The sequence below is a fragment of the Colias eurytheme genome, chromosome 15 (assembly GCF_061535395.1).
Source record: "Colias eurytheme isolate Ceu_HAF_F1 chromosome 15, ilColEury1 Martin Lab GWU primary, whole genome shotgun sequence".
NCBI lineage: Eukaryota > Metazoa > Arthropoda > Insecta > Lepidoptera > Pieridae > Colias > Colias eurytheme.
In genome coordinates this window covers 4,917,556-4,989,644 of record NC_142994.1, presented here as the reverse complement: position 1 = coordinate 4,989,644, position 72,089 = coordinate 4,917,556, and the positions used below count along the sequence as shown (strand labels likewise).

At 31.7% G+C, this 72,089-nt stretch overlaps 2 protein-coding genes and 2 long non-coding RNA genes across 4 annotated transcripts; 3 read left to right on the top strand and 1 right to left on the bottom strand.

The window, feature by feature from the left end:
- The first annotated feature begins 9,712 nt into the window (after positions 1-9,712).
- LOC149902272 (uncharacterized) lies at positions 9,713-10,268 on the top strand. Its single transcript, XR_016457529.1, has 2 exons — positions 9,713-9,793; positions 10,060-10,268. It is a non-coding gene; the product is annotated as an uncharacterized LOC149902272 (long non-coding RNA).
- Positions 10,269-13,920: 3,652 nt separating this feature from the next.
- LOC149902271 (uncharacterized) lies at positions 13,921-20,734 on the top strand. Its single transcript, XM_090110233.1, has 10 exons — positions 13,921-14,057; positions 15,394-15,605; positions 15,981-16,172; positions 16,240-16,307; positions 16,435-16,612; positions 16,987-17,164; positions 17,487-17,676; positions 18,932-19,067; positions 20,116-20,296; positions 20,540-20,734. The coding sequence occupies exons 1-10, from the start codon at positions 13,921-13,923 to the stop codon at positions 20,703-20,705; spliced, it is 1,638 nt and encodes a 545-aa protein (XP_089966359.1). The 3' UTR covers positions 20,706-20,734.
- Positions 20,702-26,183, bottom strand: Cyp4g15 (Cytochrome P450 4g15). The gene is made up of 9 exons (XM_090110458.1): positions 26,094-26,183; positions 25,023-25,248; positions 24,477-24,677; positions 23,718-23,897; positions 22,275-22,471; positions 21,899-22,177; positions 21,579-21,816; positions 21,290-21,475; positions 20,702-21,201 (listed from the first exon to the last, which is right to left on the bottom strand). Exons 2-9 carry the CDS (start codon positions 25,231-25,233, stop codon positions 21,023-21,025), a joined length of 1,671 nt encoding a protein of 556 aa, XP_089966584.1. The 5' UTR covers positions 25,234-25,248; positions 26,094-26,183; the 3' UTR covers positions 20,702-21,022.
- Positions 26,184-60,777: 34,594 nt separating this feature from the next.
- On the top strand, positions 60,778-63,013 carry LOC149902269 (uncharacterized). Its single transcript, XR_016457542.1, has 3 exons — positions 60,778-61,334; positions 61,461-61,522; positions 61,597-63,013. It is a non-coding gene; the product is annotated as an uncharacterized LOC149902269 (long non-coding RNA).
- Positions 63,014-72,089: the final 9,076 nt, after the last annotated feature.

The following is a 72,089-nucleotide window of genomic DNA, read 5'->3' as shown; positions in this document are numbered from 1 at the left end:
ATATTCTTTGATCCTCAAACTTCCAGGAAAAATAAGTGCCATACTGTTACAAATCGTTTGACTTTCGCTATTTTCCGACGAGTTCGACTAACGCCCACGCGACTAAGCCGCCGGTACCAGCGTTCACACCATCATTTTTCTTTTTGTCTGCAATGGCTTGGTATTAATGAAACACTTTAGTAGACTGTAGGGAGTATAATAATGTATTCACAACTGCTATTACAAGTGCACAACTGCTCCTCTTAAACTGTAGAACCTTAGGACTATATAGTATGACGCACACATACAAAACATACATGATACGTTACACACTACATCTCCCCTCATAGAAAATAATAAAAAAATAGTAATTAACATTTTTTTTTTAGCTGAATATAATGCAAATTTTTTCTTCATTTTTGGTTACATATCTTAATACCTATCATATAAACGAGTAAATAAAATCAAAATTAAAATTAAAACAATAGCATGGATTTCCACTTATTACTAAGTACTTATTTTTAAAACTCCAAAAAAGAACATTCTACACGATTACACATTGGCTTACACACTACATAGTAACTAATACTAATACATTAAAACAAATAATTTTAATTAACTTCTCATGTACGAAAATAATGGAAAAATTATACAATATTAGAAAATATTTTATCGTCATATCCGTATTTAAAAATGTCACAGTCCGTAATTAATTAATAGTCATATCCGAGTAAAATAATAATTATTTTTCAATAAATCTTACAATATATCCTCATAGAATACGTTTATTTATGTGCTTACAGTTTACACATCATACTTAGAAACGACATAATATTCATTATCTGTATTCAATTTTCTTCATATATTTTATTCTTTATGTACTTCCTCATACGTACAACAATATCAAGATACACAATTTCATTTAGGGTAATCTTCCCTCATAATTATAATTAATAACACCGTCGTGCCTTATATTATTCATCTTATAATATTCAATAATTCAAGATACAAGAAATATATTTATTTATTTATAACATTAACATTAATTCAGGCAGTTCTTTTAACACATCATTACATTATCATATATTTTATACCTTTATTCATAGGTACCATATTGTGTCCAAGTTATCTTCACGAGTGGTAGCTCGACCTAATCATGATCAGAATTAACAAGGATTCCGTGCCTGTCTTGTATCCTGGTGTACCTTGTTACTAACAATAAAATAATAAATCATATCATTTCACTTTTCAATTGTAGCTCTCAGGCTTACATATTAATTTATTTTTATTTTTCATACAATATTAATTCTTATTTCTTCGAGTAATTAAATGTCACATTATTTAATTTTTGATAGGAATATAAAAGAAAAAACTTAGGTGATCAAGCTAAGATTCCGTCTATATCCTAATAAAAAAAAAACAATCTGAGTAATTTTTTTTGTATTCATACAACGACAAATATTTACTTTTTCTCTTCGTCTATTATTCACAAATATCATTAGATATTTATCATGGTAATTCATTTAATCAAATAAGAATATACTTTTACTTTAGTCTCTTTAAATCATGTTTTAAATATTGAAATATAAGTTTCATTACAATCATTATTTATGAAATTAGTGTGACCTTCCGAATCCAAAATGTTAATTAAAAAAAATTAAAGTTTCACACTCAATTGAATTGACAAGATCGTATTTCATTACGAACATTTTATAAAATGCACAGAACGATGCATTGTGGCTACCTTGTTACCTACACGGTAGCACGAAATATGAGACGAAATTACAGACGCTGCATACCATTTCCCTATTTGGTAGCGCTTTATAAAACAAACAATGAACTAATAGAATTATCTGTTACTAAGTACTTTGATTATACATAGCATAGCTATATTTATGTATAATAAATATAACATAATAATGGTTTTTTGACAAAAAAAAATAAATCTTTTAACTAAAATAATTCGTTACCTTACATTAAAGTAAAATACACTGCTTGAACTTTAAATTTCACTTTTAGCTTTTTTTCACGAAATTAAACTTGTATTCCGTCGTCGCTTTTGAATTTCGGGACATTCGGGATTCTGGTCAATTTGGGAAAATGTCTGCTATTCACACTGGCTGATCTCCCGGCTCCAGCTGCATCCTTCCAAATCTCCAATTTTATTTCACAATTTTTCATAAATAGATGATATTCCAAATCTCCATAGTATTTTTTTGTTTTAAAAAAACTTTCTTCGTCAAATAAATTCTGTTCGTAATTTCCATATTCACGTTCGTCGATTTTTTTTTTATTATGTTGATAAATTTTCTATCCGGTACATTGCGATTTGCGAATACGCATAAAAATTATTTGTTTAAATCTTCACTTTTAAAATATTATTTTTCAAAAATGATCCATAGCTCAGTACTGCCGCGAGGCAGCACTGGCAGGGTCGCCATGCAATGTCTTGTGGTAATTAAACACTTTAGTAGACTGTAGGGAGTATAATAATGTATTCACAACTGCTATTACAAGTGCACAACTGCTCCTCTTAAACTGTAGAACCTTAGGACTATATAGTATGACGCACACATACAAAACATACATGATACGTTACACACTACATGTCATTGCGTACTAAGAACCCTGTAGAACCGCCATCCTGTTACAAATGACTCGAAATTTTGTGTCAGTATCTCCCGGTCTATATATGATTGAACTGCACTCTGCAGAATTGAGTATTTGAATTAAATTTTTTTTTGTGATAAATGGAAAGATTATATATTAGTTTTATAACAAAACTGTTTTTATTTTTATTTTTTTTGCAATAATTCAAAAGTTATTTCAAAATAAAAATTAGTCTTTGAATCCAGTACCGAAGACACGCCGACAACTCCCGAAGCGTCACCCGAGCGCGTGTGACGTCATAATGTTAGTTTTCACTCATTGCAGTTGATAGAAAATTAAATATAGTATGAAAAACTAAACAGGATACAGTCTAAATCGAATCGAAAGGAGAATTGGTTACATACAAACATATGTTTTAAGCTGATCCTGGCGATCCTTATCAGGATAGATTTATGATATTATTGTATTGTCATCGGACCTTGATAAGTGTTCAAAGTTTGAACAAAATCCGTCGGTTTTAAGTGGGTCAAAATAGAGTCGAAACTTCGAAAGGAGTCGGTTACATACAAACATACAGGTGAAGCTAATAAAAGCGTCTTAATAATAAATACAGTGTTTTGATCTATTTAATTTTGTTGTCATTATTAAATTACATATTAATTGTATTAATTGTTAATTATATTATTTAAATTTATATTAAAAATGGCGAACCTCATAAGTTATCGTTTTGTACCATTATGTACGAATACTACAAAGGCAACTCCTGACAAAAATCGGTGATCATAAATATATCAACATCAAGAATATTATTCGTAACTAACTAACTAATTCGGAACCAACTAACAAATCGTATGTAAACGCTATGTACTGCAGTTAATAATAGCTATAACATTATGACGTCACAACTGTGGTGACCAGTCATGGCGCGTTTTTAGTCACGTGATTCTAACTTAAATTTCATCAATTTTTAATTGCTTATAATTAACGGAAAAAATTTTTTTTGAAGTTATTTGCATTAAATATCAATATTATTAATAATAAAGTTTCAAAATACATAAAAAAAATCAATAATTTTTTTTTATTCAAATACTCAATTGAAAAATGTGAGTCTCATTGCAGTAGAATGAACAAAAAGCAAGCATTATAATGAACAATATTAAGCTATAACGAAAAAGATTTCCAATCAGAGATATATATTTTTTTAAATATAAGAACCTGATCGTATCATAGAACCTTGAATATAATATATAAGCACAGTGAACAGTTATATAATTTCCACGAAAACCTAATGTTTATATCAAACAATTATTTCAAGGTAACATAATAAATAAGAGAAAAATTTACGGTTCTGTTCTCAATCGCCTGCGTGTTTTTTAATCGCAATTATTCAATCTCACGAATGCTGAGGGTGTTGGGTGTTTATGTTTAATAAATAACTAATGTGTAATGCTTTGATGTAAATGAAAAAAAAAATACACCTAATAATACAAACATTTCTATGAATCTACCATTACACGATGTAATATAAAAATATATACAACAAATGTACATTCGATGTGTATAGCTTACGTTGGCCGTAATTTTGGAAACGATGATAATATTATTTTAACATGACAAGCTCATTACTTTACACCAAAGACTTTCCAAGTTTATCGCTGATTGCGTTTTAATGCGCCAAGTTAAATTAGCCTCAGAGTCAGTTTGACTTTGGCAAATAATCTACTTTAATACATATAAGTCTGAACTCTGAAAATTCTCAATTCCTAATCTTTTCCACACAATTCATACATTTTTATATTTATATTCATACTTTAACAAATTCTATAAGGAACCACATTTATACAACAACTAGCTGTTGCTCGCAGCTTCGCTCGCGTGGAAAAGATAAATTTTCTAGGTAAAAGTTTTCATCCCCTATTTTAGGTACCCCTTTAGGGGATGCATTTTCTAAAATCCTTTCTTAGGGGACGCCTACGTTATGACATCTACCTGCATGCCAAATTTCAGCCCGATACGTCCAGTGCTTTGGGCTGTGCGTTGATAGATCACTATATCAGTCACCTTTGAGTTTTATATATATAGACTAGCGGCCCGCCCCGGCTTCGCCCGTGGTACATATGAAAAATAGATGTTGGCCGATTCTCAGACTTACCCGATATGCACAGAAAATTTCATGAGAATCGGTCCACCCGTTTCGGAGGAGTATGCAGACTAACATTGTGACACGAGAATTTTATATATAAGAAGAAAGATAGACTGATTTCTTATCATATATACCTAATTAAATAAGTGATTCGTTATAACCTGCCTCTATTTTAGTCAATATAATATATTTAATCTAAGACTAAAAAGGCTGGGGGACACGAAATATAAATTATCCTTTATACATCTATAAGAGATAATTTATTAAGTAAAAATCATATATTTTTTAAAACCATAAATTGTGAGAACGTGAAACATAATTTATAATGATTAATTTATTGGCCTGGTCAGAGCGGCCGCGGCACCTCATAATTCAGACTCGATCAATATGCGATAATACACAATTGATCACTTCTAAAAATTACCTAAAGATTGTATAGACATTGAACAAAACTTTCTGCGTATCTAATGGAAAGGTGGTGTATGCAGAAAATATTTTTTCCTATATACACATAGAGCTCTACATGAGTCCTATAATGTTTTCAAAGGAAGAGAAACGGGACCAAAATAAAAATAATGACTAAATTAAACTAAACGTAGTTGATTGCCTTTTAAATAAAATAATGATGCTTTTATCTTACACATTATATAAAAAACGACAATTTATATTATTTGTACGTTGTGTTGTGTATGTTTCGTCTTGTGAATCTGAGATTGATTTTCTTTAAAAAATAATCGTTATCGAAAAGTTATTTTTGAACAATCACAATCTTAAAAAGACTTAGAATAAAGAGTAAGTGGAGTAAGTCAGGAAAGAGGAAAAAAGTAAACTATAGATTGCTAAAAAAATATAAAGTTTTCTTGTACGGAACCTTGAAGTAAGTACGGCAGCTCTTCTTTCCTAATTGAGTTGTAAATGAAAATTTCTCCAAAAACTTTGCCAGTTAATGTATTTAAGTCCTAAGAGTAAAGCCTTGTTCTTACATAAATGGAATTTCGTCCTTTGTGACCGTTCTTCTAAGTTAAAAGAAAAAGCTCTTTAATTGGAATACAAAGTAAATTGAAAGTTTAATTTCTCCGAGAAGATTTTCAACAATGATTTTGAAACTAGAAACTAACTATTTAAGTAAATATACTTATTTGTTTACAAAACTATTTTGTAGAAAAAGACGAGAATATTTTTATTCTGAAATTATATTTGGTGTAAAGACTCACTAAACACATAAAGACACCAAACAAAACTTCAGTATCTTACACATAGCCATATATACAGAAATAAAGAGCCCGGTGTTATATCGGATTAACTATGCAAGCGCAGCAGTGGACTACCGACAAAATTCAATGTTTTAATGGAGCCTTTTTCGGTGACGGAATCGCGGTAGATATTGTTTAGAATTCATCCGCGACCCTCCATCGTATGCAAGGATAATAATATTTGAATATTTTCTCGTTTTCAAAGGCCATCTGGGACTAAAGTGCTAAGACATTGAGAAATTCTTTAATTAAAACAATATTGTACCATTGTTTCAGGGAACTCACGTACGAATGGCTTCTTTAAATTTGTTCTAGTTTCAAGTTAATTTCCTTCTTTTGTTTCTCGTTGTGAAATAATCTTATCGATACAAAAAGTGGAAATTCATTAATTATATAATAGTAGGAACAGTTCTTAAATTCCTAATAAAGTGTAGAAGAAGAATAAATTGCTATTTTTATACATAAAATGCTAAGTACATTAGGTACGCTTAATTAAGGCGTTTCACTTCAGAAAATAAACTCTTCTGTGAATTAAAATGATTGATGAGCGTTTTATAAATGTACGGATAAAATGTTATACCTAAGATTTCAATAGGATTAGGGTAATTGCGCCTGTTCGCGTCCACTTAGTGCAGTTGGAAAGTTTGAAGGAGAAAATAAAAATGTTCCAGAACAAATTTCAACTCAAAATTTATGTAACGTGTTCATTACATAGTCTATTTTAAGATTTACTTTGGATTGTGTTGGAAATATCATGTGGTTTTTATTTATCTAGACAAATAGCAGAATTAGGCGTTTTACCCAGTTCGCGTCCAAAAATTCCAGTTTGCGTCCACCCGTGGACCAGTTCGCGTCCACCAGCTTAGAAAATGAATTAAGAGTGTATTGGGTGATATTTTATCAGATAAATGCAAATAAAAATTAGATTTTAATAAATTATTTATTTACGAATATAGTTATTCAATAAAAACTGGCCAAATGCGAGTGGGACTCGCACACCTAGGGTTCCGTATTAACCTGTTTTTTTCATATGTTTTAACTGTAAATGATTATTTTTTTCAATATTTCCCTTATTTGTGCTATAAGACGTTGCTTCGTACCAAACTTCAAGTGTCTGTGTTCACGTAAAGTACCCTGTAGGTTTTGATTCCCTTGCGAATGTAGAAATTTGCGAAAATTTCAAGCATAAACGGCTGTATCTTTTGATTGCTTTGGCTTATAAGTTTGATTTTTTCACTGCTTCAAGGGACCGTAGACATGAGTATTCAATATAAATTTCAGCTTTATACCTCCACGCGTTACTGAGAAAAAGGGTCTTGACAGAAAGACAGACCGGCAGACGGACATGCAGACGGACTGATATCAAAGTGGTCCTACAAGGATTCCGGTTTTTCCTTTTGAGGTTCGGAACCCTAAAATCAACATTATTATTAATATATGTAATTCACTGTAAGGAAACTGGAAAAACTTATTTATATTTATCTTCTCATCAATAATAGAACTAAAAATTAACATAAAACAAAGTTACGTTATGTAAATAAATAATAATCTATTAAGATTAGGTAATCTTAAACCTACCTTATTTTTTAGTTTCTAATGAATGAAATTTCTTTTTTGTTTATATTATTTTCTTAACCACAGACTTATTGACTCTCATTCTCAAAGATACTATAGTCTCATTCTTAGAATACACATTTTAAAATGAAAAAATAGCATAAAAATTTACTAATTTGAATGAAAATTTTAATTATCAACTTGTAGTCTTAGTCAAAAATGTACAATCTATTTTAAATAACATATTTTAACAAACAATTCATCGCTACGTAATGAAAAACAATGTGGACGCAATATGTTCTATTGTTATGCACTATAGGTATGGTTTGCGCCCACCGTGGACGCAAAATGGAAGTTGTACAAATTCGGTGTAGTAATTCGCGTCCACCTTGTTTTAGCTATTAATTGTAAAATAAATTAGCTGATTTATAATCCATACTATTCCATGTTTTGTTAGCAAAGTAAAGAAACAGTTACATATTCAAAAATTCACATTTAACAATAAGATACTTACCGTCAAACGCGACGCTGCGCACTATTTTTTTCTCAAAATCCCGCGCCTTTTATCTCTCTCGTTTAATAGCCAAAATTAAATATTTTTTTTAAATAGGATAGGCAGTGCGCAGGCATATTTTGAATATGTGTGCATGTCTCTTATACATTGAGCTATTCTCGGAAATTTTTCTTATTACAATTTTACTTAAAGTATACTTATTTTCGTGAATTTTCTAAAAGATATACGCAAAATGGACGCGAATAGGCATGTGGACGCGAACAGGCGCAATGACCCTATAATGTCGTACGGAAAATGGATAGATAAATATTCATGTGTTTAATACTTACTTATATATTTTAAGTTAATGATTCTACAATAATTATTAATTATTAATTTCAGACAATTCGATGACGTGAGCTTTTCATCAGAGGAATTAAAATATGAAAATCTTAGATATGAAAATAATATTCTGAAGCTCATGATGTATAACATTAATTAATTCTGGTCAAAATTTTATTTTGTCTGGACACATACCTACCCGTATTTAATGGTTCTATTAAATTCGTTTAGGTACTTCTTATTTGGTCCCGTCTGTATCTTTTTAGTCTCTAAAGCCGAGAGATTAATGATCTTGAATACCCAAATTGGTACTCTGGGATAATGAATGGTATTTATTTAATTTTATTAGCCACAATTTCAAAAGATCACTTCAATGTTGTTAGTTCATTTATTACAGTTTATTGTCAATCACCATACATGTTTATTATAATATATCTTGTATGAACTCATAAGGGAAAACACTGTTTTCTGACACACACCTAATTCAGAAAACGGTTTAAAATTGTGAACCGAATTTGTAAAATTTTCTAATAGTTAGATACATATTATTATAATTTTTTTAATATTTTGAAAAATATTATATAAAAACCACTTTTACTTGGTTACACGTAATTGCCTAATGACTTATTCAGGCGCTGTAACAAACAATTAGTATATTTTATGGCGCCTGAGAAAATTGCCCTATCTTAAATAATCAGTAAACTCTTTCATATTTTACTATAAAATACTGCTTATAATATTTCTATAAGCAATATTTTATATTAAAGGATAAGTTAAATGTCTTCCACTGAGCGGACGTATTTCAGAACTAAATCTCATAAAGTTAATACTCGTTTTGTTTAATTTGTAGTTGCAATAAAAGCATTTGGTTACAACTAGTTCTAACCAGGGAAACAAGTTGTAACGGAAAATGTGTAACGGTAAGATATAGATGTTCTTTACAGGATAAATAGGTCATTCTTTTGATCTGAGATGTTTTTTATCTCGTTCTAACTAAATTATATTATTTATTAAGGACGGAGTCAATCTGGACTAACGTTAAAGAATGTAAATTAAATGGTAATTGCCTCATTACCACTTCTATCGCTGTGAGCTAGGATTACAGTCTCAGATTTATTTATTGTCTAATATACGATGAATAAGACTGCCATCAATATACTGTTAAAATGAAATATGTTATTAAATAAACGTTATTATTTCAATCGAAGTTAGAAGGTACATAGGTACTCACCATTATTTTTTGTATAGCCTATCATTGCAATGATGGCAATGACAGATTTATTTATGTAATCTATGCATTACTCACGACTATTGACAATGTCAGCGTCAGTATAATTTGAGATGGAAGTGCAAGCTGATGCAAAAACGCAATAAAGCCCTACAGTACTAAAATGCCATTATCAGCTAAATTTAGACGTGGTTAGTTTTTGGGTTTGTTACGCAGATAGTCCTTAGAGTTGAAATACATTTAACACTCTTCAATAGTCATTTCATTGAGTATTATTAGACAGCAAGGTCAAATGCTGTTGTTACAATAATATAAGCAGTTAGATCGTTATGAATTCTTCGATATATAGATAAGAAAAAAAGAAAGATATTAAAACTGTTCTGTGAAAACTACGTAGCAGTTAAAACAAACTCAGTTCTAAACTTTGTTAAAATAACATTTTAGTATAAATTTCCAGAAATGTTAACAGCAATAAAAGCAGCGAAGAAAAATAAAGAGCAACAAAATGAAACGGAAGGTTCTGAAAAAGAATCTGCGAACAACGAAGATGTAGTTAGGAGCGCGTCGATTTTATCCAAGCCAGTCAGTTCCACGCAAGGTCTTAAAATCGAAAATAGTTCTAATACGGATACTAGAAAACCAGACAAACAGAATCCAATAAAATAGTTTATATTATGTATAATTTGGATATTTTAATTTAAGTAGGAGGTATATAAATTTTATAAGGGTAAACACATCTACATAATTTGATATCTTGTTATGTACTTCCAAAAATTAATAAATCATTTAAGAATTATTTACTATATTCCATGCTCTACATTTTATAGTTTGTCATTGAAATAGAAAAGCTAGCTAGTTGGTACAACATTCGGGAATAAGTATAAATTCATTTAAATCTTTATTATTAAAACCAGCTGCACGGATTTTTTAAATATTTGGTTAGATATTATAAACCAAGCGGAGACTCATAATTGAACTCATATTTTGAAATATTGTTAAAAATAAAACTAATGCAACGAACATATGAAAATTCGTTTTAATATCATGTATGTGAATAGACATTCATTTGTAAATGTCATTTTGAGTTTAACCTTCGAAAAGGGGAAGGTTGCGCACTTTATAAAAAGGGTTCGGTTCACAAGAGACACATCAGAAATTATATGTTGGGAGGTATAGTATATCGCACGCATAGCCGGGAACACAACTCAATTTTCAAAAGTGGATTAGATTTTGTAAAACACATAATTCATACAAATTACTTCTATTAACAAGTAGGTACTCTAGTTAAAATAATACATATTCGTAAAGTTTATCCACCTAATGTAATTTCTAAACCATTAATTTTGACTCTATTAACTACCATTAGTTATTAAATGTTAACATTCAAACATCACTTTTGTATCAATTACCTGATAAATGTGTTTTTGCGTGATACAGAAGTAGGTTAGTTCCTTTCAGATTTCCTGTAAGTTTCAAAATATATGGAGTGCAGAGTAGAGGTCGACGTTGGCGGCGTATCGGCGCCACAGCCGTACTCAGTGATTACGATGCTACACTACAAATAATATAAATCAAATGCTGATAGTGAACCGAACACGCAAATTTATGTAGCAATTCGACGCTGTAATGGTTAATAGTAAATAATGCGAATTGAGCTTCGGTTAAAAGGGTGTAAGAGTGGTTTTTAATATCTATATCTACTTAAATAAGCTTCTTATTGATTTATACACTTCTAGCTTTCCGCCCGCGGCTTTGCCCGCGTAAAAGGTAAACCCGCATAATTCCTATTCTATATTGGGATTTATGGAATAAAAACTACTCTATGTCCTTTCTCGGGTCTCAAGATGTTTTTGTAGGTACCAAATTTCATCCAAATCGGTTCTAGGTATCAGTCGTGTAGAAAATAGACAGATAGAGTTAATTTCGCATTTATAATATTAGTTATTCCTTCGACGATATTTTCACGTCAAAATTAACATTAGTATCGGATTATAGGGATTGGACAATTCGATTAAAACCAGATATTGAAGTGAGTGTTTAATATTTACTTTTCTTCTCATTCGAGGGTGGACGATAAAGACCAAACAAATTGTTATTGTGGAAAGTCTTAAGCAAAGATCATAAAATACTCGGTCACATATATACCCACAAACCACTGGTGAAAACAATAAAACTGCTATATTTTCGATCTATCGATCGATCTAACACGCAATGACATAAATAGCTTCACGGCTGATCGGTACTGAAAGACGAACTTAGGAATAATACTAGCTATCCCACTTGCCAAGAGATAAATCAATGCACAGGAATGCCATAAAACAACACTTTATTACATCTGATATAAAGAGTTTGAAGTCTTATCGACTGGTACTTAATTTTTATACATTTTAATAAAAATACCCCTTTAGACAGTAGAGAGCAGTCTAAAATTTATTGCGTCGTTATATCCATAACCATAAGCAATTAAGTTGGTCATTTCTCATAACTTCTGTAAGATGATACGAGATAGGATGTTTGGTTCTATGCAAAATTCTAAATATTACCTAGATAGATAATTTACAATTTTACATACGTAAATACTAGATTCTACAATCTACTGCTGAAGTGTAATCTGCTATTTTCAGTACGTTCACCGCAAAGGGAATCTTAAACGTTGTGTTTATATAGCACAATAATGTGGTTTGCATTACAAGCATTCTCTAGCAGTATTTGTTAGCAATCCAAGCTACAATTATGTACATATTTGAATGGAGCATTATTCCGAGTCGATTTGTTTGTTGTATGCAACGCGTTTTCTTCAAAAGCACATTAAGTTTAGGTCAATCTATGGAGACATCGATATTGGTATTAAAACTACAAATACTCTATTTTAGGGTAAATATTAATAGTTGTTATAAATTAGCATTTATTTCATTTTGGATCATTTAATTTTATTTCAGTATATCATAATAGAGGAAAATATTATTTCTTAACAGTCAGCTTCGACAGCTTCGAACTGAATTAGACCAATTCTGAAAATATTTAAAAAACGGTTGGAAAAATGATTTGCCAGAATATTTTATGAATTTAATTATAGTTTATTTTATGGCATTACCCGGAATTAACCTGGATTAGCATAGAATTAAAAAGTTCAGCTATAATTTTATATAATAAAATACACATTTTGGTAAGTATTTCGTGACTCTGGTCTTTCTCGTAACTTTCTTTGTTCCTAGCAGCCTTAATACCTGTCATTATGTTCTTTTAAGGAAATCTATCCATTATATCAAAATGTTTTCAGTGTTGTTCAATATTAGAACATTGGATATAATCTTTTCGAACGCACGCAGAAGAACGAAAGAATGCTCTACGCCTGTTTACACTAAAATAATTTGACATAGTGAGGTTAGAACGACCATTTAATCGTTTGATGTAAATGCACCGTTATATGAACAAGAATAAATTTGTTTAAGCGCCATCTTTGGAGCAGTAGCGAAACAACTGAATCATTAAAATTATGATGCTCATAAAATATTTTTAATATTGAACGTTAGATGGTGGTATTGATTTTTTTTAATAATAGTTTAGCAAACTGTATTTATTATAATAACCTGTATTTATTCACCTGTATTGACCTTAGCATGATATTTGGACGTGCTTTGCTTAAAATAACCGGGTATACGTATTATCCTATTATCAAATGAAACACTGGTTTGCCAGTACATCTATACTAATATTATAAATGCGAAAGTAACTCTGTCTGTCCTGAACCAATTTGCATGCTTCATGCAAATTGGTTCAGGGCAGGACATTTGGTATGGAGATAATTTGATACCCGAGAAAGGACATAGGCCACCTTTTATTGCAAAATATGTACCACGGGCGAAGCCGGGGCGGACCTCTAGTAAGGTATATGTAAGTATTTCGTACTGGAGTGACAAAGCAAGTTTTTGACGATATTAGAAAAAGTTTGTTCGTAAATATATTGCAAGTTTCTTATACCATGATATGTTAAGTTTTAGCTCATCGTTGGTAACACATGTGGATAAGTTGTTGTTTCGTAATATGTACTAGTAGTATAATAGGTATTCTACTATCTAATATACCTAACCTACTTAACTAAGTCGTTAATTTATCATTTTGATACTGTGATTTGATAAAATAAATTGTACGATATTTTTATAATAACGATTTTAGTTATAATTAATATTCTTATTAAAAACTCATTATAAAACATAAATTGATAGCAACAAAATTGTCATTGTCATCGCGTATTTATTTACGTTAGTAAAAAATATAGTTTTGTTTATACATATATTTTACGTGAATCAAGAAAATCATGGAGACCGAAGTGGAATTACCGAAAAAGAGACGTTTACCAAAGCTTATGGCATGCATGACTAAAACCAGTCTGGAAAATCTGCGAAATAGAGCTTTATTCAGTTTAGATGCTTTAGATGCGAAGGGAATACGAAGGTAAAAGTATAAAAAACTGGCTAGCCTACTCAACTTTGTTGCTGTCAAAAAAGATTATGTAGGTATCATGTTATATTATTTCTCATTGGTGCGTCTCAGTCGTAGCATGATATTTCAGCTTTCCTCAATGAATAAATTATGACGTAGGTATTTATAACATATATAAAAATGAATCGCAAAATGTGTTGGTAAGCGCATAACTCGAGAACGGCTGAACCGATTTCGATAATTCTTTTTTATTATATTCCTTGAAGTACGAGGATGGTTCTTATGTAGAGAAAACGTAATTATGTACCACGGGCGAAGCCGGGGCGGACCGCTAGTTTAACATAAAAATAAATTCTCATTTCGAACCAGAAGAACCTAAAGTTATCTCGTTCAAGCAAGCAATCTACTTATATGAATAAAATGGCGAGAGAAAGATATAAGATTTAATAATGTAACGACTATCTACCTATAATTATACTACTCTATAATTTATACACTCAGATTATATATTATTTACGTTATAATACTGCGTTATCACTATAGAAAGAAACTATAAATCCCTAACGTAATTTCTATTTTCCACTCCCTTCTTGACCCAAAAGGAATCAGCATATTAATATTCTGTTATGGTTGATTTAGTATCCAAATAATTATTGTTCTTATAACCGCTCTTTTATTTTCATAAAACACACACATTTTCTCGGCTTTACAACTCTATGTTTTCACAAAAACGTTTGATAATTTATTGAAAAAAATATGAGGATCGAATAAAAACATCCTATGTAACATAAAATACTCATAATGATTCCTTTTTTGTGAGTGGGGGGTAATTAAATTGTGGTAACAAAAATAAAAATTCACTCACAAATCACAAAAAACTAATTTACATAATAAGTAACGATATTTACCCATTTTTTTGTAAAGCTCGATATAATTTAAAAATTAAAATATGCATAATTGAATCACGTTATCTTTTTCTTCAGTTTGTTTTTTTTTGTTTATTAGTATTACTGTTGCGTTCATTTCACACTTCAAAAAGCCGTCATTATATTGTTTTTCAGTTTGCTCTTTCTGATCTCTGAAACATCTGAACCTTTCTTGTTATTTCACTCGAGTAGTTATAAAGGCATATGAGGCAGAAATAACAATAAAAATTACAAAAATCGTCTACGTGATATAAAATATAAATATTTCATATATATTCGATCAAATGGGTACTGTGTGTTAAATTTTTTTACGATATAACAACTGTTCCACACTTATTTACTTTTTACTTAATACAATTATTATAAAAAATATAGGTATACAATTTCTACATCTATTAAAACTGCTCACAATATTTGAACAGGAGAAAACGTCCACTACATCAATGTCTTATACTCGAACTGCGGGAGTCTGGCTTTTTTGAGTCATCCGATTATCTCCAAGATCTTATTTATGATAATATCCAGTTGGTTCAAAAGGACGACATAGGCATTGTCGTTGATTTGAGAAACAGAGAGGATTATCTGGAGCATATATCTGCAGGACTTATTCGGGCGGAAAAGTGCCGAGATAAAGGTAACTCTGTTCACTGAAATTACGTCCTTATTCTTATCTTTATGTAACACCTTAAGAGTAATTTTCCCCTTAGAATAAATCTTTATAAGCCGCTGTCATTCATAGACTGAGGTAGGAATAAGGAAACAAATAATGAAAGTAACAATATTACTGACATCTGTGCCTGAAGGATTTCGTTTTTAGAGTATATTCATAAGACTTTCTTCGGCTATTTCTGTACGGTTGAAAACATGGTATATTTCTACTTCTGACGCATCTTTATATTCATTTTGATTGCGAAAATCATTCGTTTATTATAATTACAAAAGATAGTGCAGATCAAGTTTTTGGAACTTTTTCATTTCTCATCGGCGAACTTTTTGTTTTACAACAAAGGGGATACCAAAAAGGAAAGCTTGGAGTTGCTGTCATTGGCGTTGCAATATGCTGGGAAAGGAAAAGGAATATTGTGGCTTGCTGAGAAGTTTTTTCATGCTTCAATAGCTGTATCTAGTCAATACCTTATAGACGGAGGAAGACAAAAGGGCTGCTGCAAATACCATTATGCAAAATTCTTGCTCGATAAATGTAAGTAACTAATATTGTAAAATTTGTAATTGAGGAAGACAAATAGTTAAGACAATTTTTTTTACAGTTCCTGGGGCAGATCCAGAAGAACCTTTTGTAATTCTGACAGAAGTCAGGGATAGTGCTATTGGAAAGGTTTGTTTTATGAAATATTATTGACAAAGATAATTTTCATTTTATACTGTACTTGAGTTAAAATTATCGTTGTAACAATAATGTTAACTCAAACAAACAGAACACTTGTAATTAAATATAATCACAGGATTGGCCTCTCTACGAAGCAACTGATGAAGAGGAACCGATCTCATCTGAATTGCTATTTTGTGCCACAGCAATACAACTACATAGAGTGCTTGTAAATAAAGCAAGGTCATGTAGGAAAATGGATCCTGCGAAATCTGAAAGACTAGCTCGCTTGGCTGAGAGGCGAGCTAAAGATGGTGCGAGCTAAATATACATATTATAATAATAATATTATAATAATATTTACTAACTAAATTTTAGTTTAAATGTAAATATAAGTCAATAACCCAAAATTTATCTACACATTTAAAATTAAAATTAATGTTGTTTTGTATAACGGTTCTCTCTAATTAATGAATAAAATCAATGTCATAGATATTATTAGTATTTGGACGAATTTAATGTATGTTTACAGAATAAACTTCTGCGACGATATTTTCCATTTGATTCTCCCAAGGTTGTTTACAACTGCTGATCTAATTCGTTGTCATGATCAAGGCCACATATCAAATTAATTTGATTGGATATCTTCATAACAACTAATTTTAATAATGATATAATATCTTCCTAGCAAATGATATACCGAAAACTGCGGAAGCTATCATTGAAATCGGGATTAGTCAACTGACGATGAATAATTTGAACAATGCTCAAAAAACATTTGAAAAGGCATTTAAAATATATTCTGAACACAATGATATTAAGGGCTTATGTGAAACTAGAATGCATATGGCAGCTGTGATGCAAAGGTATACGTACAATATTTTTACCACCAACCTTGCTTATTATGTCTACTTAGATAAAATTCCTACGCAAATATTTAATTAATGTGTTACGCTAAACAAGGTGTGCAGATAGGAATGCGCGTTAACACTGGACTTTGCTTATCCCCAACCTTGGTACTTTCCTTAATGATCAAGGCAACCATGTACGTCTTTTAATGATAATCAGAAGTTATATTGTTGTATTGTGGCTATAGCTTCTGGTTTAACTAGAAATAATCTAGTCACGTGATCACAAAAATGAGATCTATAACGTGCTATTTTACAGTATTTTTTTATTTTATACCAGGTTAGGGGAGCATGAAAAAGCGGCGAAGTTATTGACTGAGATGGGCGCATTAGCAATGGACCATGGTCTACGTCTTCAATTGGGACAAGCATTGCACCTGTTAGGAGAACTGCATCTCAGGAGAGAAAGGCCTGAACTGGGCACACAGCATCTTACTGAAGCTTTTCAATGTTTCTTGGGAATAAACTGGGTATGGTGCTAAGGAAGTGTATTGTATTACTGTATTAGGTTAAGTTCTTTAATTGATAAAATTAATAAATAAAATTAATAATAATTAAAATTTTTTCAATAGCAAATTAACGTTACAATATAATTTAAACCTATCGAATCGAAATATTTATAATAAGAAAATCGTGTAATTTACATCACCTATGATTCAATAGCAATTCAACGGAGTGATTTTGGTTTTTAAGATTTTTCATTGGTTTAGGATTAAACTAAGTGAAAATAAAAAAAATAAATAAATTAAAAATGCGGCATACGATGGTGCCCGATTCAAATTGCTAATTTATAATATAGATCCTACAAAACGATTCAGAAGCATTTGATTTCTTAAAATATTACTTTTATATATGTTTTGTTCTTCATTTGGATTTATACGGAATATGTTTAAAAGCTCGTAGTTCTAATAGAGTTCACTTAAATCACTTGAATGAATCTCGCTTCGAAGTATATTATTATATGAGTAGGTACCTGTTACGAGTACATCGTAATTAGCATACCACCTTGGTTATTGATCAGTTTGAACAAGTTTTTTTTTACGTTTGTCAAATTTTTATTAAAGTTTTCCTTATTTTTTGAACTACTACGGCTTCAAGGTATACGAATTATTGAAATCCTTAGAGCAAATCGAACTGCACTCATTCGGTTTCAGTAATTTTACGTCGTAATCATTAAACTTGCTAGTTTTTAATCATAATTAAAACCTCTTAAAAGTAATTATTATGTGCTCTTCTTTAACCATAAAATAGAGTTGGTACGATTATATATTACATATTTGTAATTAGTAATTACATAAATTGATATCATAATATTTAAACATACACCTAATTAGGAATACTATGTATTTAATTAATTGGCAAAATTCGTATTTGAACACGTATTGCAAAAAATATAAAGCATAAAAATTAAACACTTATATTCATAATGATTGCCAAGTTCAAGGATATAATTTTAAGTTTTAACCGAGTTAATTATTTCATTTTATTTGTAAAAGACTGTGGAAAGGTTGTTTGATTGCAAAAATATAAAACAGGTTAACGGATCTTTGTTTTGATTTTATAAAAATTTCAATTAAAATACCATAAAGTTAGATAGATACAAAAAGCTTAATAATTTATGCATGAAACAAATAGATAAATAAAATAAATTGTTTTTGAATTGTTAGTAAACAATAGGGCCAATTATATTGAAGTTCAGGTTTTCAGGAGAGAGTTTTCTTTCAGAAAAATACATCAACAACTGATGAGTTGATGTCAACCGCTACAGAAAGAGAAATTGATGTTATTTATAAGCAAGGAATATTTGATGTATATGTCGAAGAAGCAGAACAATCACGACTTATGATGGCGATTTCTGCAGGTCAGATGATAATTTGAGTATTTCTATCGGATGAATGTTTTGGGTCTGTCTATTTCATTACTTTCATTACTGGAAGGCTAATAACTATAAGCAATAAGGGGAAAACAGATGCATATTATTAAATAAAAATACAATACACATATCTCTTGCGTCAATAAAATGGAGGTAGGTAACCAATCCTACAAATAAATAAAGGGTAATTTATATGTAGGATTGGTAAATCTTAGCTAGAGTCGCCATAGATACAAAAATAATGATATGTAAAGTTTTATCACATTTATTTTATACTGTAAGTAATCGGCATAGACAATAAAATGCCAATCGAACCCTAATTATGTATTCGATTTTTTAAGACGAAACAGTTATATTATTAGCATATCTATGTTCAGATGAAAAAGTCACGTTTTCAAACTGAATACATTTTTGTGTTTCACGTGCCCAATAGTTCTTGTTTTAAATAAATTAAAATTTTATCTTATATAAAAAATCTATTATTTTTGAAACCTGTTCAAAATGGTCCAGGCCTAAAAGCTTTCAAAATTAAACGAGAGATATGTTGATTGGTAATAATAAAACATTCCGTGTTTTTTTATTTCAATTATTCGCAATTATATTCAATCTTTCAATTCGAGTTTATTTTTATCATATGCGTAAGCTAATGATACAATAATCGTTAACCAGTACTTTATAAAATTCTATTAATATTTTTTTGCCCTGTCCAATAACTGGAAATTTTTGATAAAACCTTACTTGATATTAAAATTCTCTTGTGGATTAACTAATAATCCATTTTAATTCCTATAATATATAACGCTACTAAACATTTATCACATCACATCACTGATTTAAATTATGCCCGTCACCAAGATTTAATCTAATACAATTGTGCTCTGGTCAGAGCCGACTTGTATTGTTTTTAAAGTGTAGACGTAATGAATAGGGAATTTGCCATTTTATGGTACGTGTGAAAGAAAGTTATATCACCTGTAAATATTCATGAGTTTGCTATATAGTATTGTGTGAATAATAACTGTATCTGGCTAAATAGGACAAGAACTTATGGCGTCATACTTCAATCTTCTACGAGAAGCCAGAAAGTGTTCAATTGCAAAGATAAAGACAATAGAATGGAAGCTTTCACAAACTGGTTGGTGGATAAAAAAGCAACATCACGATTTCTTACCATGCTTGTGTCCGTTGCACCAAAGATCACCGCTTGATATACTACGGTAATTCCTTATTGATTAATGATTTCTATTGCAAGTCGCACGATTCAGGAAGTACTTATTTGAGCACGTGTTTCATGGCGATTATCATTTGTTTTTTTTTTCTTGTAAAGCTCTTTTAATAGTCTCCTTTTTTAGATATTTTATTACTGGCCATTGTGTCTATTAATAGTCTCTCTTTATTAATAATCATTGAACTATTTGCTAATGTAGAAGATTATTTATATAACACATGTTCTATTTTAGAATGCAACTGGAGAAAAAATCTATACCAACAAATTTATCTGGCGTCGAGACAGACTTAAATTTAGGAAGAACTGGAACTATTGAAGATATAAGAATATTAAGGAGCAGTTTCGCAAAGGAGCGTTCTGTAGAAGGTGCGAAATTTATAAATAAAATACGATATTAAGATTTTTCCTTTATTGCTTCATCACTTTTATCCTATACGCATAGACAATGTTGACTATTTACAATGCATCATATGCATAATATTATAAAATATAATCCTAACACGATTGAGCAATATTGAAACGTTTGTACCTCTTCATCCCATTTAAAAATCTGCCACCCAGATTAATTGTTCATTCTTAACAATACAAAAATTAACAATAATTTAGTCAGTACTGGTATCACAAATGCATGTAACGATAAATACTGTATAAATGTGCACATTTTCTACAGTTAAATATATGTACTAAGTATTATATATTAGAATCTATTTCTTGTTCAGCAAGCTTTGGTCATTCTTTTGCGTGGTTCCAAGCGTACTTTGAATCCTTCAGCTCGTTTGAGGATGATGTCAGCCTGGAGTTTGAAGTCGGACTCCTTAAGGTCTGAGTAGACCCGGAAGTTTCTTAGAATTGTTGACAGAATAATCTTAAGCTTCAGCATGGCGTATTTACGACCTGTAAAAATTTATATTTTTTATTAGAAAATAAGTTCCGTTTGAATTTCAAATATTGTGTCCATTTCTTTAAAATCTAGTTTACTTACCAACACAACTTCTAGGTCCCGCAGAGAATGGCACAAAGGCGTAGTAGTGGCGGTTAGCGGAGCGTTCCGGCAAGAAGTTGTCTGGGTTGAATTTGTCGGGGTTAGGATAGATGTCCTCACGACGGTGCAATTTATATGTAGCGATAATTACTGTAGAGCCGGCTGGGACTTTCTTTCCGTTGGATGCTATAAAATACCAATGATATTAAATATAAATATACAAAAGTTTATTAACAAGGATAGTTATAAGATGAAGATGTTGAAGACTATTATATAGAATTCAACTTACGCATTGTAATATCTTGTTTAAGGTGACGAGCAATAATTGGCACGGGAGGGAACATGCGGAGCGTTTCCATCAGACATCTTTCCAAGTATTTCATTTCCAATGTATCCTGGAAGGTGGCTGGGCGGTCTGAGTCACCGAATATGCTGTCGAGCTCTTCGACTACTTTATCTTGAATGTCTTGGTGGATGCCCATAGCTGATAAGAAGAAACTGCTACCAGCGGCTGTGGTGTCGTGTCCCTGAATAATAATTAAATTATTAGAATCTATAAATTGTAAACAATATTGTTTATATTATTTTTTGAAAAAGAAAGTAAAGTACCTCAAACATAATAGTGTCGACTTGTTCCTTGATTTCCTCGTCGGAAATTACAACACCACCCTGAGCGCTTTCCAAAAGCAGGTCAAGGAAAGCCAAACGTTTCTTCTGGCCGACGTCATCATCGACATCCAAGTCATCCTTTAAGCCAGATGATTGACCGAAGGAAAGTCCTTCAACTGATGTAGTCTTGGCAGCCTCGGTTTCCTTTTCAACAACTTCGGTCACGACAGCTGATGGTTTCTTGCCAGATTTGAATTCTTCCTTCTTCTTCTTAATGACCTATGAAAATAATAAAATACTCGTTATTTTATAGTTGTAAAATGATAATTTTCAACAATAACAATACCTCTCTCTATGTATAAATCTAAATAGTTACCTTCTTAGTCAATCCGTGAATAATGTCGAGCAGTTTGTTTTGCAGCTTAGCGTATTGGGTAAAGCTGAACAAGAAGTCAGGTCTGAGCCAAATCTTGGTGTGTCTCAAGTGAAGGATGTCGCACATCTTCATGACAGCCATTGCATATTCGAAACCACTGCGGTCTTGTGTGCTCTTGCTTACACCCATAGCGGTTTCTGTAAATAAATCGATATATATTCAGAAAACAATTCGTACTAGATCGCATCATTGACCCCGATTGTATTTAAAATCTTGCGTAATCAGAATAGTATTACTCCGTAATCCCGAGCCCGTTTTAGTGAATATTGGCCATTAGCGTTACGTGTTTCGTGGGGGGTCGTCTGAGTCGACCTATTTAGTATCTTTGCATACTTTTCCTTATGCCATTATGAATTACATTAATGTTATGTACTAGAAGCACGTTCTAAAGCCTGCGGTCATGTTGACACTGACTTGTATATAAACAACGCAATTGCTTCCATAAAAGTCGCGGATGTTATGTGAACGCGATAGAATGCCCTATTTAATCGTTACTTCCTGCACATTATTTAAATAGTTATGCACAGTCATTCCTTTTCTCATACTTGTATATTTTTAGGATAAAAATATTCTTATTATACGTTCATTATATATACTTACTAGGTAATTATCAAGTAATATATCTAAGTATGTAGTTTTCCATTTAAAGCAATTATTTATAGAAACCAATCGAATAAGATCAACACGCATTATAACTTGTAGGAAACAGAATATATAATTTAAAAAACCAGTCATTATTATAAATTGTACTACAATTATTATTATAAAGAAATTAGACAAATTGCAATGTCACGCTGTAAACAAATGTTTTGTGGGGATAGATCTTGCCTTGAAGTTACAACCTGAGACCGATCTCAAGCTGACCTCAAGGCAATTTTATGACCACTGTCTTTGATGAAAACATAATAATATGTAGTATTGCTATTTATATTATTACGTGACAAGGCATTTTAATCGAGTAGTTTTATTTACATATTTTTTTCTTTAATACAGAACCAGATTTTAATGATCACATCTGTTAAGGATATTCAAACGTAAATTTTGTAAGTTTTGTTTGTAAGTTAATATTTATGCAAATTGTTATGAATAGAAAAAATATCTGCGTTTTATGTGCAAGGTAAAAAATTAATATCTCATATAGCTCTTTGAATTTAATTAAGTTTTTACGTTCGTTACAAGCATAATTAGTTTTTTGTGTTTTTCAAATCACATTTATTTTTAATGCTCTATAAGTTTATTTTTTAATTTAATTAGATTTTTCGTTTATAAGAGATCGATAAGATCATAATTAATAATGAATGCCTTGCCTTTTTTCTGTTAATATTATTGAAATATGTAACGTAAATTAGGTATATCTGGGAAGTCCTTTCAGAATTAACTTACCTAATAAGATTTCCACGGTGCACTCGCTCATGTAGTCGTGGCAGTCGAATTCTCCTGTTTCCTTCTTCAGTTTTTCGACAACAGCCCTTGAGTTGGCATTGAAGAGGTCAATGAAACTCTTCAAAACGTTTAAGTGGAAAGTGGGTGCAATAAGTTTTCGGTGGGAACGCCATTTTTGACCTAAAAATAAAAGTTTTATCAATTCCTACGACCTCCAAATGCTCTTTAAATGTAACTACCTCTTTAGTATTCAGCGAAGGTGCCGCGATATATTAGTTGGAGGTTCACCACCTTCAGGCATGTTTATGTTTATACTTGGCAGACTTGGTAGCACTGCTCGTTTAATAAAAATGATTAAGAAAAGATCCTAATAAACAACGATTAATATTTACATTGGAAAGAATGAAATCTCAATAAAAACCAATTATTGTTTACATTGGCATAATATATTTTAGCGGATAGGATACCTACATAACTAATGCGTATTACTCTCAATAAAAGTAAATACATATTATAAGTGACAGGACTTTGCTTCACTTTCGCACAAAAATTTACAAGAAAAAACATCAAAGTTCTATTTTTACATCGATAATACGACATATTCTATAAATAAAAATTGGATCCGTTTATTATTTTACCTATTGTTTGCGTCAAATACATCACTGCTCATTTACATTCATGAAATCGTTTAAGAATGATTGAGACTTCTTTACATCAGTTTCGTCTCCTTTACTTTCTCTTTTATAAACAAATACAAACCTGTGCTGATAAGGAGACCGTTTCCAAGCCAGGGCTTGAAGAATTTGTATTCGTCGGCCTTGTCGATGTGAACATGGCTGCTGAGGATCAGCTCCACATCACGAGGGTCGTAGAGGAACACCAAAAGACGAGGTCCAATCCATACTTTGATCACGCTGTCATCAAACTCCTCACTACGTTTAATCATGGTTTGGAAAATTTCTGCAGACAAAAAAACTGACTTTAATATAATGTGTCTCTGTAACTATTCAATTAATTTATTTTTAATCACATGAATATAAAAAAACCACTTTTAAAATTTAATTGTTTTGCACATTATTTATAGAATACCGATTTATAAATGAATTAAAGATAATATTACGTATTATTAAATGCCGTGCATTGTATAACTTTTATTTTTCATTTATATTTTTTTTTCTTTATAAATGAATGATACCCATCATTCATTTAGGGTACTTTGAGGTATTTTATATACCGTTAAATAATCGGTGGTTGTGAAATAATGCAATCTAATCCCACCCAAAACTTTTTTATGACGTTGCTTACCGGCAGATCCTCCGGTGAATTCCAAGGCATTTCCGATAAGGGGTAATCCCTTTGGTCCCGAGATTTTATCAGCCAATTCATAAAGGTTCCTTCTGGACATCCGCCAGTATGTGTACCATAGGATGAGAGCTGGTACCAGAAGCACGTAGAACAGGTTGGTAGCCGCCCAGGTGCTGGACTGGGCAACTGTCTCAGCAGCCGCGTAACTCATTTTGCGGTTTTTTGCCTGTTTGTAGGAGATAAATGTTTGAGCTATGATCTTTATACAATGCACTATTATAATATATGCATCCACAATATTGAGGTTTTAAATTGATATGATGCCTATTGTGATTGATCCACTGGATATTTTTTTACATTAATAAATGAAGCTAATAAAAGCGTGTTAAAAAAATTATTTTGATGATCGCTAGTTGATTTAATTACGAATCGTTTAAATAAATCCTACATAATAAATAGATTAATTAATATCAGTAAATGACTAATCGACCTTTTATTTAAAGATAAAACAATTAAAGAAACTGTTCACAAGGATATATGGTATTTTCCAAGTTCTTAATCCAGTTCGAGAAACCGCAACGGAATTTTTCTGTTCAATGAAGAAGGCTTCATAGAATCAAGATATTGAGAACCAATTATTATAGAAATTAAAAAATAATTATAGTAAAATTTCCATTCAACAATTAGTATTTTAATCGAAAAAAAAAATTATTGTAATTTGTTCCATACATTATTATCACATTTTATTAAATAAGATAAAACCGATTTTAATATTAAAAATATAAGTATATATTATATTTATGATAGATAATAAAAATTCAAAATAAAATAATATAGATACATATTTGAAACTCTTCATTTTTCACATTCATCCCGTAGCGATATTCAAACTATACCTGTTTTGAACAACTTAGCACAATATTATAAACATTAAAACTTTAAAACTATTTTACATCTACGTGATAATCCTTCCAACACTTAAAATCACAATAGGCAGTCCTTTGATTGAACAAATTTATCTACGTCGAATTTAACTCACATCACTATAAAAACTATATGGTAAAGCCCTACCTTCTTCCAGTAAGAACCGGCTCCTACAAGCCCCTACTGTTTCGAATAAACCTTGGCTGATGCTGAGGGGTGTCCAGCACGTCTTTATATCGACTATTTATGATTCTCACGCGCAACAACCTATATAGACGCTTATGACGTCACCAAACGACGCCGCTAAGCGCCGCGTGTTTATCGAACTATTATGCAAATGTTCTAAAACTTTTGATGCGATTTATTTGTCGAACTGAAAGCTCTAGATACTGAACAACGCTAGCACTCAAAGCGTCAGCACGTATCTCTATCACGAAACGGGGTATGTAACCCTTAGGTTCTTTCTCTTCAATACTTTCTTCAATTTCACACAATAAGTGAAGGTCGTATTAGTGACACACAAATATTTGCACATAGTTTGTAAGTCAAATTTATTCAGCGAATCTGTTTGATTTTGTGTTTATGGACATATACCTAAGTTGTAGTGATTTTACCGATTATTTAATTCTTGACGTAAATAAGAAGTACTCTGAAGTACAGGTAAACTAAAGTGTTTGTTTATAATTTTCGATTCTCAAATAAGAATTGGGATATTTTGGCAATTGACGTGTACAATTTATTAATTACCTATAACAAAACCTATAAAAAAACTTTTTGTGATCGACTCTACTAATAGTTACTTACATGAAATTGCGCAATTATATGTTATTTGTGTACAGTGTAATTTGTGGATAGAGAACGCTTTTGTTTCACCAATACAATGCGAATACAATCTAGAGGCTACTCTGAAAACATGATATTTTTTTGTCGTATCGAAAATGGTTTTGCTTGTAAAAAATAAGTAGAATAGTATTCTATAACTAGGTGATTGCATTGGGCATTTCGTTTTATTTAATCTTAGAAAATAAATGATCTGTTTTTTTATGCTTAATTAAATAAAAATATGCTGATATTGTTTACATTGCTTTAGATTCGACACAATTGAATGAATATGTTGTGGTATTTTGTTACAGACGAGGTTGTAACAAACGATTAAATAGTTTTTTGCTTGTGACTTATAAAATGTAATTGTTTTGTTAATAAAACCACGCTATTTATCGTTCTGTTAGCAATATACTTATCGTCACGTTTTAAATACTTTTGTTCAGAATCCACGTTAAACCAATTTTTTGTTGTCTCTACTTATTATAATACTAGCGGTCCGCCCCGGCTTCGCTCGTGGTACATATTTCGCAATAAAAAGTAGCCTATGTCCTTTCTCGGGTATCAAACTATCTCCATACCAAATTTCATGCAAATTGGTTCACCAGTTTAGGCGTGATTGAGTAACAGACAGACAGACAGAGTTACTTTCGCATTTATAATATTAGTATGGATAATCCTTCGAAATTAGAATCCTAACGTTAAGTAAATGTTATGCGGATTTGAACTAATTTAACTTTTAAATATAGCATATAAAAAATAGATAAAACTACTAATTCTAGAATTTAAATCTACTTTTACGGATGCACTCAAACAGTTTTGTTGCATTTTATCAGAAAATTAAAACAATAAAAATCGGTGAAACCTTGAAAATTAAAAGGATTTATTGTTGATTGTAACTAATGCGTTTATAGCAATTATGCTAATTTATTGTAAATTGTAAATATTTAATTAAGCAGTAATAACTACTTGTTACATACAATCTAATCCCTTAGACACTGTATCTTACAGTTTTTTCACAATTGACTTACGTAAGATAGTTATAAAATAGATCAATTCATACGTTATGTACATACATTGATATTCGATCAGATAAGTTCAGATTTATTATTTGAATGTTTATTTTAGTCTTGAAATTTTATTTTCTTGGGTATTGTTCAAGTATAGTATACTGTTTTAATAATACTACATATCATTAATAATTCAAAATATAATGATATGGTATGAAATGAATGAATATCCTATTAGGCAGGTAGGTAGGTACCTTTGATGAATTTTTCCAAAAATTTTATTGCACAATGATTTATTGTATATTATTTTTATCATTTCATTCTAAATGCTACAACGACGTTGTTTATACTATCTTTGTGCAAAGGCTAACAGGTTCTTAGTAGTAATATACCCATATTATTTTAATATTAATTATTGATCTGTGACTAGATCTGCATTCGTGACGCATTATCATGTGGGTGTATTTAGTTACGTTGAACATTCGCGGCAATGGATAATAATTCTTGAGATTCCACGCACGGACTTCCTTTTATACTTCCCGAGTATAAAGGAAAGACTGCTTTACAAAACTCTTCATTGACAGCTGATGAGACGTGCATTGCGGAAGGTCAATGGAGAAAATGTTAGTTTTAAGATGTTTAACGTTTTCAACAAAAGAAGTGTAAAGTTTAGTTTTGTATACTTAAGTAGAAATCTTCAGTTTTATAACATATTCTGAAAATCTAAGAAAAAATTTGGAATTAGAGTACAGATTGCATGAAAGTAGTTTAAAAATTTCGACTGGTATATTGGCTGTATGTGAATTGTTAGTTTATGTATTTTTAATAGGTATACAAGCTTATGCTCTAGGTTTATTTTCTACTGTCTACGTATCTTGAGATTACTTAAATAAAGGAGTTAATATTAATCTTATACGTCTTTCGTCGCAAACATGTATTTTTTATTCTTATTTACTTTTATAGGTTGGACTTTCCATAATGGATCATGGCCACTCAGGGTACCTACGGCAAATTAGCTCGCGTAGAGCCTACTTTATATTCTTACTTACTCTTATTATTCTTAGTGTTCAATTGCGTCACAATATAATTGAAATTATACGAATATACGTATGTGGCTAGGGTAGGCTAAAATACTGATTTAAGCTACTGTTTTAAGCTACTGTACTAATACTGATTTAAGCTACTGTACTAATATTTAACATAACTAATATTTTAACATTTTTCCCACAAAATGTTAAAATATTATAAAGGTTGTAGTGATTTCACTGATTTACTTCAATTCCTTTTTCGTCTTCAAAAATTTAAAAAGTAGCAGTAATGCAACGTATTTTCACCAGCCGGCCAATCCGACTAAAAACTATTAAGCAGTATTTTAGAGAGAACTCAAGATTTTTTTATGGTGATTCTTGTAATTGTAATAGTATAAAACCGCAACATTTGCTTATTACTTTGTTTCAGTATTTTACATTGATAAACTTTATCTACATTCCACGTGCTTTATTGCAACTAGTATATTCAGAAGATACACGTGCCTGTAGCTTAATTGATATGCGAACTACTAGTATGTTAAACTTCGTAATCTTAGTTCGAGTAATATACTGGTACAGATTATAAAAAAAAAGTTAAGTTAGTTAATTAACTATATTATAATAATATTCAAGAATCTATAGTGCTAAATAATTTATGATCATATTCCTTCACAAGTTCATTAATATTGTTGCATTTTAGAGGTCACTAACTTATAAATGACCAGAAACAAGGATAACCAATAACCATGTACGTACATATAAAATAACGTAGAGTCTTCTCGAAATTTTGTTCGTAAAGGGATTTTATTGGTACTTTTTTATAGTGGGAAATCTATAGATACTCCGTCGTGGTTATGTCGGATTCCTACCGACTAAAACCCCACTCTGTTCCATCGCGCCGCTTTGGGCGGAACTGCGGGAACGGTTACGACTCTACCGCGTGTTCCGCTCAGCAGATATCCGTTTCCAGGCCAACTATATTTTGATATATACTTACTCTTACGAGGTTTATCAACGTATCATTGCACCAAAAGAGATTATCGGTTTTTTAAAAACCTTTTTATAAAATAAAAATAATTTACTAATACCTAACTACTTACTAACTACTACAAATATTATATACAATAGAATGTATGGTACCTACTACAATAGATTATTTGTTATATAATATTTAATATATTCAATGCTAATTGATAATACGCAATATTCAGATTTTTTTACACAGTCTAAATAAACAGTGATTCGTTAAACAGTCATCTCTAGACGTCATAATATTAATTAATATTTACAAGAATTTTACAATACTTATCCTTGTCCAGTGGTGTAAACATGGCATACATTAAATCCCAGCTAATACATTTTATGGCTTCGTTTAATCATAATTCACACAGATTTAATCAGAATCAACATTAATTTAAAAGACTTATTAAGCGTCCGCGTCGGTATGTCACAAAGATCTTAAGTTTAATGATACAGGTATTTAATGTTTGTGTCAAGTTACATTAATTTCAAACAAACGTAAAAACTATTTCAAAACTAAAAACACAATAAAATAAATAAAAAAAAAATGTATGCGTGTACTAGAGTACACACGTAAGAAGTGAAACTTCTTTATGACCTTAAAAATGTCACGAGTATGGCGTAACGCAAAAATGTCACGCGTACGGCGTAACGCAAAAATGTCACGGGTTCGGCGTAACGCAAAAATGTTACACTAAATTTTTGTCCAACCCCGATAAAAAAGTTTCACTTCAAAAAAAAAGCATTAATCCTCTATGTTTATTCATAAGTTAGTATAAAATCCATACTTATCCATACTAATACAATTATAAATGCGAAAGTAACTCTGTCTGTCTGTCTGTTACTCAATCACACCTTAACTACTGAACCAATTTGCATGAAATTTGGTATAGAGATATTTTGATACCCGACATATAGACATATAGGATAGGTTTTATCCCGGAAATCCTACGGAAACGGGAACTATGCGGGATTTCTTTGACTGCGCGGGCGAAGCCGCGGGCGGAAACCTATAGTTGATAATAATTAAAGAAAGAAGCAAAAATTACACGTTTACGCCAACCAACAAACATAGGTATTATTATATAAATTTAATCATAGAATGTCTAACAAAAAAGTGGATTTAACAAAAATATTGCAAATATTGAAATTAAACTGAGTTCTGTCTATCTGTATTAAACACATTATTATTTTTTGTATTTTTGTTAAACCTGTTACAGATTCTGGCGGTATGGTTTTCGTGAAGGCAGTTAAAGAGCCCAATGTTTTTTATTCGTGGCAATTTAGATATTTTTTGCTGTATAAAGTACCTATACGATATTAGTTTTTATTTAATCTGCAAAAAGAATAGGTACTTATTATGGTATATGTTCAATGTTCAATGTTCATCTTTATATTTACGAAATAAATATAGCAGTCAAGAATTTAGTTCCCAGTAAAGTTAATTAAAACTTAATAAAAAAAAGACTGTATTAAAAAAAAACATCATTTTTTAAACTGACTTCGTTTGTCCTTACTATTTAGATTTCAGGATTTCAGGTAAATTTATATGCTGAGAAATGTACAAATAAAAATAATTGTTTTTTATAGCATACTGAAATATACGGCCTAAATTAATAATTTTAGATGAACTGAAAGCAGATTATTCGGACCGTAACCTTTTTTATATATTTTAGACGTAAAAAAATCATTTTGCTCACCGACAGGTTTCCATCCGTTAAATAATTTTAACCTTGATATGATATACGAGTTTATTTTTTTATAATGCTTTACATAAGGTTATTTTTTAATATTTTATTAGTAGGTATATACATCCGTTAAAAAGTATAATCATCATACTAATAAAATCTAAAAGTTGTGCTTTGGCCGCACTCGTGAAGTTTTCTATCGAAGTTGTCAGAAATTTTAATTGTTTATGTGAATAAAATTATATTTTATAACGCGCGCACAAAATACACAGACACTAGTCAAAACCTATGAGTATCTTCTATTAGTTCTACTTAACTTATACTGGGGAATTCCGATAAATAGTAAATAAATAAATATTCAGGACAATTTTCTCACACGGCACGATCTGATCCCATACTAAGTTTTCGCTTGTGTAATGGATACCAGATGACTGATAAACATACAGATAGGTAGATATAATTTTAAATAAATACTTATTCAGTTAATTAACACCCAGACACAGAGCAAACATCTACGTTCATCAAATATAATAATTGCCCCGGGTGGGAATTGAACCCACGACCTCTGGCTTGGAAGGCAGGGCCACTACCAACCAAGCCAACCGGTCAGTCATAGATAAATAGTAGAATACTGAGAATTGGCATGCCTATCGGTTTTCTACAGAATTCATTTCAGTGAATGTGCGCATGAACTCCATCATCTCGTTCCTCCTTCTCTGTCTCTTCGCCATACATCCAGGTGAGGAATGGGATTCCACTCCTTCGCAGTCGATTTCACTTGTACGTAAACAGCGTTAGGTATGTAAATTATTTTACGTCGAACTGCGAAGGTATGGAATTCTCTTCCAAGATCGATGTTCCCGGATGACATATTCAGCTCTTCAAGTCAATAATGAATAGGGTTCTTCTAAGCAGATGTGCTCCTATATAGATCGCATCACTGCTTAACATCAGGCAGGATAGCGGTCAAACGTCTGCCTATTAAATATAAAAATAAATTAATTGAAAATTATGTATTTACTGTTTAACCTATTTTTAACCATACACGTGTAAAATAAGTAGTAATTCTTAGTTTTTTGAACCATTCGTACAAGGAATTCAAACACAAATTTGACCCCCACTGAGCAACTGTGTTTTTAATAGCCATAGAGTTTTTAAATAATTCAGAACTATTTATCCGTGATTCCATCAACAACATGATTTTTCCGCAATAAATTTGGGCGTAGCATTTATTCGTTCATCAAACCCTTTCTTAAAAACCGGTTTAAGTTGTATCAAAAGCCTGAGCAGAGAATGAAAGCAATTATTTATCTGTGTCATAGATAATGGACACATAAAGAAGACTGAACTGTTATTAGCACGTTAGGAAAAGTTTGTAAGTAAGTGCTTCTATTACAAAAAAAAAAAACTTCTTCGTGTCTCACACACGTGATCGACTGATCAAATAAAAATAACTTTTGGCCAATTTAAATAATATACTTTATATTATTCGAATGAATAAGGTCATTGTTACTGACCTGTATCTAAATAAAGACTGGATACGTTACATAAAGATTTCATATAATATTATCATATTATCAAATGTTCATTGCCTTCTTTAGTAGATGAACTTTGTAAAAAATGTTTGGATGGGTATTTTTAGGGGTATTGTCCTAAAATATCATATCATACAGGTTGTGAAACCAGATTTTTGGTATCCTTTCTGAACCAGTGATGCAACTGTGTCGTTTTAAATGAGAACTGGATATTTTGTTACTTTTATAGTAAAGCCAATTATTGATTCGTAATCGGACATTGACCCAATAATTTTTTAAGTACTAAAAGATAAAATTGTTTTGATAATCTCTTCACACATTATAGATTCTTATCCTGTGTATTTCCGATAGTGTGAAAAAACCTTCAATACACCCTTATTAGTTTAGGTGCTACCTTCAATCAATTGTCATTTGAATATTAAGACCAAAATGCAATGTATGTTTTTGAAGTGAAAACTTCTTTAGCCGCGTTGAGCACTTTTTCTGTAATGGGTATAAAATCTTAAACTCGCGTCAGGACACGTGACCTGATCGAAAAAGCGTAAGACGGATACCATTCCAAAATATCAAACATGCTCAACGTTAATAATCAAGTTTTCACTTCTGCCGGCACTCCCGGAGTGCAACCCGTGTCTTTTTTTTGTGTGGTGTCTCTCAATATTACCCAGAAGGGCCCGTTCGACTAGGGCCCTTCCGGCCTCCTCGACTCAAGTGAAAGCCGAAGCCAAGGTTCGAAATCCCCGTCAAGGGAGGACGCCGTTGCGCATGTCGCTACCAGGGTGAACCCTCAGTTCACCCACGCGTCCGTGTTAAAATGTAGACGTTGTTGGTGTAGGTTAGTTAGAATTAACGCTAGATTCACAGAAAGATGTCCTTAGAGTAAAATATGTACATATTAGCATTGAATATTCCGATAGACCTTCGTTATAATACGAGCTACAGTTCAGGACCTTCAAATTTAATATTCAAGCGCTAGTTTTTTATTTATTGAAATATAACGCTTAAATTATCCAATTCAGAATTAGTATAAATAATAAGGACTAGAAAGAACCTTCTACTCAAAGGTCAAATCTGATCGCAACAAACAACTTATAAACCATGAATATATTATGTAATCACCATAAAAAACAACAGATAGCCATCCAAATAATTTGGTTGTTTTCGTCCAAAGACTATGTAAAACCTAAAAATGTGTTGATCCATGGTTGATCCATGTGTTTGTACGCATCTAGAAATTTTAATAACATTTGGCACTGTATGCTGTTTGTTGTAACACATTTTTATTAATATTATTATGTATTTTTATAAGCTATTGCTTAGCTTCTATCGCGGGCCTTGAGCGCGGGCACCGAATCGAGAAATTCCGTAACGAAAAACCTCACGCTCCCCACTCCGACGGTCACGGAGGTGTGGCTTGAAGGCGTGCTATGCAATAGCTTTACCGCGGCAGTCCCCGAGTGCCACACGTCTTTTTTATATTTTAAGAATTCGTTTACAACCTTAAAGGCATCTCTTTCACTAATTGATTTTATTTACAGGTAGACTTTCTGGCTTCGCGCTTTTTTTAATTAAGTATTTATTTATCAGCTTTCGATTTGTTTGTCAGGTTCGTACTCTGTACCCTGCGGTCAGAAACAATTGATTACTAACTACACTTATAATTATCCAAGAGGGTCATTGATCTAAATATTGATAATTGTTAATTTGTAGCATTTAAAAATCAATTTTTATTTAGTATACATTAGTGTCAATTGGCTGACAAATAATAACTAACTCTATTAATATCTAATAAAATAACCAAAGTTGTTTAATGTAAGTAGGTACATATTTATAAAAAAAAATCGGTGTTTACGTTATATTTTTTTTTGACAAATGAAAATGAATTCTGTATTTAAAAAATCCATGTTATATTTTTTTATAGTTAAGCTTGAGATTAATGTATCATAAAAATATATGTATGTAACATCCGGTTCTTTAAAAATATAATTTTTATATTAATTTGCATAAATTATACTGAGATCGTCGTGAGTGAGTAGCCAAATTCCGTTCAACTATAAACCATAAATCATAATGTTCTCTGAATATGTGATTATAAATTATTATTAGATATTATAGTAAAGTTTACGCGTACGTTTCCATTTGACGTCATACTTCTATTTCACTAATGTGAATGCTTAAACAAGTTTGTTCTTAATAAAATTAAAGGACTCGATAATATTTACACGAACTATTGCGTTGTTTTTCTATCAATCAGAGGAAAATTTCGTCTCAGCATTTATTACACGAACTCCTACAAAAAAAATGTTTTTTTTTCTTTGTAACAAATGCTATCGACATAACAATATCTGACTTGTTATTAAATTCATTAAAATATGCAGATCCAAAAACTGTATCAATTAACAAAATCACATTACCGTAACGCTCGTACTGTTTTTTGTTTAATTATAACTTATAAGAAACTTAAGGTTCAAATTGCCAACAAATAAATGTATCATTGTGTTTTATTATACTGTAAGTTTCGCCTTTGTGATTTATGCGAATTTATGAAAATCAGCGCAAGCGTTTGTTTTCGGTAGATAATACACTAACATATTCCTTCCATAAAGGAAAACAGACGAAACGAATTAATATGTTATATTTTATCATAAACAATTACGTTCTCTACTAAAAAATGTAGTACCTAAAAGTCGCTGTACTCAAATATATATATATATATATATATATATATATATATATATATATATATATATTTATTTATATATATTTATATATAGGAGTCTTATGCGCGTGCGATGCCTATGCTGCGTTCGCCTACGCCCGAGACTGCTGCTGACTTCAGTCAAAGTGTGAAATTCAAAATAATATGTATTTCGAGGATTGCCCGATCGCTTTTGACAAACCTAAGATAAACCAGTTCTTCCGCGTAGAGATTGTATTTCGGGATTTGACTATAACATATTATACAAATAAGATGATATCAGTGTACCTGCATAAAAATTACCTACCAACTCTACGTTTTCAAAGATTCATGACTTCCATATTGAAGTGAAAATTATAAAACTCATACAATTAAATTATTTTCGACATTGTTATAAACATTTTATAACTACATATTAGTAAATACATACTTTTCAATATAAGTCTTAAAGTATGAAAGCCTCAATCATCAACTACAGGGGGTGATTTTGTACTATCGGAATTATTTTTCACTAGCTTCCGCCCATGACTTACTACGTGCATCCCCGCTTTTCCCCGTTCCCGCAAGAATTTCGGGAAATCCTTTCTTAGCGGATGCCTACGTCTTAACGTCTACCTGCGTGCCAAATTTCGGCCCGATACGTCCAGTGGTTTGGGCTGTGCGTTGATAGATCACTATATCAGTCACCTTTGAGTTTTATATATGTACTAGTGGTCCGCCCCGGCTTCGCCCGTGGTACCTACATGTTTAAACTATCCTATCTCTCAAGTTGGATCGAACTGCACATGGTGTGCGTATTTTATTATAATCGGTTTAGGAGTCCATTGAGGACAAACATTGTGACACGAGATTTATATAGTATATTAAGATTAAGATAAGATAAGATAAGATTATATAGATTATCTAACTAGAGTAACATATATGATTATTATATAAAAATGCAATTAAATTTAGTTCGCCTCGATCTCGGAATTTATTTCTTTATTTTAAACATAAAATATAACACAATAAACTAAAATAATACCCATTCAGAGGCACAGAATATTCTGGTTTTCATTTGAAGTGGTCAATAACCCCATGGATATTGAATATAGATTGGTCCATTGCTGTAAAATTAATACGTAGTATTTTTATTACCAAATGTAGGTATAAATCATTTAGTATACTCGTTTCGTTTCATATTTTTATGTACGAGTAACTAATAAGTTCAAAAAAAAAATCAATGGCAATTGTGATCACTTAGTTTATTATTGTTTGTTGTTTTATATTCATAGTTATAATAAATCACATGACCGTGCTAGTGATACATATATTAAAACGTTTGGGTACTTATTGTTTGTAAGTATTGGAAATTGGGAAAATTATTTTTATTTATTAATAATTAGTACTGTTTGTATAAAGGTGCATTTAGATCAATCGAGTGAATGCTTCTTCTTACCCCACTAAGTCTAATGTCAAATTATTATAGTATAAACTGCGTAGAGCATTAAAGAAGGCTCTAGGATAAGATTCTATGCAATGTTTTAATACTGAACAACACTGAATCCGAGTTTTCGTTTACACTAAAAGATCACGAAAGAATGCTCTTGCTCTAGCTCTATCTTCGTTTGATGGAAATGCACCGTTAGTGGTAATGGACGTCACAATGCATTTGTAAAAGTCATCTACGTCTTTTGTGTTTCACAATTATTAACTGGGCTTGGTACTTTGCTATATCTCTGACCTTTATTTATTTATACCAAATGTAAAAACCCTTACGCATCTATTAAATATAGCTGCACTTTTTTATACTCGTACCAATTATTATTTTTAACAAAATTACATAGGTTGGGAAATACGTCAGTGGATTATCCACCGTAAAGATGTTTTAAACTAGTTTTTAGTAAATATTGCTAGCAGCGACTCTATTGCAGACCGATTTATGTAGATTGTTTATTTATCAAAGTTGACATTGATTTTATGCTTTTAAAATGAAGGTTATCGACACCTGTGTCCTATTGAAACTGTTATATATTAATATGTAGGTATATGATAATCTATAGATACTTCAAGTTAAAGTACAAAATATAATATGTGTTTTGTTTTTGCCTATTTATCCTTACATTGATTTTAAATTATTAACTGGACTGAGGTCATATATATCTGTTTTCATAACTTCTATTTTAAGTTTATGTGTAGACGTACACGGGGTTGAGGAATAATAAAGGATTAATAAAAAATCGCTTTTTCTTCAAAATCTACAAAATTCCATGTTATATGCTGTTGATTAAACGAATGTAAATTTTATAGAACATCATCGCATTCTTAAAGTCTTTCGTGTCTATTACATACCTATATAACAGCTATCGTACGATCTTTCGATCATAGTGCAGTGGTCAATACAGTTTTACTTGGAAATCATTTATTGTAATTAATATAGTTCGAATGGGTTTTTTTTGCAGATGGAAGGTTGTTTGTGTAAACATTTTGTTATGTACAGGGTCGGTAAACGAATGGAAAATTTTCTATCATATCCGTGGACGCTCTACTTAATGGCCGAAATGTGTCTGAATCAGATTGCATGAAAGACCTGGGAAATCCTGTGAATTTATTGAGCAACATTTGTGCAGCAATAAATGTCAATGTCAAGTACTTTTATCATGATACTTTGAAGTTTATGTTGCATTTGTAATTTTAATCGTTGTTTATTTTTATAAGCTTTTTATTACCTTGCAATGTTCGGGTGAAATCTTGTAACTCAATTTTGAAGCAGATATCTTTAATCATCTGAGCTGAAATTTTGCATGAACGTTGACAAGAACAATTATTTATATTTAATGCACTCGTATATTATGTATAATAATTATGGGTTTCAAACAAAAGGGCTTCTTAAGAACTAAGAATAACTGAGAAATTATGTGTTGTCATTCTAAATACGGTGGAGTATTAAGTCACTCACTTAAAAGCTTATTTTTAATAAAGGTTTTTACTTTTTACCTTAAATTAATTATAATCTAATGATCGGAAAGAAGCTAAAGCATGTTAAAATAAATTTTGTTAATATGCATTCCATTATATATTAATCAACATGGATGTATTAAAAGTGTGTATTGAAATACCAATGTCGTTCAATTTTTCGGAAATAAAGCGCTTTCAAGGTACAGATAATGCTACATTAGCCGCTAGACTTCTAAACTAAGTGAACCGGTTTAAAATACCTGCAATATCATTATGCGAATATTTAATATGAGCTATACATATCAAGGTTTTATAGGTTATAATTATGCATTAATAATTTTAATAATATGATGTTATATGTGTACAATTGCATAGATAACTACTAAGACACGTACACAATACACATGGTATAAAATAAGTAGATAATTCACAAAATTAATCAACAGACTAGTTATAATTTTTAATTTGTTTTAAATCAATTATTATCTATTGATAAATTATTATCAGGTTTTAACTCTAAAACTAAAACAATACCAGAAAAAATAAAGATCACGATGGTCTTTGAAGCTTTTTTCAATAGTATGGATATTATAATAACAATATTATGTTCTCATTTATTTCCGAGAAAATTTTGTGCGATTTGTTTGTAAAAACAAAACGTAGGTATACAAATTAATAGAACTGCATAATTTATGCGTTTATTATTTCCAGATACTGAATTAAATTATCACTATGCATAAACGTGGGCTAATTATAATGACTAATGTTATCTGAAAGGGTGGGTACAAAGTGGGGACATTATATTTGTATACCTAATATTATAATAAATATATACCGATGGGGCCAAAAGTGTATGGCACTATTATACTAGGCGTAGAACATTATTTCGTTGCTCTTAGTTCGTTCGAAAAGATTCTATGCAACGTTCTTATACTGAAATACACTGAATACGAATTTTCGTTTACATTAAAAGATCACGAAAGAATGCTCTTGCTCTAGCTAGATATGTTCATTTGATGAAAGTGCAGACGTTATATAAATCACCAAATCTTTGAAATCTTTATTTCTATCATAGCTCGTCACAAACACATTACAACAAAAAAAAAGACGGGTTGCACTCCGGGAGTGCCGGCAGAAGTGAAAACTTGATTATTAACGTTCAGCATGTTTGATATTTTGGAATGGTATCCGTCTTACGCATGAAATATAAGGGCTAATAAAAAAAAATCCGTCTTACGCTTTTTAGATCAGGCCACGTGTCCTGACGCGAGTTTAAGATTTTATACCCAACGCCGCTAAAGAAGTTTTCACTTCAAAAACTACTATAATACTTACTATAATAACAAGCTCTTTGATCTGACTTTTGGTTTGAAATTAGCAGGTATTTATTTTTGAAACCTTCTTATTATATATCTATAAATTTATCGATTAGGTATTTACATATAATTTATAGATTTATCCAATACGATGCAGTAGTTAGGAAGTTTGGCGCGTGCAGACATTTCGATGATTCATTTTTAATTTTATTTATAGAATACTTCGTTGGAAGAATTTGATAATCATTAGCAAATATGTATTTATATCTTAATATAAATATTGGATTTAAGACTGGTTTTTATTAGAGCTAAATAGACTAACAAAGAGAGTATGAGAGAGGTATAGAGCAGGCTCCAAGGAGATGTTCGTTTGTAAAAATAGCGGACCTAATTCTGACTTCTGATATACATATATTGTATAGATCCCAGACATCCTATAGACAGATATTGCCAACCAGTTTTGTGGTCCCCCTCTCCCCACCCCGGTAATTAAATATGGCATACAAAGAAAAAAATAAAAATTTCCAAAACATGCCGTGTAGGGTATCAAATGAAAGTGTTTATTGAGTAGATCACGAATATATAGCATACTTAACATTTCTTACACTTTCTCTAAGAGCGAGCGCCCACGAGCAACTTAGTTGCCCGGCAACTATTTTGTCTCTGTCGCTGTCTCCTCGCAAAGTTTTGAACGATGCGCTCACGAAAGCGACAGCAACGCAACTTTTTCTTTAAAATTTTCTTCATTTATCAACATGGTTTTCGAAGAGTCGGTTGTGGTCTGTGCTCTTGTCCCGCATAGTTCCCATTCCCGTGAGATTTCCGGGATAAAACCTATCCTATGTGTTAATCCAAGTTACTCTCTATATGTGTGCTAAATTTCATTGTAATCGGTTCAGTAGTTTATGCGTGAAAACTGAAAACCATACATACCTACAAACCTTTCCTCTTTATAATATTAGTATAGATATGTAATCGTAATTGTAAAAAGTAAATTAGTTTTTATTTAATACTTTTTAGTGTATTTTTCAACACGAATCAAACGAGCCCAAACTCGATAAAGTTGAGTCAATATATTACTAAGTTCCTATGGCCACCTTCCGATTCCATCATCAAATCAGCTCTATGTCATAATAATGTTTCATCGCTATCCAATTTACATACGTATACAAAATTTCAGCTCAATCGGTTACCTGGAAATGAATCAAAGTTACTTGCTACATTTCAATTAAGTCATAGAGACCAGACAAAAATGCTCATAAAATAAAAACTACTGGGCTTATCCGAATAAAATTTATGGGACCAATTCCACACCATTCCGCATCAAAAAAAAAAAAGAATCACGTAAACCGGTTCAGAAACCTCGGAGTAATCGGTGTACATACATAAAAAAATATACCGGCCGAATTGATAACCTCCTCCTTTTTTTTGAAGTCGGTTAAAAACTACTGTGTACGAGAATAAATACGTTGACATAAATACGTACTATCGCTACGCCGGTTACGCGGCAACTGGCCGGCGGCCTCCGTCCGGCAACTTTTTTGTCGCCGTGCGCGCACTTGCATTGAAACCAATAGATAGGGCGACAGTTGCGTCGCGGGCTTGTCTCCGAACCCGCGGACAAAAAAGTCTCCCGGGAGTTGCGTTGCTACGTGCGCGCACTTTCATACTAGCCCATGGGAGGAGAGACAAAAAAGTTGCGGAGACAAAGTTGCTCGTGCGCGCTCGCTCTAAGATTTTTTAGAAAATTTACGAAAATGCTCCATTTTTGAGTTAACTTTTTAAACCACTATAGATTGAAAACTCATGAATATATTTTTTAAATTATTATTTTAAATAATTAACAATAGTCCATTATTTACGATTCAATAAATAAAACTTTCTTTTCTATTCTTCGCTTTTGTTGTATTTTTTTTCAACGTTTTGTGTCATTCTTGTCAAGACATAAACTTTGTGTCGTCGAGTTGTCATAAAGCCAGAAAAGAAATTCAAAGTGATTGATTATATTTTATATATAAACCAAATTAATGTAATGATATTTTATTAATTACTATGTATCAAAAAAGACGTATCAAATCGCCGCCTCTAAGAAAAGGCAATCCCATCACCACAACTTATAAAGTAACAAACGATAAATATACTGCAGAAAATGCTAGTCGTAGCAGTTTGAAAACCGTGCAAGAGGAAACAAAAACCGATTTTATTGAAGACACACAAGAACATGATGAATCCAGCGAAGCATTCAAATCAGAAGTCGAAAGGTTTATAGAGATATCGAAATATTTTTCGAGCCCTCTTAGGAAAACGGCGTCATATGTTTGCGAAAATAGGCTAGTTTCGTATCCCAATCCTTTCCGACTGGAATATAAAAGAGGAGGCGTCACAACCTATCACATCAAGTTTTGTAATTTGATATTGGAACCGGTTTACCTAAAGCTTTACAAACTCGTTCCCGATTTAGAGGAAATTAAATTTATTAACCTTGCCTTATCGAGATGCAAAAGGATTCCACCAGGCCTCTCGTTTAATTTAGGCTTCGTGTATGATGATGTCAATGAGAAACCGGCGCGAAACGCGAAAATGATATTCGTCGCTTCAAGAAAATCGACAACGCCCTGTTATCAGATATGCGAGATCGATTTAAATATTGATGCTTTAAAAATCAGGCTATGAAGAAAAAAATTGTGTTGTGTGAAGGCTATGAAGAAAAAAATTAAACAATATAAAATGTCTAATCTAGCTTGATTTATTGATATCGAATAGAAATAAAACCAACAGCAACAATACATTCTTATCTTTTTGCTTAGGATTTAGTGCAAAAATTCATATCGTCTACGTTAGATAATATCATAAACACAATGTTTACCACACGGGTTGAACAATATTATTCACGGTTTATTATGTAATTAAAATACAGCAGATATATGTATGACGGCGAATAATAATTTGATAAACTTGACCGTCATAAGAACGCGGCTCACTCGTGTAGCTCCACTGGTCGGTAGAGTTCAACACTGCAAGGAAAACCGGTAGCTCGTGCAATACGGATACAGCTCTCATAGCCGATGGAAACATTATTCCTTGGAAAAATACTAAGACATAGTAAAAACTAACAGTTATTAGTAAATTACGATACGTTATAATAAACCGGTATCTTCGATGACGTATTTAATGGGTATACTATTGCAAAAATATTTCTATTTCGAGAACGTGTTAGAATAACAAGCGTAGCGATTGGACACGTAGATTGGAACGATTCTTTACAAAAAACGACAAGAACATTATCGCTCGTTTTTATTTGAATGTACAGGGAAATAATAAAAAAATTGGAAGATTTTTAACTTCAACTAATTTTCAAGGCTAAATTCACAATGATCTTTATAAAGATAATGTTGTTTATATTACAAGTGGAGCATTAAAGTATACAAATTATATAAATACCGGCTACTTGTATTCATTCTTCAGTAAGTGTTGTGTTCACACCTAGATACTCTGTCTATCGATCTATCTATCACTATAATTATCCAGGAAATATAATAAAAAAATATTAATTAAATGTCTTCCTTTGTGAGTGAACTATTTATAAGATAACTATTTGAAAAGGTCAATTGTTCTTTATAACTATTACTTAAAGTCTGCTGGATAAATTATACATTTAATGATATTGGCCACACATTATTATAATAATTAGTATCATTATTTAAGTAGTAAGGTTAAGTATAAATTACTAGCGGTCCGCCCCGGCTTCGCCCGTGGCCGATTCTCAGACTTACCCGATATGCACAGAAAATTTCATGAGAATCGGTCCACCCGTTTCGGAGGAGTATGCAGACTAACATTGTGACACGAGAATTTTATATATCTACTAGCGTCCCGCCCCGGCTTCGCCCGTGGTACATATGAAAAATAGATGTTGGCCGATTCTCAGACTTACCCGATATGCACAGAAAATTTCATGAGAATCGGTCCACCCGTTTCGGAGGAGTATGCAGACTAACATTGTGACACGAGAATTTTATATATAAGAATACCTAATATAAAAATGAATCCCAAAATGTGTTGGTAAGCGCATAACTTGAGAACGGCTGAACCGATTTCGATAATTCTTTTTTTATTATATTCCTTGAAGTACGAGGATGGTTTTTATGTAGAGAAAACGTAACTATGTACCACGGGCGAAGCCGGGGCGGACCGCTAGTAAGATATATAAATGATTCGCATAATATAGAGCAAAATGCATACCTATTATAAAAATAATTCTCATACAATTTATTTTTATACCAAATTTATACAAACTTTGACCTTCATATCTTTAAAATTCATCATTTATTTATAGTCAAAGAAACGAGTGGAAAATGTATGACGGTATCACTATTGGTCCAACTAGTATACTTTTATAATATCACTGGTCTTATCTTTTTTTTTCTAAAAAAGGCTTTTTTGTTATTTTGCAGCTTTTCTTTGTCATTTTCTTGTGAGCTGTGTATATTCCTCATTTTCTGAGCTACAATGTAACAGCCGATACGTGCTCTATCAAAAGTCTTATCAACTGAGACATGGAAAGAAGATATTATAATATGTATTTACGATAAATGTGAACCATTTTACAAAATAGAAAAATGTATACATAAAGTAGCGACGCGCACGGTTAAAGAAGTGTGCTCAAAGTGCAGAATGGTAAAAAATCAAGACAAAATTTCTCAGAGGTTATAGAAAAATAGGCAAGTTTAAAATTTAGTCAGAACTGGTTGTATACTGTACCACTGCAATTTCTTCTTAATCTTAGAAAGATACAAAAATATACTAAGTTGAATATATTATATGTTTTATGTTTAATTTCACATAGAGCAAGTAAACAAGACAATCAACTGCACAGCATCATTACGCCACTTACATTAAAAAGTAATTAATTATTTAAGGTTATATATATTGATTGATGATTTTAGCGTATATTTTTCTAATCTTAATCATATTTATGGTTTAATATGAATTCTGAAATAAATATAAGAAATAATTACATAAATGTGAATATAAAGATATTTTGTAGAAATAGTGCATTCATATTTTACATGTAATAAATAATTAATATAAATAGGAAAATAGAATGGGGATAATATATTTTCTTTGCGGTGGAGCTCAAAAATATATTATTGAAATATTCACTTTATAAGAACATGACATTAAACGCAGTCTAGGCATTAAAGATCACTATTGTTGTGTGAAAGCGTTTCCTCGATAATTATTTAAGATCTAAAAATAACCCAAGACATAAGGTGTAAAAAATAAAACTTGCTGATAATTTGCTCAACGTAAATATTCTTTTTATATTATTTGGATTTAAACTGGATTAGTTATGATATCACAGGTTGATCACAGGTCAATGCGTCAGGAATCTCATGTAAAGACAATTAGTGAATCTGACGCAAATACACATTACACGTACCAAATATAGAATTGTAAATACTAAAGCTGCTCAAATAATTTATTCTGTATGGTACGTTTCGATGTGTTTGTCTACATATTTAATACGTAAGTCACGGTAACTTTAATAAATGCAGTCATTAAGAAATGTTTATGTTCCTTCCTGATAACTTCCTACTAACTAAGTATCTTTTGTGAAAAAATAATGTATACTAATTCAATATATTAATCAGAACATATTAAGCAGAAGACCTACATATTTAAGTAACTAAAGAGTTGTTAATTTACATAATGATTGTTTGAACGAACTTATTCAGGTATACACGATTTCATTAAGGAAGGAATTAGGTATCACTCAAAAATGTTGCAAAAATGGGAACAAATATTTGTCTCACATTATGATTATCTTCTTTAACGAAGTATCAAGTATGATATTTTTATACATTATCTCTATTTAAAAACAAACTCATAACACCTATGTCTGCTCTATGCAGACCGGATCTCTAGATTGACAATAAATCTCATGAAATAATTAATAATAATAATGAAAACTTAGTAGAGTGAACTAGCAATTAGCATACTACTCTACCAGTTTTTGTAGAGTAACTGCCTACTCTACTCTACCAATGGTGTCTACATTAGTATAGTAAGTAGGATAGTTAGTACTCTACCACTCTACTACCGTTTACTCTCCTCGTGTACCTACAGCAGCCACAAATGCTAACTCAGAAAATCCACTCCCACACTCATTCGACCGTGCGACGGCGTCCTCAGCACTTTTACATGATGGCAGAACCGTAACATAAAAAAATAAATATGTACCTAGTGATAAAAACAGGAGATTGTTTATTTTCTACAAAATACTTTGTATGAACTGGTATGAACTATGGGGCCATGACGGCCTCTTAGGTTGGCGTGTTTGATATTACCTTCGGAATAATTATTATAATCAATTTCCACTATATACATATAACATTATATACAAAACTGAATAACTGTCAGATTTTTTTTAAATTGAGTTTAGTCTATGGCACGGATAGTTGAACAAAATTATGTTCAACAACGACGTAATTCGTGCTACAACTCGGGTCTTCCACGCAAGCCTTCACAGGCTTCGGGGTAATTGTTCGGGGCGATGGCCCCTTTCAGTGATAGCAACGCCGCCTGCAACTACAGGCGGGGCACTGGGTGGGACCGGATGGTCCAAGGTGTAATGTCCGGGAGGTATCCTGCTGCAGTGCGATCGAGTCCGTTCACTAGCGCGATTCAACTCGACTCAATATCGTATAGCGACATCTATTTTCACTCAACTAAGTTACTTTTTCATAGCATTTTTCTCTACGTTATTGAGATGATTTCTGGAACCTATGTTCCTAAATTTTAATTTGATAAAATAAAAATTCCAGATAAGGCATTTTTAACATTGATACCTTAGAGCATATTTTTTATTATTGTGTGCTTTAAACTACGAAGGTAACTATTTTGTGATAAAATAAAATAAATACAATTTTTATTTGAATGATTATTAAATATCACTGGCATAATTCATCAGGCACAGTCACCACGCCTGTGCGCTATCTACAAATCTCTCTATATCATTATAGTATTTTCGCTTGAACGTCTTGCAATATTTTTTCAGGCCTAACAAGAACAAACTGTACTTTGTTTGTATTCAACTGTAGTCATCTGTGATCTCAACCGTTGTTATCATTAGATAAAAATGTACCTAAGAAAAGGAAATACTACCTTGTATTAGGATGAGATACCTATCTCATCCTAATCATAGGTGTAACAAACTATAGATCACTACAAAACAAAGTTTTCAAGGAAAGTGTGTTACTTATCAGAACAGAAGTTAATTATAATAATTTGCATACCTAAGTACGTGTTTAGTGCAAATTGCAGAGGCGTTGAAAAGTATTTGCTAAAAACCCATCTCCGTAGATAAACTAGACAATCAATTTACATTTAATATGTATATTATATGAGTATTTATGAGTGAAGGTCAATGTTACAAAATTACTTTAACCCTGCGAAACTATTTCCTTATAAAAATATTTTTATATTAACAATTCATTAAATTAAACGTAACTTATTATAAAGAATCAAACATTGACAAAGTGAACTTTGCTCTTATTCAAAGAGGAGAGACAGGAATAAGCAAACAGTTTTTTATAGTATAGATTACAATTATACCATACTTACCGATAATAGTTAAGTACCTATCTAGTATCAACGAGTACGCAGACACGTAGGCCATGATAAACTATTATCATGCCAAGCACAGCTTTCTTTGATGTAGTTTGAAGCGTTTTTAAGAGTGATTAAAGTAAAATCCATAAGATAGGTAACTAACTAAACGTGTAACTAACTAAAGACTAATTTAATAACTAGTGTATAGTATAAATGCCCTTCTGGTACTTTATCGACCCGATGTTTATGGTATGATTTTTTATCTCTTACTAAAATTACAACTTCTACCACACTAAACTACATCTCTTGATGAGTTGTTTGAGAAGATGTAAAATATTATATTTTATATGGAATAAAAAGATAACAGTGACCTCTATCGCACGCTTTGTGAAACAAATGAAAAACTTGAATTATACAAATATAATTATTACGATGAGCGTTCTTGAATATATTCGTTACAATGATACGTGTATAAGAAACTAGAGGGTGCTGTTTTAAAATTTAGATTTTTATTATACTAATTATAAAATTTAAAGCGGTAATTTTGAACATCTGTAAAACCTCATTCAATAAGTTAACTGAGATGAAGTTCGTTCCTTTTTTTTTTCAATTTACAAGTTTTTGTTAAATACAAACGCCTGTAGGAAGTTACTGACAAAATATTACGAACGCATTTTTGCCTATTTATGTGAGTAGGAATTGTATGATATATTTTCACTATTTTAAAACTATGATGATAAATGATTGTAAGTGTAAGGATTTTATATCTAATTTTTTTTAAATAATAAAAATATGTTATTAATTATTTTTGTGGTTTTTATTTTGAGTTCTTTGATAAAATGGCCATGGCCCTAATAATAGTACATCAATGTATTTGTGTACATTTTTTCAAATACCATTGAAGCTTTTGCTATTATAGAAAACTCATAGCTCTAGGTATGCCTCATAAGACGTTACTTTAGGCATACACACCAGAATAGTAATTTTCAAGGAAGACGTAAGTGCTACAGCCTACATTGGCTACGCTGCGGCACGCGTGCGTCGGCTGTGCACCACAAGGATTATCCCATGAGTCATTGTTTTGCGATCAACGTGCATAACGCTTTAACGGGAGCTTTCCATCTCAGTCCGTCAGGATAACGGGATCGCTCCCTTCGATTTCAGTTTCGTACGCCTTTCGATTTCGAGCTTTCTGTCGCCGTTAGCCGACCTCCAGCCCGCCTTGCATCACCTCTGTGTAATCGGGTTTTAGAAAATGAAATTCAGCACGCTCGTGTCCTTCTTTATATGGTGATGTTATGTTCTTTTAAGTCTTCGTCCCGCTTACTGACGATTACCGTTGTGTTGTGTCATGACACGGCTCAGAGCGTCCTTTGTCAACACGTTCGCTTTTAGTTACATAAGTGTTAGCATTTTTGGACTCCAATGATATAGGTAATCGGTGCCGTCGGTACCGTTACTTGCTCTCGATGTCACTCTGTGTACAAAAATATTTAGCATTTGATGACATTGTGAATATAACATCTAGAGAGTATAGATAGATAAATGTTTCAAAAAAACACAATCTATACTAATAATATAAAGCTGCAGAGTTTGTTTGTTTGTTTGTTTGAACGCGTTAATCTCGGGAACTACTACTGGTCCGATTTGAAAAATTCTTTCGGTGTTAGATAGCTCATTTATCGAGGAAGGCTATAGGCTATACATATATCATCACGCTACGACCAACAGGAGTGGAGCCACGGGGGTGAAACCGCGCGGAGCAGCTAGTCTATACTTAATATTATAAAGCTGAAGAGTTTGTTTGTTTGTTTGACAGTTTGTTTGAACGCGCTAATCTCGGGAACTACTGGTCCGATTTGAAAAAATCTTTCTGTGTTAGATAGCCCATTTATCGAGGAAGGTTATAGGCTATATATCATCACGCTACGACCAACAGGAGTGGAGCCACGGGGGTGAAACCGCGCGGAGCAGCTAGTATATTATAAATGTGTCATATCCGTATGTTAAATTACAAAGGAAATAATTATTTTTATCGAAAGTAAGTTTTAATTATACGTACTACCTACGTATATATGAATGTAGTAACAGATTAGTTTATCGTTAAATTGAAAACACTCAATTTATACTTCCACACTTTACAAGGAAAATTTCTTATTTTTTGCACGCCTACTGTAATTTATTAGCACTTTTTATAATTCAACAACCAGCTTTACGATAATTCAAAAATAAAAATTTCTTCTGTTTTAATATAATAAGGTAACGGCACCAGTGGTGGACAAGCATCCAGTAATGGACAAAATAAATATTAAATTTAAATATTAAGGCCAAAATTAACGTTATATAATTTGGCAATACTTAAAATAAAAGTTTGGTTCATAAGCTATCAGAATACGACACTTCATCTTATTCGGCCAAAAGGTTTGATGATGGCAGAACGTTATGTTTAGTTGCTGCGACTCGTTTCGAAGAAATCCATTTTTACTAAGGAAATCCTTAAGGAAGTGAGGACACAATTTTGGTTATAAGAATTTTTGTATAAATGTCAGCAAAATTTGATATTACTTTTATTTATAGTAGTTAAGTGTACGAAATATTACACGATTTAGTATCATGATAGGTTATGTTGTTTAAATAAAATTCTTCAGTGTCCATAACTGGATTTAATTCTATGGATATATCCATTTATGGACATATGTCGAAAATAAACTTTTTTTAAAGTTATTATTTACATGCGCTTCTCTGTATTGTCTTTTCTTTCTGATTAATAATATACCTATCACGACCATTTCAAACAAAGGGTTCCAATATTGTACAACAATTGTCCATGACTGGATTTGCTTTGGTTCCTATAATGGACATTGATATTTTTTGTTAAAATTACACTAATGGGTCCAACAACATAATATCTATCTAAACATGAAGAATATATTTTAGAACAATGGGTCATTATGTGCTGTGCGACTCGTTCTCGGCTTCATTCTCTATCATTGCGTAGAGAAGTCGCATACCTACTTATGCGTATTGTAACGCATCTATCATAGAGAGTTCTCTGATGAACTGTTTGGATCGCTGTCTGCTGCTAAATTCCACCACCATATAGCATACATGCTTAAATTTCATCCACACAATCTTGACAACAGTTTAAAAAAAGCTTTTTGCCTCGTGCTACAATTTGGAATCCATTGTAGCACGAGGGTGCTACAATTTGGAATCCATATCGATGGACCGATCAGATTAAGGCTGCTGGCGGATTCAGATTGGCGATTCACTTCAGGAGTGTAGCGGAATGCCAGGAAACAGAGAGATATGGTGGAACATCGTGAAGCGGGTAACATCTACCCCCCCAAACCTCATGTTGACCACGTTCGCTCTGACTAGAGTGATATAACGAAGAAGAATAAGTCCCAAAATGGATGGAATGGCAGTACTTTTTTAGTTATATTTTTCATCCCTGACTTATTGAGAAAAAAAAAACAATATTGGTGTTTCTTAACGGACATAACTCGTATTTAACGATGCATTTGTCCAATTTTTGCCTAGAAAATGGAAATTAAAACTGTTTTAAATATTATAAGTATGCAAAATAATTATTAAGTACTATTTTTCATAAATGCATCCCCGATTTATTGTATTCCAATAATCATTTTCAAGATTCTATTGCTAACTATAAGTCTTCTCCAAGTGTAAATACGTGGAGAAACGACATTAGGTACAGTCCATAAATGGGTGTTCATAACTGGATGTTGTCCAAAACTGGGTGTCCATCATTAGATTTTTCACTGTCCAACACTGGTGCAAAAAAGTGGTTTTTTAATTTATAAATAACTTCTTTATTTATGTATTGTAATCTTTTTTCTAACATTGGTTACGTTAAACTAACATTGAACTAAAGGTATAACTAAACAATATCCAATAAAGTTAAAAAACCTACGAGAAATTTGCAAAAAACTTCAATTTTTTCCTTAATCTGTACAAGACTGGTGCCGTTACGTTAATCTCTTCTGCTTAACAAAAATGACTGAAGGTAACAAAAACATAATAAATGAAGATGGCCTAGAATAAACCCATGATTTTCATTGTGCTATGATAAATGTGAATAGCCAGTCTTTCCGCTTCAAAATTTTAAAGTACTTAAGCTATTTTCCGAATATGCGTGCGAAAATGTCGTAGAAAGGGATAGAGGTAATGTTTTGAATGTGTACGAAAGAGAGGTGGAACGCTACGCTAGGTTGCGGCGGAGGTCAGGGAACCACAAGTGGGTCGGCTCCATCCTTCGGCCGTGTCTAGATCGCGATTCTGGCTGTTGAACTTGGACGTGGTTGGCAAAAACACGGTTTCCGAAAATAGAACGTATTTCCAATTTCAACTATCGCTTGTTAAAACCTAAGGACACATTAGTTAGTAAGACAGGTACTTATTAAATTAGTGAGATCTCTTACTAAGAAATTATTTGATATTATATTCAAGCTTATTATCCAGTCGACAAATTTGAAAAATTGTGTATACTTAGTCTAACATATGTGTACAATGTACATGCACAAGAATTTAATATAATATTATGCTGCTTAATTATAACATACGTCATTAAAAAAAATTCAACAACAAGTCGATTCGTGATTGTAGTATTTTATCCATCGTTTCAGATACTCAATTTGGATAGCTACTTTTTAATATTTATAGCAAGCTGAAGACATACAAGCAAAGCAATTTTTTTAATAAAATGGGTCATATTATGCATGCATGAAATATTGAAGCAGGGAGCAGAAAAGTTATATTAATTACGCTGTCATAATATTACTACCACATTTTGTGTAAACCCTTCTTCTATATTCTACAACCCTTCTCAAATCATCATCATCAACTGTTAATCCATAATTATTGCCAAAGATGATGTACATTTAATGATTGAATTGATAGCTCTATCTTGCTTTTAGAGCTATTACGCCTTACCTTGTTTAATGATGAATATGGAAGCTAGGAAAGACAAATTAAACAGCCAAAAAAAGTTATCAGTTGTCTATCTCTGTGATAATAAAAATCGTACAAAAAATCACGTGCTCGTGATTATTTTCCTTTGAGTCCACCCGCAATCTTGAAATAATATTATTACCACGTGCAAGACAATTAAACTATAAAAATTAACAATATACTGTCTGATAACATAACTCTTTTAGAGAATTGTCCCAACTAATACTTATTCAGTACTTCAGTAAAGTGAACATTCAACGTGTATTCCTGTAATAAGAACACTTTAAATTATTATCACACGAACTTAAACTTCATATTCAAGAGGCGAACTTGATTACTTGAATGACGCAACCACCGCGGTGGTCACTAGCGGTCATTTCACTTTGGCCAACTTACAACCATCGCTCGAATATACTGAATCCACACGACTAAAGCCGGTTTGCTTGAAATAGCCGCTGCTCTAGATGCCGGCTTCGAATTTAGTAAAAGTGTGTAATTATAAAAAGGTATCTAACCTTTTCGCCAAGGTAATCTTATAAGGTAGATAGAATGGTAGCTAGCAGTCAAAGAATGTTATAGGCTGGGGTACAAGTTCTTACAAATTCCTTTTAAAAGATGACTGATATTTTGTTAATTAAATAGTAATGACAATTAGAATGTATTACACATTCTAATAGATAAATACCAACCAAAAACTGACTAGTAGCCAAAATAGGTTATAAAAGCACACTTAAAAGCTCTTGACTTCCTACAACCAAGCATTGATATAAAGACATTTAAAAAAAACTAGTAAAACCTAACTATTACTTGTAATCCAAAAATTTCAGTGGCTATAATCGTAATAAATAATAATTAATTAAATACTAACAACATGAATTCTTGTCGAACAAACAATTTTTACACAAAGTAATATGATTTGTTCACAAATCACAGACAACAACAATTTTTATTGCTTGTCTTGGTATTAACTGTAGTATTATATTATCTGTGCTTTTACTATATTACTGAATCATCAAACAACGACCTAGAAATAAAAGTTTATTATTAACTGAATCTGTAAATAACTATTAGGTATATCTTTTTATTTTACCACGAGATATGTACAAATCTTTTGTTATAATATTTTTAATGAAATACCATCGATAAAAATATGTAATTATAATATTGTAATTACAATTTATTTTACAGCAGATAGGTAAGGATTCTTCGGCGAAAATACCTAAATATTTTACGTTTTCAAAATAATATTTATGTAGGTACTTTCACATTTGAAGTAAAAGGCATTATTTTTGGCATTATTACTTATAAGATCGATTATATAATTTATAGTAATTAAATAATTTAGTTATATATTTAAACATACATAAAATATTATATAAACTTTATTACTACCTCATTAATCTTCAATGAAATGCTCAACAAGCTATCTACACAGTGTTAAATTCTATCTTGAAATACACTACCAATTTCTTTTATGCAACTCTTACAATTTACTTTCTTCGACCCTAGGAATGTGTCCTTCCTTCAAAACCAATCTCTTTGTGGAGCGACGATTATTGTGTCAACAATTGGATAAGCGGAATGAACATCTTTTGTTATGATAAAATGACTGTATACAGTATACCAGTAACTCGACCAGTAATAAATTATTTTGTACCCTAAGAAATTGAGAGTGCAGTTAAAACGAAAGTTCACTATTGTTAAGACCTTTGTTTCAAATATTTTAAATAGAAAAACATTAAAACGAAACGGAGAAGGCAAAATCGGTACTTTCTGTAATGTAGATTTGTTCCCAAGTCGAAACGGTTGCACTTCATTGTTTATACGAAAGCTCGGAATTGATTCAATAAAACCATAACTTGGAAATATATTCTTCGAACGTCGCGTTAACACTTTTACATTTTCTGCCATTTTAATGTTTCCTCTTTTTGTAAATTTCCTCTCATTAAACTTTCATATCTATCGCTAACAGCTGTGCATGGACATGTTTATTTGATCTAGTATTTTGCATCTTCGACACGGCGCGGCGCGGCGCTACGTCAAATTAAATGGGTATTATTAATAGTTGCTACGTCAGTGATGAGGCGGTTTTGGTAAACTATTCGGTTTATATAACTTTGATATTATACAACATGATTATTTCTTAAGACGTATGTTAACAAAGGTGATAAATACGTTCACCTCCAAAGTATTTTAATGGTTATTTGAATAAGCCAAGTAAGTACATACAAGAGTTCATGTTAAAAACAAATCGAAATTTGTATTTTAAAGTTATGTTAATATTTGTCCTTGTTCCGATGTTGTCCTATATATGATCTTTAGTTTGACGATAATTCGAAGCTCTTAGTTTCTTGCGCAACCGTTGGCTAGTTGGTAGTCTATGCAGTTGAAGACTTAAAGGGGTCAGGCCGATTTGAATATGAGTCACGTGGCGCGTTGTTCGTGTTAAAAAGCAATGGGTTTATAGGTCCGGAGCATCACGTTGAGACACATGCACAAATCCCGTGCAGTCCCACGTGTAATGGAACCTTGGGTCGGCTATTGCCTGAAACAAATGCATTGGCGATTCATTTATTCCCGACTGGGTTTTTAGGCCGAGGGCCTAGGCGAGAGCTGTGACGCCAATCATGATTATGTTCAGATCAAGAAAGTACTTACACTTTCAATCAGTTTGAATGAAACGATCTTACTATTTTAACATTTTATAGACAATTCAAGATATTATAATATATAAAAAAATCCTCAAAAAATCCTTATTTAAAATTATGTACTTTAAAAAGCCCTTTTCTATAAATGTATTAAGTATCTTCTCGAAATCTTAAATATATTCTCTAAATAAATACCTATTATAAATTCATTGAAAAACCACGTAAAAATTTTCTTATTTACTTTTATCATTTTCGTCAGAAAAGAATTCTCATTAACTGCTAATGAATGTATTGTTTCACAAATTGAGTGTTCAAACGAAACACTTCATTATAATAGAGCTGTCTGAGGATTCTTCAAATTCATTAGTTTTGTTTTTGTAATGTAACAAACAATAATAATATTATCAGTAGGTACGTTTTTTGGGTACCACATATTATGAATACCACTTTATCGTGACATATAAACACCAGAATTGTTAGCAATCATAATTCACAATATTATTAAAAACATTAAGACTGTTTGTCCTTGAAGCCTGCAGGAATATAAATTGGGTGGAATATTTTCTCATCCTACCGAGTCATACCCACAGAATGAATAACGAGGTATTGGTAGAAAACCCATCATTTACATAGGTTTCTCGAAAACTTAATAAGCGACCCGCATTCGAGATCATTAAAATAAAAAGTTTTCTAGATTTTTCGCACGTTTCGCTGGCGTATGTTCGATTCGGATAAGTAGGTATAGGAATGTTATCTTAGGTGTTATCAATTTATAGAATGATACGATGATCTGTATTGAATGCCTACATTACTTCATTCTGTCGGTTCTCACGAGCGTATCAATAAATTCGAAGCACGTGCGTGGTCGTGGAATCGCGAATGCCAGGACGGTACAATGTCGAATCGATAAGTAACTGTACTTGCTGCCAAACATCGCAGAGATCGTAACTGATTCGAAAAGGACACGGCCGTGTTATAAATAAGGACTCGTTAATGATACAGTTCCTTTGCGAGATGCGCAAGACCACAGTTGTATGACGAGGACAGACCTATTACGTGACATTCATTTATGTATTATATTAGACGCGTATATAATATTTATCGGATAATTATTAAGTACAGTACTTGTTGCTTAATAATTATAGTATTTTTTTTTTTTTTTTTTATGTGAAGAGCAGGCAAACGAGCAGACGAGTCATCTGATGGTAAATGATCATCGTCGCCCACTTGCACCCACAATACCAGGGGTAAGGCGAGTGTGTTGCCGGCCTTTAAGGTAGGTGTACGCTCTTTTCTTAAAGGTCCCCAAATCGTAACTCATTGGAAACACTGCCCGCGGGAGCTGATTCCAAATTTCGGTAGTACGAGGCAAAAAACTTCTTCTAAAGCGAACAGTTGTTGATCGCCAGCTGTCCAGATGGTATGGGTGGAATTTCAGCTTATGACGTGCCGTACGATGGTGGAATTCAGCAGCAGGCAGTGCACCAAACAGTTCTTCAGAGCACTCCCCATGATAAATGCGGTAGAAGACGCATAAGGAAGCGACTTCTCTACGCAATGCCAAAGAATCAAGCCGATCGGTTAGACTTGGCTCGCCAACGAGTCGCACAGCTCTCTGTTGAATTCGGTCAAATGGAAGGAGATACTGTTGAGGTGCACCGGCCCAGAGATGGGAGCAGTATTCCATATGCGGCCTGACTTGCGCCTTATAAAGGTTAAGGCGATGGCTCGGAGTGAAATACTGCCCCGCTCTACAGAGTACACCTAGTTTCTGCGAAGCTAACTTAGCTTTACCTTCCAGATGACAAGAGAACTGCACATCACTCGAGATTTCGAGTCCAAGAATTCCGATACTGGCTGTGGCTTTTAGAGGAGTACTTTGAAAAACGGGAGTCTCGATATACGTATTAAATTATATAGTCATGGTTTTAAAGTAACTACTTCACCTAGGAACACTTATAACCAATATACGCTCCAGGCTCTACCATCATACAATAATTTATTTGGTGAAGTTTCAAAATGTTTTTTTTACGTTGCAATAAAACGATTTATGATGTGATTTTTAGGTGATAGGAGATTAGAGAGTGTCTTAGGCTACTTTTAAACACGGTGAAACATCCCATTCTCATGGGATTCCCTTCGAGTACACAGTCGTCGCCGTGGGCAGAAAGCCTGTTGGAAATAATCGGAAGAATCCAATCATTTTAATGGAAATACTTTGTAGTCTGTCAAACTATTACATATATTACATACTAGGTTTCCGCCCGCGGCTTCGCCCGCGCAGTCAAAGAAAAACCCGCATAGTTCCCGTTCCCGTGGGATTTCCGGGATTGCGTCATTTTCCCGGGGTAAAAAGTAGCCTATGTCCTTTCTCGGATATCAAAATATCTCCATACCAAATTTCATGAAAATTGGTTCAGTAGGTAGTTTAGGCGTGATTGAGTAACAGACAGACAGACAGAGTTACTTTCGCATTTATAATATTAAGTATGGATTCAATGATGAATACCTTGTGGTATTCATCATTGAATCAAAATCATTTAAATACCTTGTGGTATTCATCATTGAATATGAATAAATTATCTTTCCTTTACATGCAAACGCCGCCTGCAAACAAATTTCGTCTACGTGCATTTATTTGACAAGAATAAAAACGAGATGAAGAGCCGCGTCTAAAATGGACATTGAGTAACAGGATGTGGAGAGAACAAGCTACTGGTAACAGTGCTATATATTATGAGCCAGTCGACAAGAGGATGCACCTAGCCACTCAGACATTCCGGCTTGACTAGTTCTTAAGCAAAATCAACCGTAACTGTTACGCCACTATGCACGTATGTTTTAAGTGTTTATTTAAATGTCAGTAATTCTAGCTTTAGTATTCGCTGAATCCCTGGAAATTACGGAGGATAAAAACTGTATAATGACGACGACGCATACTTACGTGATGCTATGTGTGGTCGTAAAATTTCTACTTATACTTTTAAATTATAATATCCCAATCACATTATTGTCTAAACCTGAATAAGCAGAAGCTATTAGAATAAAATTTAGTCACATTTTATAGAGATTTAATTAACACATATTGCAAATTAATTTTAACGGCTTTATTATTAAAATATTTATTTCAAAACATAAAAGTTGTTTTATTTATTTTAAAGAAACTAGATGGACTTTATAAAAAAGTGGCAGATAGTCAATTTATTGAGGAAAATGCTATGGGTTATACAGGTATTTAGGTACGCTACGTATTGCAAAATTTTGTAAAATTGAGAAAAAATATTCATATCTATTACAGCGCACACGAAGTTACATGGGACAGCTAGTATAGATACCTGGCTATACTCTTGGTATACCTACTTGGAATTAATTGCACACATAAAAAAAGAAAAACGATTAGCTGATAAATTATTTTAAAATAATTAATCTTCGTAAACGTGACATTTTAATCACGAGAACAAAAAGTGATTTAAAAATAGAGAACTTATGTACCTATAGGCATAGTAAGAATGAAATATGGTATAGCGGTACATTTCCAGAAAATTAAACAAAAATAACTCATTTAATTTTTTAGGCTAATATTAAGGCTAGGCTAGGCTTAATAACTAGTTAATAACGAATAAGTAATCATTAGCCTGAAAAGTTTAAAAACACTTGATAACGAAGTGGTTACTTAAATTTTACAACTATAAAAATTATCATGATTGATTAACTCCATCTCATTTACGAAGCTTATGCACGCACTAGACTTAAAGTAAGGTAGCTACAGCGTTCCCGTTAACTAAGGGGAATTTTAATTATAAGGTTTCCAATTCCAATGCGCCTATTTTTACTTGAAACTCATGTTTTTCTTCCTTAGTTTGTTTTCTTTCTATGAAGCTGTAATAGCTTTCCACCGTCGCTTCGTTCATTCGCGTAGTAAAGGACAACCCGCATAGCTCCCGTTCCGTAGGATTTTCGGAATAAAAACTATCCTATGTCCTTTCTCGGGCAGGCAGGCAGGCTGCAATTATATCGAGCAAAAAAGTAATTTTAGTGTAGAGCCCTATTTCCTTACAAGACGTATCCAATAGTGAATGGCTAAAACAATTTAGTGTCCTAAGTATCTATAATTGAGTATTTGAATTAAAAAAAAATATTGATTTTTTTTATGTATTTTGAAACTTTATTATTAATAATATTGATATTTAATACAAATAACTTCAAAAAAAAAAATTTTCCGTTAATTATAAGCAATTAAAAATTGATGAAATTTAAATTAGAATCACGTGACTACAAACGCGCCATGACTGGTCACCACAGTTGTGACGTCATAATGTTATAGCTATGTATTAACTGCAGTAGGTACGTTTACGGCTATTACACGTGACTAGACAATAATATTGAAAGTTTATTGCTAAAATACGATTTGTTAGTTGGTTCCGAATTAGTTAGTTAGTTACGAAAAAAATAAGAATCATCAAGAATAGATGTTGATATATTTTATGATCACCGATTTTTGTCAGGAGTTGACTTTGTAGTATTCGTACATAATGGTATAAAACGATAACTTTTGAGGTTCGCCATTTTTAATATAAATTTAAGTAATATAATTAACAATTAATATATTTAATATGTAATTTAATAATGACAACAAAATTAAATAGATCAAAACACTGTATTAACACGCTTTTATTAGCTTCACCTGTATGTTTGTATGTAACCCTTTCGAAGTTTCGACTCGATTTTGACCCACTTAAAACCGACGGATTTTGTTCAAATTTTGAACACTTATCAAGGTCCGATGACAATACAATAATATCATTTTTATCCTGATAAGGATCGCCAGGATCAGCTTAAAACATATGTTTGTATGTAACCAATTCTCCTTTCGATTCGATTTAGACCCACTATAAACCGACGGATTTAATTTAAATTTTGTATACTTATAAAAACCCGGTAACAATACAATAATTTCATAAATTTACCTTATTATCCTGTTAAGTATTTTAAACTATATTTATTGTTCTATCAACTGCAATGAGTGAAAATTAACATTATGACGTCACACGCGCTTGGGTGACGCTTCGGGAGTTGCCGGCGTGTCTTCGGTACTGGATTCAAAGACTAATTTTTATTTTGAAATAACTTTTGAATTATTGCAAAAAAATAAAAACAAAAACAGTTTTGTTATAAAACTAATATATAATCTTTCCATTTATCACAAAAAAATTTTTAATTCAAATACTCAATTTCTCATGTACTACCATATACGTAGTATTTTCATCAAAAATTAAGACGAGAGTCAGTAAGACGTAATCGTTGTAATATTCGTCACACGTATCTCTGTCTTAGAATGTAGATTGGCAACAGCTAGTTCCACGTAGTCTCTGATTGGCAGTACCGTTGAATGACATCCCGGCGTCGTAAACACAGAAACATAAAGCAAGGAATCATATTTAATTTATTTATTATTCTAGTACAATTCTGTTATTCCAGGAGTAAATAAACCGGGGGTGTGATTTGTTAATTCGAAAGTTAAAGTTAAGGTGATGAATAAATTTTTCTAACATTTACGGCCCTTTTTAAACCTTCGTAATTTTTATATTATTAAAGTTGTCGTGATGAAAATTCTTGACAAGAAAGTTCAATAGTAACACAATACGTCTACCGTTTTAGAAACATGATTCCATGATATTTTCTCGATAGAAAAAAAATACAAAGTTCTCATTGTTATTTTTTTATAATCTCTGGCATCTTCAAAATAACAAACGTAAAGTTACGACTTTTTGGATATTAACTATAAAATATACAACCTATACGTCTACCGATTTAGAATTTTGAAATATGCGATGGTTTTGAAATAAACAAGAAATACTTGAAATTAGCGCGCGACCAGCCAATATAGCGAGAGCCGCCCTGTACCTTCCTACCCCGATCGCTGCACGAGTCATTCCCGCTACGGCCGTCACACGGGGAACTTGTGTCGCTCGCGCAATCGTAAAAAAGGGTGACAACACGATAAGACAAAATGAGACAAATGGGGACAATAAAGAAAATAAGAAGAAGAAACATAAAGGTTGGAGGAAAAAGAATGCTTACAATTGGAACAAATTAATGAAGTAAGTTGGTTTTATTTTAAATTTGATGATAATTGTATTATAGACGGTGTTTGATATGTACCCCTGTTTTAAGTACATAACGAATGTGTAAGATTTTTTCATTTATAGCATAGATAATCTTTTCAGAAATCCGGAATCCAGAAGGAAAATAAACCCAATGATTGTTCACAATGTGAACCCACTCCTTCGTAAGTACCTTTATTCAGTCAAAAATGTATGTTATCAACGTTCTACTGGTTTTATCGCATGATTCCATTTTTAGCAAAAAGCAACAAAGTGCAAAGAAATAAAAAATCATGGTGAACTTAGTGGAAGTATGGCGGACATAATATAGAACAGGAGCTCATTGGAGTAGTATTATATTTAAAAAAATACGAAATAATTTCAAGAATTACATTTCTTAGAAGGTGGTAGATAAGTATGTTGTATAAAGAATTTGATGTTGATATTTATTTCATTTATACTTACTACACCTGTGCGGGAAATTGCTTAGTAATAAAACAGGTTTATATTCATATTTACATAGTAATGTGAGTTTTCATTTCGAAAAATTTTGTGTAAGTATATTAAATTGAGTTCCTGGGTGATCTGGAAACACAATTGGGCCCGGAAGATGGCGCTGCAGTCACTCCTCCTAATGACATGAACCGATTTGGACGAATATTTGTGTGCACATTTCATTTTTGTGGGATGATTGGTTGATTCGCTTTCACATTAGCTAATATTATGTATTTTTGTTGTTAGAAAGTAAACTTAATTTAATGTTTATAATACATTATTATTGGTATAAATAAGCCAGTGTTCGTCTCACATTGCTGTACTTGCCTACCTACCCTACCAGGGCCTAACTTTGTTCTGGCTATTTTATTTTGAATATTTGTAATGAATAATTACAATTATAATAGAGTGCAAAAAATAAATACATGCGTCAATATATTTTGTGTTTTTTTTTTAAACAATTTTTTTATTTAAAAAAATATCATTCCGACCGCGGCTTTGCCCGCGTGGAATTAGGTTATATCGTGAATCCTGTTTTATCCCACAGAAGTGTTCAGTTCGGATAAAAAGTATCCTATGTGTAAATCCAGGCAATTAGCTATATTTTATCAAAATTGGTAATGTAGTCTTGACGTGATTAAGTAACAACTAACAAAAAAATATACAAATTAACATCCAAAGTTTCGCATCAGTTTTACTGTATTAGTGATATCTTCCACTCTTGACTTTGACTGAGAAGAATTAGGGTTTATAACTTCTTTCAGAAATAGTACCTTTCATTTCTGGGCATGATGTAATATCTACGTCAGCATCAAATTCTATCTAAATCAATTCAGTAGTCCGCGTTATTGAGTACCATTTCATTTTTTCAGAGTAACAATATTTTTTGTTATTTTAAAGATTATTTATAACCTGTATTATTTTGTAATAAAGTAAACATTACGAAATAATAATAATTATTAATAATGTCTAAGTAGTTGTTGGAAAGAAGATTATTTGTTTATAAGCAAGAAAATAAAACCAATAAATCAACAATTGAATAAATGTATAACAATATTATAACTGTATGACGACTCCATACATGTTTGTCCCGAGTCGGCCAGCGGCAGCGCGGCGAGTTTGCAATGAATGACTTCGCGCACACCGGCGTTCGCGATAGCGAGCTATTAGACTCCGCCCGCCAAGCAGTTGATTTTTTTTTGTGTATCGTCTTAACTTAAAGCTTCAAAAAGACAAAGCTTCATAGTAAACCAATTTGTTAAGTTGCAGCTACTGAGTAGCGTTGTGAAATTTTGGGATTTATCAAATCTTAGTATCACAGATTTGTTAATAAATTACATCTCTATCATCCAGTAGATATATGTCAACGTGAAGAAGCTTGCATTAGCAGTATGTTGCCCTGCCAACATTTTTTACAAAACAATTTCCAGTAGGTATTCAGAGATAAAAAGGCAACGAATCCGGCAAAACAAATTGACGATTACTTTTTAATTATACACCGGATTCAGTCATTGAACTGAGAACCGATGGTGACTTTAACTTTTTAAATTATCTTTCAACCTTGATAATTTAAAATTTTCCACATGATTTTTGAATAAAAAATGTTAAAAATGTGATGAAATAAACTGAATAAAGACATGTAAGAATGTAGTAACTTACAATCCCGACCTTAATTTATTGTGCAATAAGTCGTTGTAATTTGTTTTGCAAAAAATGTTACTAACGTTCTTGCCACGTTAATCTTAAAAATAAGAACCTACGTACAAAAATTGTGTATCACCATTTGATGCTACGAAAAGTATACTAAAATTAATAATGGAAAATTTTGTGAAATTTTGTAGGTCGAAATACGCCAACATTTCTTTTTCTTGGCAATTTTCGCTCGATTACAATTAAAATTTCAAACTTTCATATCTATTATTTTCATAATGCAACCCCCAAATGAAAGACAATATAGGTAACAAACTTTCAAACACGGACACCTCACAAGAGATGCATACAAGGATGCATTCATTTGATAAATACGAAAACTAATAATCTAACCATTTAAATTGTATTACTATAACATAATATGTATCATCTAAATTGGTTTTGTGTGTTAATTTTTGAAAATATTTTAAATTGACAAAAGTTCGGTGTTATTTTCATGGATATTTCATTATCTTCATCTTTGGTGAACACGTTACAATTATTATTATTATTTTTATTTACTTAACGTTTAACTGAGAAATAGTAAAGTGTATATTTTTCAGTAACATGATTATTACGAGCAGTATCTACCCACGTTATTTTTAATTTCCTGACAAAAATGCCGATAACAAATTGCAGTAGGTAGTCAAGCAAAATCCTACATAATGTGAAATTTTGAAAGAATTTATGAATGTATTGCTTCACTCAAAATCTATTAATCAGAGATCTATGAAATATGGTACAGGGATAGATGAATAATATTATAGGCGGCCTTATAGCGCTAGCCACTAAATAAAGTTCATTATTACCAACAACCTTCAAAACTTCAAAAGAAAAAGAACATTTCCAACAATTGCATAAAAGTAAACATCAGCTGTAAAGTGCACATTGCAAAGATGAGCAAAGAAAGCAAGTTATCAACGAGTAGCGGTGCGACTAACGGCGCGACGTAATACGTTATGTCACACGGCCTTGGCCTAGCGGGGGACGGTTCGCATCGACCGGCGCGAGTTACGTAGTTTAAACGGTACCAGAGAATTATTGTATAGTCGGCAGTTTGAGTACTGTGTATGTAAAAAAATTACCAAAGAGAGGACTGGGGACGGAGATTTTTGTGGCCGGCAGAAATGTTCTGTTTGTGTGCTGATAATAACTAAAAGTTAACTTCGATAGTGTGAAATAGGCTATCGGGGGCTATATCAGTAATTGGAAACAAAGGTCCCAGTATTTTATAATAGCATTAGGAAGTAATACTAGTTGTTTTTAAAAGTGTTAATATATCCTAGAAATGCAAGTAAAAAATTCATTACACAACCTTAGTTGTATATGGTTGTATTCATAAACATGTTGTTATTGTACCTGTATAAATAGAGGTTATTATGTGAAACGTTAAAGATTTACTGAACATATTTATACTAACCATTATATGGAAAATATGGAATAAATTGTGTCCGGCAGTGAATATTCAACAGCTCTACAGAATTCAGTAGAGCGAAACGACAATTTAATGTTCCGTTCTATGTGAGCAGTGCCCACAGCTAACAGTGAACATACTACGTGTTTCTTTGTATGGTTGAATACCTCAAGGCCATATATTTCATTTAAACCTAATTATATCGGGTCCCCACATAACATGTTGATAACCGTTCCATAAAACCAGTTCTAGTATGCTGTTTTTATTAATTAAAATTGGGATGGTTTTTGCCGCTCTCATTTATTTTTTTGTATCAGCAAGGTTAAATATTTCACGTTTGCTCTATAGTTATTTTTGCAAAGAATTACTTATTTATATAGCATATATATAAGATATTGAATTAATCAATTGTTTTGAAATTTTTCTCTTTATTGCTATGATGTTTTCTTCCATTGCATAGGTTTATTTTCGATTCTATAAAAATTTATTCATGGGTACAAAAAATATATTTAAGTCATCATTATTTTATAATAATATATATACTCTATTACTAGTGCTTACCACTAGTACAGACGGTGGCAGTCTAGGTTACTACATAAAAGCCCACTTCAATTATCATTCGTCACATACCTTGATGTTATCTAGATATTTGATGTATGTCTATTGTCTATATTGCTAAAATGAGAAAATGTAATAGGAGCCCTAGGGTACACATTGTAATACGTGCTTTTACTAGTTCACTTTTTAAAATATAACATGTCTAGGGCGGGACGCTTTCTAAGTTTCGACAGAAGACAGCAAGTGAGAGTATTTAAACATATACGTAACAAGATTATTATTCAAAACATGAGACATTCATTGAAGTAAATATTTACTTATAAGTGTGAAGTCCCGTGTCCCTGGGGCAGATGCATTATGCATACATCTGTTTCACTAATCGATTTTCTTTAGGGACAAGTAGGTGATCAACCTTCTGTGTCCTGCCAGACCGAGACTTTTTTTTCTTCGTCTCCACCGGGAATCGAACCCAGGACTTCTCGGTTCTACGCTCACGCATCAATCACTGAACCAAGGAGGCGGTTAAAGTATCTTTAAATTGCAATAGCGCCTTCTAATTTATTTTCCAACGGGAAATAGAACATCTGCATTTAATGACACGCGTTTGTAATGTTTCCCTACATTGTATATCGAGATACAGATAGCAGTAATCCAGTTTAAACCGTGCCTCTACTTACATGGTTTGAAAATAAATGATAGCAGCTCGTAAATCGTGCAATCAATTCTACCAGTAATTACCGTTTAATGTTATGAAATATGTACGACATGAATCAGCGAGTCCAACACAGATATTAATCTTGCTGTAATGATGCCATTTTGTACCATTACTCCTGAATATTTTACAAAGTATTCGGTGTTTACAGTTGGTGCAGTGTATAACTGCGTATACTGATTGTAGACTCTCGTCTTTGAGATCCATTTTTAATATAAGGACGTATAATTTTGTTGAAAATCATCGGTCATCGATTTGCATGGAGAATATATTCGTATGCAGGTATATAATTTTAATATTATGGTACTACAATAATAATAAATGGGAATGTATGTACAATAAAAGGGAAAAAGAGAGCTAAAGTTTTTAATTAATCGCAACTCCCCATCGTAAAATCGAGTTTTAATTTTTACTAACAAATTTTAGATTGATAACAAGTATCAACTTGTTCGATACAAATGAGATACAATTAATTTTATCCTATTTTAAGTAAAAACAATATTGACATGTATTTTAAAAATCAGCTCTAGTAAGCTGTTAATTTCAAAATTTCAGTTTTGCTTGCATCATCGACAAAAATGGAAACATATGTCTTATTTAAATTTATTCGAAAACTATAAATATCAATAAAAGATAGCGTAAATTATACAGTATGGAGACAAGACACGAAATATGCTTTATAGTGTAGAGACAGCACAAATAACCTGTACCTACGATCATAAACATCTCGTTTTAAGCTCAAGTTCACTTATTCATCTTAACAATATGTATCTTTTTTCATCTCCAAGGTTTAGTCATTGTGCAAGCAGTACACAATATACACCCACACATTACACATAAATGAACGAACAAAAATAAACGTGGAGCAGTGATGGATGAATCGCAAATTGTTTTTTGTAGACACTCCATATTTGTCACATCAATAGACACGATATATAGACAAAGAATATGATATTCTGGTATTAATCATCCTACGTAAAGATGAAAAGCTATAAAATTATGCGTTTTAGTGATGTGCCCGAGTATTCTTATCAAGAATATGTTTCAGTGAAGTAAAATTGCTAATTCACGGACCAATAATAGTTATTATGGAAACACTAGTCAGATAATATTATAAAGAACTCTCTCAGAAAGAATGTGTTTATTACAGAAAATGAATTGTAAATATAATGCATGAAGCTATCAAAACATAAATATAAACAAACTGTTTGAATTATTTTGTTTTACTTATTGGAATGCGTAATTCCAATAATTCAATAGACACAGCGCAATTCATGACGGAAAAATTTACGTAACGATCGATAAGTAGAAAAACATTGTTTAAATTTAAAAGCATCTTATCTTTCGAGAACTTTCTTGTGAAAATATTTATGAGCCTCAAAATAAACAGATAAATGTGCAATAAGCATCGATTGTGTAGTTAATGCGACAGGTACAAGACCCATCATTACAATTTCAAAATAAATGCATCTCTAGATGAACCTTTACAATACTCAAGGTGTGCCGATGACAAATTCGATATTAGTCATTCTTTGAAATTGTTCATATCATAATAATAATTTAATTACTTTGTTTATCATTAGATTAATGCACATTATATTATATTTAATGATGCTTACTTACAAATAAAATACTCAATTTGTATTAAGTGATGTGTCATTTATTGATTTATATGAACCCAACGTAAAGCTTAAGAAATGAACTTTCATGGATTTGGATTTACTTTTATAAAATAATCAAAACTGCATAAGATACAGTAATTTTGAAAAACATGTACATTTAAAATTAATTTCGCTCCAGAAAGTTACATAACGACACAACTCGGATTATTAAAATATTTTACAACCTTTGATACATACTAAAACGATAAAGGATCTCGTAAAGATTATAATTCGATTGAATAAGATAAACAAACATAAATCGTTAGTTAGCAATCGTGAATATAATGAAGTATAGCTGAGTCCTTGACCATGACTGCAGCGGTGCGCTCCACTCCCGCGCACCTTAGCGACACGACATTAGGGCTGCTAGAGAGCTTAGTTTAGAAATTGATTTTTTACTTATTGCATGTTAGTAATTATTACTACTTGTGATTTTTATCGTATTTTCAAAAGCGCTATGGTAAATATTTAAGTAAATATTTTCAATATTTATTTAGCGAATAATATAATAGAATAATATTAAAAAAGCTTACTAAATTTATTCATATCCATTCATACCAATGAGTGTGAAATAATACTTATTTTTAATTGCATATTGCAAATTGCATTGTCTTTCTTTGCCTCTTAGAAATATAGCGCAAATGTAATAACTGATATGAATTTTTCGTATTTTTTATTTTCATTCCAGAACGCCATTCCATTCATTCATTCATTAAAGTGACCGAAACAACAATGGTTACCAAATTATCTGATTATAGTTATCCAGTATATAATTATAATATATTAAGTAATAATAAATATAATAAAAATATATTAAAATATATGTCTTAATATATTAGTAATAAAAATATATTAAGTAATGCATACATTATGCTTATTTAGAATGAGAATATCAGTGTATATTCTTTAGTGTTTGGATGACTGTGTAATCTTTGTGGTCTAGAGATCGTGACACAAATAGTTGATCATTATCTAAAGAGAGTAAGTAGTACAAACATAGTATGTAATATCATGTAATTACCTCTAAACATTTTGAACAGCCCTAGCTGCTGGCTCTTACTTCGCACAAAGATTATGTAATACATGTTTACGTATATTAAAGTCTCCTCCAAGAGGACATGACGTTACATTAATTTGAATATGAATTTTAAGCGTTCGAAATTTAGCATATATTTTATACGTATTGCAATATTTAATTTGCATGCTATACGTGACTTATGTGAATTACAATTACATGAGGTTTAAAGTTTTTTGAGTTTAAAATATTCACTATTAAAAGTGCTATTTTTAACAAAAGTACTTTAAAGTATATTATGTTAGTTCGATTTAAACAAAATAAATCTAATATATATAAATGTAAGTAATACTGCATAGTAGGTACTATAGAGCTGCCATATATAATATTATATCATTTTTAGTTTCACTTATTCACGGATACTATTAAATTCGGAATAACACACCCTAGTGGTAAACAAAATTATACCAATCAGATTCAAGATTATATTCCACTGCTTATTTCTTAAGTTATTTCTCGTATGATGGTGATTCTGAAAAACAAAATAGGTTCAGATATTCTTTGAATGTAAGGACAAACGTTGGGCACTTAGCCGTAACTCTATTACATTATGTTCAACGCTTGAATAATGGGACATAAACATAGTTAAGGTTCACTTGCTGTATTATTTTCGAATTTAAAGCCCATCATTTTCAAACTAAACTAACATGCGCGAAAGCATTTATATATTTTTACAGCTATTTCTTGAAGGTTTTTGTGTCTATCAACATTTTTTAATTATTCATTAGTTTAGTAGTATACTATTGAAGCTCTAAAGTATCTATTACGTCTTAAACAGTTTATAAAGGTTAATACAATGGATATTATCATATGTATGTTTAAAGTTCATTATCACTCTCATGTGAAAATTGTTACCCAACTAGCGAATCAAGCCTTAGTCTATTAAAACTGGGTAACTTTATTTCGTACTAGCGGTCCGCCCCGGCTTCGCTCGTGGTACATATTTACGTTTTCTCTACATAAGAACCATCCTCGTACTTCAAGGAATATAATAAAAAAAGAATTATCGAAATCGGTTCAGCCGTTCTCGAGTTATGCGCTTACCAACACATTTTGGGATTCATTTTTATATATAAGATTATCTACCTACATAAGCTAAACTTGGTATTTGATAAACATGTTTTTCATACCGTTTATATAGAGGGGACTCTACTCTACGTTAATATAGATTCATATAAAAATACAAATAAACACCATACTTCGCTTGTTCTACGCTTGTTCGATTATTTTTTGTAATAAGATTCTAATATGCAGTGTAGTAAAAAGTTGGAAGCACATTTTAATTCAATATTTGAAAGGCAAATTTCTATTTCATATTTAAGCAAACAAAGTTTTTAATTTACTACATATCAGTGTATTCAGTAACTTAAGTCATATAAAGTTAGCTTGTAGCAAATATCAAGAACTTGCTTCATAGTCTGGACAAGGACACTAACGAATTAAAACTTTTGTTCCCTTTAGATAGAGGAATCTGGTTTTCCACATCGCGATCGTGTTTACCTTAGGTATTTACCTGAATCTTGGTATATTGTGCACAATCATTTGAAAGTCATGGTCGCCAGCAATTTTTTTAAATCTTATCAAGTTCAGTACATCAGGAAGGTTACAATACCTAAACTCGAGCCGCACTGTTTGTAAGGAAAAGATAATTCTATTTTATAAATTAAAAACAAAGTAGATACCATTACTAAAACCGCAAGATAACAAAAATAACACCACATGAAAAATAAATACAAACGTCGTAAAAAGTCTTGATGATGTTTGTAAAAATAACTATCCATACTTTTTTATGTATTTGAATTTATACATTACCTACTGACTCTTGCAACATATACATCGCTAAAAACAAATGAGTGCCATTTTTTAGGACTTCAATGTCCCTTTTTATTGGACAATAGTCAGTAGAGCACTATTACTTTCCAGCTAGATAAAATCTACCCCATATATTGATATGTTTTGTATCGACAACACCTTGTTTTGCAAGACCAATTTATTTTTATTTACAATATCTATATATCGTTTCAATAATTTATATGACCATATAAAATAGCATTAATCAATTAAGCTTTATAAAGTGTAATCTGAAGTCTTAAATAGAAACGTCGATCTTGATTTAAATAAAATTTGAATTTCAAATACTATTTTGTGCTGAGATAAAAATATGATCGATTGTTTCGTTGTTTAGCTAATACCACTCAGCAAATAATATTTATGTTATATGTACTTCCCATTTTTCACCTGTACCTGCAGCCTTTTGAATGTTTTTTTTAGTATATTTTATGTCTCGTAGTGGTAATAGAAAACATGACATTACGAGTAAACATTGTAAGTTCCATCAAACAAACAACAACAGTAATTGTTTATTTGAGCGTCCCTCAGTTTACTTGGCCATCTCGACGCTAGCAACAACATAATGAACCAATAAATAAATGGTGTGCACATAAAACCTATATCCATACGTGGTTTCTGATAGACGCCCAACCGGTCCCCATCCTGTTTGTCCCGTGCCAACGAGTGCGGCAACATTGTTCGAACACTTGCAAAATGCCAACATGAGCCATTTATCGACTACTAAATAAGCATATTATATACATATATATTTCATTCGAAAAAACTTGCATATAATCAGATAATGTAAGACGTACGCTTGACGCTGTTGAAATTGATTCTGGTTTATGGATTCGTCCTCATTTACATGGACATTTCAGGATAATGTCCGCTATCGTTTATTTAAAATATTTTAATGTTTTATTGCAATTTTAATATCCTTGAATCTCTATGTTGTATACCTTTTAGTATGTAGGTACATGTCATAAAAACAGAAATTATAATGTGATCACTTTTCAAAAGCTCCCTGATTTCGAATCCTTCGAAGAGGACCTTCGAGAGAGGAAGTTATGAGTATTGACGGGATATTGTAAAAATGTAATACTAGGTAAACAAATTTCTACCAAACCAATCAAATAGGCTTTTGAATTAATCTGGGATTATTATAATTTATAAGGATAATATTATGCCACCTGCAAACTGTCAAATATGGGCAATTAGAATACATTTTTAAAATGGTAGTTTAATACGTTATATGCCGAATAAATAACCACGAATTGAAAAATCAGCCCTTAATATACAAAAACAAATAGATTAGTAA

Bases quoted from the DNA above. Each gene is read 5' to 3' on its own strand.
- LOC149902271 (XM_090110233.1), top strand. From the start codon at position 13,921: ATGGAGACCGAAGTGGAATTACCGAAAAAGAGACGTTTACCAAAGCTT. The intron at 16,173-16,239 runs GTAAGTAACTAA...TTTTTTTTACAG, and splicing joins AAAATTCTTGCTCGATAAAT to TTCCTGGGGCAGATCCAGAA. The intron at 19,068-20,115 runs GTCAGATGATAA...CTGGCTAAATAG, and splicing joins TATGATGGCGATTTCTGCAG to GACAAGAACTTATGGCGTCA.
- Cyp4g15 (XM_090110458.1), bottom strand. From the start codon at position 25,233: ATGAGTTACGCGGCTGCTGAGACAGTTGCCCAGTCCAGCACCTGGGCG. The intron at 21,817-21,898 runs GTACTTTACTTT...ATTATTATTCAG, and splicing joins TCGACACTATTATGTTTGAG to GGACACGACACCACAGCCGC. The intron at 21,476-21,578 runs GTAAGTTGAATT...GGTATTTTATAG, and splicing joins TAAACAAGATATTACAATGC to CATCCAACGGAAAGAAAGTC.